This window comes from Nuphar pumila, chromosome 5, assembly GCF_984573655.1.
Source record: "Nuphar pumila chromosome 5, dmNupPumi1.hap1.1, whole genome shotgun sequence".
NCBI classification, from domain to species: domain Eukaryota; kingdom Viridiplantae; phylum Streptophyta; class Magnoliopsida; order Nymphaeales; family Nymphaeaceae; genus Nuphar; species Nuphar pumila.
This window is the reverse complement of record NC_143253.1, coordinates 6,514,882-6,571,115: the sequence shown is the minus strand read 5'-3', so window position 1 is coordinate 6,571,115 and position 56,234 is coordinate 6,514,882. Positions and strand designations below refer to the sequence as shown.

The 56,234-nt window shown below is 38.4% G+C and overlaps 1 protein-coding gene across 2 annotated transcripts; it reads right to left on the bottom strand.

Moving 5' to 3' along the window:
- Positions 1–447: 447 nt before the first annotated feature.
- On the bottom strand, positions 448–41,924 carry LOC149836607 (putative beta-1,3-galactosyltransferase 14). Of its 2 annotated transcripts, XM_090005481.1 has the most exons (8): positions 41,266–41,917; positions 40,515–40,667; positions 40,348–40,430; positions 40,056–40,155; positions 39,760–39,873; positions 7,801–7,943; positions 777–890; positions 502–702 (listed from the first exon to the last, which is right to left on the bottom strand). In XM_090005481.1, the coding sequence occupies exons 1-7, from the start codon at positions 41,628–41,630 to the stop codon at positions 814–816; spliced, it is 1,035 nt and encodes a 344-aa protein (XP_089861607.1). In that variant the 5' UTR covers positions 41,631–41,917; the 3' UTR covers positions 502–702; positions 777–813. The 2 variants fall into 2 exon arrangements, with proteins under 2 accessions (XP_089861606.1, XP_089861607.1); XM_090005480.1 differs by having other exon boundaries at positions 448–890; positions 41,266–41,924.
- Positions 41,925–56,234: the final 14,310 nt, after the last annotated feature.

Here is a 56,234-nt window from a genome sequence, read left to right as displayed (position 1 = left end):
GGGAGAGCGGTTCATTGGAGGGACCAGAGAGAGGAGCTTGTCATGTGTGTCGCCAGAGGTTTGGGGGTGAGAGGTGAGATAATGGGAGTTCAGGGTTGGGGGTAAGAATTTTTTTTCTTGTTTGTTTGTTCCCCCATCCATGTTCTTTTTGTAATGGGGGTGGAACTATGTTTACACTGACGTGGTGGATGGCGTTCCATGCCATCCATTTGTTACAAAATGTGTGAAAATCAGGATTTGCACGGCCATCAAACATACCCTTAAGCTAACAGTGTTCTTTGTTCAACTGCTCTTTTCTTGTAATCGTAGTACCGTCCTTGGCCCCATTAAATTTTAGTAACAAGGGGCCAGAAGAACTATTAATGTATGATGAACCTGTTAAATTTTAGACTTGTCTAGTCTTACTCTTATTAGCTGTACTCAGAGAACGTGGCTGTTGGTAAGATGTTACAGAAATCCTTATCTCAAAAAATCAATAAATATATGAAAGTAGACAATACAGAACAGAAAAGCAAGACTCCTTATCATCTCAAAAAAATAGCATCCTAGCATCGGTGCCCCAGAACGACTGCCCGACGGTCTGGTATAACAGTGCAAGAAATACAGAAGAAGGAAGCCGTGTAGACAAAACTGTGAATGTCATTTGCATCTTTTACCAGTTCTTGTTGCTGGACTCCATGTTGGTAAGATGTTACAGAAATCCTGTGCCATCTTCCTAATCAAGCAGGATTAATTGTACTACCATGAATTTGTGGTGAGAATCAACACGATCTTACAAATGGAATTCAAGGCTTCTTGTGACGATGCCATGCATCAGCGACTGGTTGGAGTTCCCGAACAAGCCTCCATCTGATGAAGGGTTAGTAGCTGCTCTTCTGGTTTGCAGAGCCCTGCATGGCATTAGGGCCACATGTTCTAAAAATTAAGTATCCAGACTCTTAGAGGTTTCCGGGAGCTATAAAACCTCTTAACAGACTAAGAGGCCTCACTAGTAGCACAAACTTAAAACCAGCAAAATCATTAAATTCAATAATTTATGAGATGCCCGACTCTAGAAATAAGCACAGGCACAATAGTCTCACATCTTTTACATGTTGCCAATTCCCACTCAAAATTCATAGAAGTTGTAAAACTATAATATAAAGGACGAGTAAAAACCCCAAGGGGTTTGGCATAGTGGCCAGTGGCCACTAGGCACGCGGTCTAGGTTCAAATTCCATGGGTGTCACCTCTTGCGCAAGCAGCGTAGTGACTCCCTGGGGGCAAGGGGTAAGCCCACAGAGTTTTATGTTGCCAGGACAGTGATCATAAGTATGGCAGTCAGAGCCAGTGTGGTTAGGTCTCTGATCCTGGGGGCGGTTTCTCTGTGTAAATATATAAAAAAAGGACGAATATACAACACCAAGATTGCAAGAACAAAGATAAAATCTCAGCAAATGCAAAGAACCAAGATAAGCCTCCCTAGACTCGGCTATAAGTGCCAATGGTGGCCATTATATGTAGCTCACTTCACACTCAAACAGATAATGGAGTACTGCAAATTTTAGCATCGACAGCAAAATTGTTCACAGCTTGATGGCTTTTTCAGATGATTTCAGTTAGCATTACACGAGTGATCATTGAGAGAAAAAGATTGATTTAAAAAGAAATATTGTGCATGTGTGTGTGTGTGTGTGTGACAGAGAGATGCTTGGACCTGTTAATAGAACCTTGCCAATGTAATGAAATAAGCGGAAGAAACCAAGAATGCTAAAGCATTCACTATGTCCCACACGGACAAATGCAACAAGCACAAGAGAGAAAATCCACTAAGGGATATACAAAGGGCCTTATAAAAAGGCTACACACATGAAAAATAATATCACTATTATTGAAGAGGAGCTCTCAAGAGCAATACAACATACATGGGGGGTTCCCCCTATTTATAAGAAGAGGAGACCAAAGGGGCTCCCAATAGAGTCGTTGGGAGCCCCCAACGGTCACATATGTGACCGTTGGGGGCCCCAACGACTCCATTGTGGGGCCCCTTTTCGGTATCCAAAAAATACAAAAATAAAAATAAAAGAAAAATAAAAAAATAGTGAAATACGAGAAACAAAATAAGTACCCCTATGGGGTACTTTGTGAAATGCCATAATACCCCTATCGGGTATTATGGTATTATTACATATGTTTTAACACCCCCCCTCAAACTTTACGGGGGAATGACCGAAAGTTTGCCAAGGAGGAACAAGAAGCGAGGAGCAGGTAGGGCTTTGGTGAAGAAATCAGCAAGTTGATATTCTGAAGTGACATATGGCAGTGTTACTGTCCCACGAAGATATTCATCACGTACATAATGACAATCCATTTCAATATGTTTCGTCCTCTCATGGAAAGTGTGGTTGCTGGCAATGTAGATAGCACTTTTGTTGTCGCAACAAAGCTTCGAAGCCCCGGTAATTTCGACTCCCATATCTTGAAGAAGACTTCGAAGCCACACCAGCTCCATTGTAGTGGTTGCCATAGCCCTGTATTCTGCTTCAGTAGAAGACAATGAGACTTTCTGCTGTTTCTTGCACCTCCAAGCAATTAGCGAATCTCCTAGGAATACACAAAAGCCAGTAGTTGAGATTCGATCATTTGGGTTTCCTCCCCAGTCAGCATCAGTATAAGCTAGTAAATCTAAGGAAGAGATTGAGGATAGGAATAGCCCTTTAGTCAAAGTATTTTTAATATATCGAATGATCCGGAGCACAGCACTCATATGCACAGATGTAGGAGCATGCTGAAATTGGCTTGCAGAGTGCACAGCATGAGCAATATCGGGCCTGGTGATAGTCAGATAGGTGAGGGAGCCTATGAGTTGCCTGTAGGGCGTAGGATCGTCCAGCAGAACTCCATCCTCCAGTCGTAGTTTAGCATTGATAACCTCGGGAGTCTCCACCTTTTTATCATCTGAAATCCCAGATTTGGAACATATGTCTGCAGCAAGCTTCATCTGTGACAGTATATACCCTCGAGGAGAGTATGCAACTTCTATGCCAAGAAAGTACCTGAGAAAACCCAGATCCGACATATCAAAATTATGTTTTAACATATTTTTAACTTTAAGAATACCGCTTTCATCATTGCCAGTGATGATCATATCATCAACATAAAGCAGAAGGATGATGATACTATTACCTGCATTTTTAACAAAAAGAGCAGTGTCAGTATAACATGAGCGAAATCCCAATTGTAACATGATAGCACTAAATCTATCATACCAAGCCTTAGGGGCTTGTTTAAGACCATATAAGGCTTTTAATAACCGAAGGGTTTGACCTTGGTTAACACTGATTCCCGGCGGAGGATCCATATATACTTCTTCATTCAACTGACCATTAAGAAAGGCATTTTTAACATCTAATTGGAATATAGGCCATTTCTTAGATGATGCTACCGCAATTAAAGTTCTAACGCTTGTCATGCGAGCCACGGGAGCAAAAGTCTCCTCATAATCGATGCCATATTCTTGTGAGTATCCCTTAGCAACTAATCTAGCTTTATAGCGCTCTAGGGAACCATCACTTTTTGTTTTGACTTTGTAGACCCATCGACATCCTATAGCTTTCTTATTTGGAGGAAGGTGAACTATTTCCCAAGTTTTAGCTTTATTTAAAGCATCTAGTTCAACTTTCATTGCTTCAACCCAATGAGGTATACTTTTTGCTTGATTATAATGGGAGGGTTCATAGTAAGAATGCAAGGCTATTAGACAAGCTCTATATTTAGGTGAAAGAGTTTCATATGAGACAAACCTATTAGGTGGAATTGATTCTCTAGAAGAACGCCTAAGGGAGGTTTCTTCTAGGGGTTCATTAAGCCGCAAGAATTTTTCTAAAGCACTAATAGGTTGGGCTTCCTCACGCCGGGTGTATACTTGGAGATTGTCACCATTAGTTGGTGATACATCATCATCATGAAAATCATGAGTATTTTCTAAAATTTCCGGATGACTCATAGAGTCATCATTTGAATCTTCTAAAAGATCATTGATAAACATATAATCAATTTTATTTGATTTTTCCAATATGTCAAATCCATTTTCATCTTCTAAAAAGGTTACATCTTTGGAGACAAATAACTTATTGTTTTTATGATCAAAGCATCTATAGCCTTTTTTATTTTCACCATATCCTAAAAATACACATTCTATTGCTTTAGGTGACAATTTATCTCTTTTATGTAAAAGAACAAAGCATTTACACCCAAAAATCCGAAGACGATTGTAGTCGGGTGTCATATTAAAAAGTTTTTCATAAGGAGAGATATTATTCAATTTTGAAGATGGCATCCTATTGATTAAATAGGTGGAAGTTAACACGGCTTCGGCCCAAAAATTTTTAGGAATATTTTTAGAAATGAGTAAGGATCTAGTGGTTTCCAAAATATGCCTATGTTTTCTTTCCGCTAGACCGTTTTGTTGAGGAGTTCTTGGGCAAGATTTTTTATGACAAATGCCATGTTGTTTTAGATATGCTTGAAAATCATTTGATAAGTATTCTCCACCCGAATCGGATCTAAGAATGGATATTTGACTTTGAAATTGATTTTGAATTTTTGCATGGAATTCTTTAAAGAAGTTAAAAACTTCCGATTTAAAGTTAAGAAAATAAATCCATACATATCTAGTATAATCATCAATAAAAGTAACATAATATGAATAACCACCTTTAGATAGAACCGGAGATGGCCCCCAAACATCGGAATGCACCAATTCAAAAGGTCTTGTTGTCACAAAGGATCTAATAGGAAAAGGAGTAGACTTCATTTTGCCAAAAATGCAATCTTTGCAATTGATATCTTTTTCTTTACAAAACTTGTGTCCAAAAGGAAAAAGATACATTTTAGAGTAACTTGGATGTCCAAGCCTTTTATGCCAAGTTTCAATATTTTTGTCTTGGACATAAGTACAAAATGAGGTATTTGGAAGCATTAAATTATCCATAAAATAAAGGTCTCCCTTCCTATGGCCTTGCCCAATCCGCTTCCCGGACCGGAGATCCTGCACAAAGCACCCTTGGGATGAGAAAGATATTTCACATCCATGGTCGGCTATTTGAGAAACGGAAAAGAGGTTAAGATTTAATTTTGGAACTATTCTAACTTTTGGAACAAGGAAATTTTGAACATTTTTAGAATCAAGAGTTCCAACACCATTTATTTTGAGAAAAGTTCCATCGGCCGTAGAGACACAAGACATTTTTGAATTGGTGTGCACATTGGTTAATGCATTTTCATGAGGGGTCATGTGAAAAGAAGCTCCGGAATCTAAAATCCAAGAGTACGTACCGGGAGGTGATGATGATGAGGCAATGGCGGCACCGGAGGTGGAAGAAGTGACCTTTAAGATTTGTTGAAGAGCCAAGGAGATTTGTCCAAGAGTGTCTTTGAGATCCCCGTTCTTGCCGTCATCTTCTTTGGTGGTGGATTCTTCAACGGAAGCCACCTTTGGCTTGAATGCCCCATTTAGCTTTGGGCAAACGGGTTTAATATGTCCCGGCTCATAACAATGGTGACATATAATCATTTTTCTTCCACCACTCCCTTGCTTACCAAAATGAGGTGGTTTGTATGTTTTAACATGATTGCCGGGTTTAGATACGGCAAGAACTTCCTCTATGCTTTTACCCATGCTATGCCTAGTCTCTTCTTGAGTAATCTCGGCAATAGCTTCTTCTAAGGGAGGAAACGTGGATCTATGGAGAAGTGAGGATCTCACTTGTTCAAATTCGGGACGAAGCCCAAATAAAAATTGAAACAATCTATCTTGTTCCATTTGTTTTTGTCTTAGAACCACATCCTCCATAGATACCCATTTAGGCTCTAAAAGAGCCAATTCATCCCACAAAGGATTTAGAGCACTATAGTAATCTTGTATGCTCATGTCGCCTTGTTTTGTGGTTCTTACTTTTTCTTGCAAGAAATAAGCTCTTGCAAGATCCTTTTGGGTAAACATACCCTTCATAAAAAACATAGCTTCATTTGCCCGGCGGAATTTTGCAATATTTGCACATACCTTAAGTTCGACATTATTCATAAACCATGCAAGGATTTTTGCATGGTTGCTCTCCCAATCTTCCATTTGATGATTATAATCTTCAATGGCCTTGAGACGAGCATCGCCTTCAAGTGCTTTCTCTTGATCTCCTTCCATCTTTGTGAGCTTAAGTTGGGGTTCCGGAACGGTTCCCATTACATAACCCCAAAGCTTCTTGCCTTTGAGATTATTCTCCATTGCGGATGCCCACATCATGTAATTTTTTCCATTGAGTTTGAATGATAGATCGATCTTGACTTCCATTGCTACACAAGGAAGATGTGAGAAAGAAAGGAAGTAGAGAGAGACAAGATTTTACCTTTAGAAGATCTTATGGCTCTGATACCATGTAATGAAATAAGCGGAAGAAACCAAGAATGCTAAAGCATTCACTATGTCCCACACGGACAAATGCAACAAGCACAAGAGAGAAAATCCACTAAGGGATATACAAAGGGCCTTATAAAAAGGCTACACACATGAAAAATAATATCACTATTATTGAAGAGGAGCTCTCAAGAGCAATACAACATACATGGGGGGTTCCCCCTATTTATAAGAAGAGGAGACCAAAGGGGCTCCCAATAGAGTCGTTGGGAGCCCCCAACGGTCACAGGGCCCCAACGACTCCATTGTGGGGCCCCTTTTCGGTATCCAAAAAATACAAAAATAAAAATAAAAGAAAAATAAAAAAATAGTGAAATACGAGAAACAAAATAAGTACCCCTATGGGGTACTTTGTGAAATGACCATAATACCCCTATCGGGTATTATGGTATTATTACATATGTTTTAACAGCCAATAGGTGTTGAAGGCTTGATAGGAAAGATGAGGATATGGATGATGACATGCACAGAGATAGATAAGATGCACTAGCTAGCATAATCATTCAGGAAAGTGGTTCTTGTACGCTTGCGATACATGCCAGACTTTAGAGGCATAAACAGAAGAAGGTTTGATACAAAAGAGCAAGATAATGGAAGACGACATGCACAGAGATGGATCAGATGCAATATCTTTATGCTTACAATCCATGCACACTTTAGAGGCATAAAACAAAAAACATGGAGCATGGATGAGTTTCTAGGAAAGGTTAAAATTGATAAAGAAAAATAAAGATAAGCAAAGGGGTTAAAAGGGTTATGTGGTTTCTGACTCAAGGTTTCCAATAAGGAAAGCATAATCCATAGTGATGAGAGAAGCAGAAGCATAATTAAAGACAGTTTGAAGACCACGTCATATGGGGAAGTGTGAAGGTTCCCAATAAGGAAAGCAGAATCCCAAAGTTATGGGAGAAGCAAAAGCAAAGGACAGTTTGAAGACCACGTCATATTGGGGAACTGTAAAGGGAACCAAGAAATGAATGGGCAAGAGTTTGGAAAGCATGTCTTATACAAACTAACATAACGGGGAATGGGAAGCGTGAGTTTGAAATGCTTCCTATGAAAAGGTACAACACATACCCATACCACTTGAGAAGCATTGCACTTTTGTTTTTGAAACAAGCTTCTCCAAAACCGTACTTCCCAAGTAAGGATACAACTTACTGTAAATCTTGTATTTCTCCACTTGTAGTAACATCATATCTTAGAACTAAAAAGGATCATGTGAAGCTTTAATGTTGTACAACTACTAAAACACGCTAATAATCTAATAGAAGCATTAAACATGAAAGAGATCAGACATGTCTGTACTTATTAAAGAAGGGCCCAGTAAATAGGCAAATAGCACTAACCTGAACACTTTGGAAGGTCCCAGACAGCAATTGAAGAAGGTGAACAACTTGTCTCACATAGTGCCATATTGTTCTCATGGTAGACATTCATTGCAAGCATCCATGCACCAATTGTAACATCCTCATTACTAAACATCCTAAAACTAAAAGTGCATTAAAAGAAAAAATCAGCTTCGTAACATATGTACCACATAATAAGTACAGAAGAGCCAATATTCAGTAGTCATACAAATGATGAAAGAATTGAAGGTTTGCTTTGGTTTCTTATTAGAACATGCATGGATGCAAAGTCTCTCTTTACAAGTACCACATAATAAGCAAAGTACGCATACACAGTTACAGGAGCCAATATTCAGTAGTCATACAAATGGCGAAAGAATTGAAAGGTTTGCTTTTGCTTATTAGAACATGCATGGACATAACGTCTCTCTTTACAAGAATACAAAATTATCCAGCAGCAGGGGTGCTCTTGGCCCAGTGACTATACTTATTCTGGTCTTTCTCAGTGGGTATACAATAGGCTAACCTGCTTTTCCATTACTCTAGTTTGCAGGTAAAGTATTTTGCTTTTATTTTGGCAAATATATGACAACTTGATGTTATTAAACTAGACATAAATTTTGTGATATATCTTTTATGTTTTTCTTTGAACCCAAATCATACGACCAATCTTCTGTCACAAGAATAAATCACTTACCTTTAGTTAGTTTTACTTGAAAGCATTCATACTCCAGCATGCATCATTATCTGAAGAGACGATTAATATGAAGTTCAAAGCACAAACCATCCATACAAACAAGTATCTTATACATTTTTTTTTCTCTGAGAAATGCTAGGGAAGAGGGCCCCCAAACCTTTATTGATGGAACTATGTACAAACCAGAATAATATGTACAAAAACACAAATAAATAATGAGTCATCCCAATAGAATCAGAGATCTCTCCAAACCCATCCCAATCTGGAGGCTCGTCTTTCCAGCTTAATTCAGATCTCCCTTTCATGGGAATAAGCAATAAGGAACCAATCTCAACAGAAATACCCATGTCGCAAAAACACAGAGCATCCAACAGACTTTTAATAGCCAGAAACTAAGCAACAAGAGTTCCCTGTCTCAGACCCCTCTGACTCATCCAATTCAACCATCCCTTATTGTTGGAAGAAACACAAATCAGAGAATTATCAAACCCTCCTTCCATTAGAATCTGATCTAAAGCCAGTGTTTCAATCATTAATCTATCACTCTTGTTGAGATTAAGAGGTTTTAAGTTTAAGGTTTCTTAAAAGTAGGTTATTTGATATTTCTTGTTTAATGAGGGACTTGTATGTAACTTTTTATATTGGCCTCTCTCTATTTAACATAGAGATTAGCCCTAATCAAAGTTAACGAGTTTCTCATCTCACTGCCATCTTCTCTCTCTCTCTCTCTCCCTCTCTCTCTCTCTGCTTCGGTTCCTGTGCATCTCATTGGAATTTCTACATGGTATCAGAGCGGTAGATCTCGGGAGCTTGATCTATCGTGATCAATCTACACCAACAAAAGGCTGAAAACAAAAAAAAAAGGTTGGAAACAGGTGTGCACATTTTTTTTTGCATAGATTTGATAACATCATATCTAAAGGACACAGTGACTGCGTGTCAACAGGATCGGGATATGGCAGAGTTGAATGGTGCGTAGAAGAAACAAAGGATTTTTTTTGTGTGGAAGTAAAGAAAACCTATATTGATAAGTAGCAGTTTTGGATCTGGATGTTGAAAGTTGGTGTCTTGCCGTAAATCCTGTGTTGTGGAGTTTTTTTTAAGCTGTCGTGATTTCTGTGCCTGGGAGCAGCTGTCGTCATTTCCTGTGTTGTTTTTTTGTACTCATATTATCTTTGGTCGTGAACCTGGATGCTGAGTTCGACGTGGTTCTGTTTTTCTCATATCTCATTTCCTGATCTGATCTATCATCGTCTCTGATTTCGGTTGAATAACCCTGTGTAGTCGTGAAAGAGGCTGTCGTATGAGGGTGAAATACATTGTTTTTTTTTTCTGACGTGATTTTATCCCTGATGTGGGTTGAAAAACTTTGGGTGGTCGTGGAAATTGACTGACGCAAGATCATGAAATATGTTGCTCCTGTGTTAGTTGGCGTGTGGTTGATGAACATTTCAAATTTTAATCCTAAGTGATTAAGAGAGTGAATCTGTTTTTTTTTTGCAGCAGTATTAGCATCAAATATCTCTCATACCCTGTTAGTATTATTCATTATGGGTGACGTTTCGAAATTTGATTCCAAAAATCAGAATATTGGGGACTATAAGGCATTTGCAAATCCCTTTGCGTATGGTTCCTCTATGAGATTGAATGAAACAAACTATGTCAGGTGGTCCAAAACTTTTATGATGTCGGTATCTGGACATCGTAGAAAACATATTTTGTTGGAAACTGAACCAAATGAAAAGGTGGGAAAATATATTACTTGGGACGAAGATAATGACATTGTTATGTCATGGATAATGAATAGTGTCAAACCTCATATTGCAGATGGTCTAATTTACTATAATACAGCCAAACAGATGTGGGACAATCTTCGAGATACATACTCACAAGAGACTAATGTGAGTCGTATCCTGCAAGTCGAACAGGAAATATATAATTTGCAGCAGGGAGATCAAACATTGGCCCAGTACTATGCCTCCGTCAAAACTGCGTTTGAAAGACTCAATGCTCACAAACCTCTTTGTTGTTTGAAACAAAAGGGATCATCAAGAACAGATTATGGTTGCTCGGTTTCTCACTGGTTTATCTTCAGAATTCTCTGTTGCAAAAGTCCAAATGCTGACTGGATCCGATGTACCTACTCTTGTTGATGCATACAATCGTCTGAGTAGACTTGCGATCTCTCTTCCACAATCTCATCATGTGTCCCAGTCATCTGCTATCGTTGTCTCATCTGGTTATGAGCGTGAAAATATTCAGAATATTAGAGGATGAGGTCGTAACAAAGGTATGAGAGGCAGAGGAAAACTTCAATATACATTCTGTGGAAAATCTGGACATTTAGAAGATCGTTGCTGGGATAAGCATGACCGACCAACTTCTTCTTCATCAAAGTCAAATGCTCCAAAAGCAAATGTTATTACACTAGAGGTAACAAATGCACATGATAATACCTCTGCAAGTGACAGTATCACCCTCAGTCGAGCAGAATATGATGAGCTGATAGTTTTTCGCCCTTCGAGCTCCTCCTCTCCTGTAGCTGATGTTGCCTACTCAACAGGAAATGATAGTAAGTGGATTATTGACTCTGATGCATTCAGACATTTGTGTGAAAATTTGCTTTTCTTTTCAGATATAAAGGATATTAATGTTCATTGAGGAGTCTCATTAGCCGATGGGAGTTCCTCACCAATTGTTGGTCAGGGAAATGTTTCTATATCCTCCTCCTTATAGTTGAAAAATGTTCTGCATGCTCCCAATTTTCCTCAAAGTTTACTCTCTGTTAGTTGTCTTACCAAAGAACTAAACTGTAGAGTGATATTTGATCCGCTGGGTTGTCATTTTTAGGATTTATTGACGGGGAAGAAGATTGGTGGAGGCTATGAAGAAAATGGAGTCTACTACCTACATCATCCAATGGGTAATGTTTATGCTGCAGTGGACTACTTCTCTAGTCTTGTTCAGTGGCATCGTCGTCTTGGTCATCCTTCATTGTCAAAGCTTCGTTATGTTTTTTCTCAAATTCCTTCTACTACATCATTTCAGTGTGAAGCATGTCAGTTGGGCAAGCATCATCGAAGTTCGTTTCCTTCAAGTCAGAGTCAGTCCAATCATTTTTTGAACTTCTTCATGCAGATGTATGGGGTCCTAGTAAGATTCCTACTAGGACTCAAAGTCGATATTATCTTGTTATTGTTTATGACTTTTCTAAGTTGTCATGGGTGTTCTTAATAAAAGAAAGATCTGAAGTTCCAAGTATTATCAAATCCTTAATTATTGAAATAAAAACTCAATTTGAATTTGTTGTCAAGATTGTTCGCACTGATAATGCTCTTGAGTTTAAATCAAAATCCCTGTTACAATTTTACCAAGATCATGGCATTCAACCCCAAACTACATGTGCCTATTCATCTCAGCAAAATGGTGTGGCTAAGCGAAAATACAGGCACCTGCTTGATGTTGCACGGACCCTTATGATACAATCCAATGTTTCTGCGTTATATTGGGGTGATGCGATTATCACTGCGTGTTATCTGATCAACCACATGCCTTCATCTTCTGTGGAAGATCAAATCCCATTACATATCCTAAAACCTAATGCCCCACTCTTCTCTTTCTCACCTAAAATTTTTGGATGTGTTTGTTTTGTACACAAACTTGGCCCTGACCGTGATAAACTAGCTGCTCAAGATACAAAATGCATATTTATCGGTTATCCAAAAAATCAAAAGGGATATCGATGTTATGATCCAATTTCTCGCCGAGAGTATGTCAGTGCAGATGTATCTTTCTTGGAGTCCATTCCATATTACTCTAATATTGGTTCCCAGATGCAAGTTGATCTAGCTGAGTCTTTTCCATTACCTATACCTCATTTTCCTTTGGAGTCTGTGCCTTCATTACCGAACCAAACTTCATCCTCTTCACGATTTCATAATCCTCCATTGGTATATGTACGTAGAGCTCCACCTCCTCCGGTGACTTCATCTTCTTCTTCTCCTGAGGTAAGTACTACTGACAACAGTGATCTTTATAATGATGATAACATGCCAATCGCTCTACGAAAGGGGACACAACAATGTACCTTATATCCCATATCTCATTTTGTATCTGATGTCAGAATTGGAAATCAGATGAAAACTTTTATTTCAGCCTTATCTGCTGAAACTATCCCTCTGAACTATCAACATGCAAAGCTAGATAACAGGTGGAAGTTGGCTATGCAAGAAGAAATGGTTGCTTTATTGTCTCAGCATACATGGGATCTAGTTGATTCCCTAGTGGATGCTGACATTGTTGAATGCAAATGGGTATATACAATAAAGTACAGGTCGGATGGTTCTATTGAAAGGTACAAGGCCAGATTAATTTATGGGCAAAAGGGTATACTCAAACTTATGGTATTGATTTCTTTGAAACTTTTTCTCCTATTGCACGGAAGGGCACCATTCGTCTTGTTCTCTCAGTAGTTGTTCATCATGGTTGGCGTTTGTGTCAATTAGATGTGAAAAATGCATTTCTATATGGGGATTTATCTTAGATAGTTTACATGCAACAACCTCTTGGATTCGAGGTTGAGGGGGAGTGTCAGAAGGTGTGTAGATTAAGAAAGGCGATATATGGCTTGAAACAAAGTCTGCGTGCATGGTTTCAAAAGTTGTTTGAAGTGATGTCGAGTTTGGGCTTTAATAGGTCAGCGGCAGACCATACATTATTTATCAAGAAAACCAACTCAGGCATAATTGTTATGGTGGTATATGTGGATGACATCATTCTTACAGGAGATGATGTGAAAGATATTGAAGCCACAAAGGCTCATCTTCAAAAACACTTTGTTACAAAAGACCTTGGCTCACTTAGATATTTTCTGGGTATAGAAGTTGCCAGGAGCCGTGAAGGGATGGTTTTGTCTCAACGGAAGTATGTTCTTGACTTATTAAAGGAAACTGGAATGCTGGGAGCTAAACCAGCTAATATCCCCATGAACCATAAAGTTCAGTTGTTTGAAGAAGGGTCGAAACCAGTTGACAACAAAAGCTATCGCTCATTAGTAGGGAAGCTACTATATGTAACTATGACCAGGCCTGATATTGCTTTAGCAGTAAGCAAAGTTAGCCAATTTATGGACAAACCAACTGAGGTACACTGGAATGCAGCTATAATGATTCTCAGGTATTTAAAATCTTCTCCTGGAAAAGGGTTATTATTCAAGAAAGGTGAAATTCTGGAGATAGTGACTTACTCTGATGCTGACTATGCAGGATCTGTAGTGGATAGAAAATCTACCACAAGATTCTGTGTGTTTTTGGGAGATAACCTAATTTCATGAAGAAGTAAGAAGCAAAATATGGTTGCTAGGTCGAGTACAGAATCAAAATATAGGGCTATGGCCCAAACAGCTGCTGAATTAATGTGGGTTCGTACTGTTCTAAATTATCTTCAGGTGAAGACTTCCTCTTCTATGACCATGATGTGTGATAACAAGGCTGCCACATATATAGCGAACAATCCTGTCTTTCACGAGAGGACAAAGCATATTGAGGTTGATTGCCACTATGTAAGAGATATGGTTCAAGCTGATCATATCACTACCAAATATCTAAAGTCTGAGGACCAAGTTGCAGATATGTTTAAAAAGCCTCTTGCTAGACCAAAATTTCTCAAAATGCTGTGACAAGCTGAGCATGATCGATATCTATGCTTCAGCTTGAGGGGGAGTGTTGAGATTAAGAGGTTTTAAGTTTAAGGTTTCTTAAAATTAGGTTATTTGATATTTCTTGTTTAATGAGGGACTTGCATGTAATTTTTTATATTGGCCTCTCTCTATTTAACATAGAGATTAGCCCTAATCAAAGTTAACGAGTTTCTTATCTCACTGTCGTCTTCTCTCTCTCTCTCCCTCTCTCTGCTTCGGTTCCTGTGCATCTCATTGGAATTTCTACAACTCTCAAGGCACTTAACCCCTGTCATTATATATGTCATCGCCTGCTTGGGCCCCAATGGCAATTTTCATTTTTACTCCTTGAGCCCAAGAAGCCATCTGAATCACACCACCACCATGAACTAGAGAAGAATCAGGGTGCGGGCATATTCCAGTTTGAGACCACAACTGAACTGATCGTCTCTTCACAGGAGACCATGCTAACTTAAAAAAAAAATCTGTACAAGCACTCCAGACCTCTTGTTTAAACTTCTTAATCAATAGAGTGCCAGAACCATGAGAAATGCGATTACACAAGCACCAAATTTTCCAAACAAGAATATGAAAGACCTGGCTCCAACAGATACTTAACCAATCAACCTTAAAGGATCTAGAGAACCACCATTTCAACTCTTGGATCACAGTGGAACAAGGGCTCCGACTGAGAAAATTTCCTAACAACAAAATTCCAAATATTTGCAGCCACAGAACATGATAAAAACAGATGCTGATTACTTTCTTCGGGACAAGCACAAATTGAAAATATTTAGCTATGAAAAACTAGCCAATTTTCAAGAAGCTTTTACAAGTGAATAATTGATATCTTCTGCCCAGTGTTATTGAAAATGCGCCTCAAGGCGAGGGGCCTTTTGCCTTGAAGCGCTAAGAAATAGTGGTCTTGCCCGAAGGCATGCGCCTCGTACGCTACGAGGCGTAAGCCTTGGGGCAAAGCACGCCTCAACATGAGGTGCGCACTTTTTAGCTTATCGGGTCAAATAGGGTCAAATACCCCATTTGACCCAAAAAGAGGGAAAAAAGAGGGGCCCGACCCTAATTAGGGTCAGGGCCTCTCTTTTCCCTCTCACTCTACCTCTCCCTCTTGTCTCTCGTTTCTCGCCCGACTGTAGCGAGAAGAAGCCCCTCTCCTTACTCCCTCTCGCTCTACCAGGTACTCCCTCTCTCTCTCTCTCATCTCTCTTTGTTCTCTCTCTTGGGTCTCGACTGCAGTGACGAGAAGAAGAACCCTCTCCCTGCTCCCTCTCGTCTCTCGCCCGGCTGCAGTGAGAAGAAGAAGTCCCTCTCCTTGCTCCCTCTCGCTCTACCAGGTACTCTCTCTCTCTCTCTCTCTCTCTCTCTCTCTCTCTATCTTTGTTCTTATTTTAAACTTCTCTCTTGAGGGCATGTAGGCATAGTTTTCAAATATATTCTTTCCTTCAGGGCATACTGTGTATCGTGTGTGTGTGTGTGTGTGTGTGTGTGTGTGTGTGTGTGGTAGAAGGAATGCCACTGGGTTATTGTGAGATGTGTTTATAAGCTCTTCAACAATTTATGTTCTACTAAGTAATAATTTCTTGACCCATAGTTTGTGGAAAAAATAAATCTATATATTGAAAATTTCTTCTTGATGTATCTTGACCTTTATTGTTATTATCTAAAGAAAGTTGAACCTAGTATGTGTATATTGTATGTCAATTCATCTTGAGATGAACGACTGTGATCATCGCAAAATTTTCCCTCTCTTGGTGGTTTCTCTCTCTTCCTTCTCTTTTCCTTTTCTAACCTCTATTTTCCTCCTTTTTGAAGAGAGAAAAATAAAAGACAGAAAAAGAAAAGAGAAGAGGAAAGAAGAGAAGAGAAGAGAGAGATGAACTCTTTTGCGGGGTCTCACTTGACCTTGATTTGAAAATATTTAGAAAATTAACTCGCCTCCGTTTTGAAATATTGCGGGAAAATGGAGAGACGGGATTCGCTCATCGGTACGAGGTTCGACCGTTCCTGGCGCCTTTACCAGGGGTAATCAAACCAAAGATCGAATTTATGCCTTTTTGTTTTGCCTAAATATTATCTAAGAATTTATCATAAGTCTAAATGCACAAAGAATCATGCTTGTGCAATGCAGGGATGTATGCGCTTTTTGAAAAAAATGATTTGAAAATCTCCAAGTGCTTGATAATGGAGTGAAGAAATGGTTTTTGAATGGTAGAATATAACTTAGAACTTGAGATAGATCAGAGAAGTTCTAAATCTTTGAAATAATCAGAGTTTGGGAAAATAAATCTTTGAAGTGAAAAAAATGATTTGAAGATGAGTGAAAAAGAAAATGAAGCTTCAAAGTCAGAAATGGATTTTGAATTTGAATTTAAAACATGGATTTTAAGAGGAGATGAAATTTGAAATGATATTTGAATTCTGGATTTGAAGTTTGAAATCAACATGGAATTTGGATTTTGAGAAATTCGAATGGTATTTAAAAATAGAAATGGATTTATGAGATCTGAAAATGGAATTGGATTTGAAATCTAGAATTGGGAATGGAATCATATTCTGAATCCTGAATAAAATTGGATCCAAGATTTGGAATCCAAGATGGGATTGGATTCTGAATCCTAAAAATGGATTTTGAATCTTAAAATGGGTTTAGGATCTGAAACCTGAGATCCAAGATAGAGTTGGACTCTGGATCCTGAGATGGATTTTGGATCTGAAGTCTGAGATCCAAAGTGGAGTTAGATTCTGGATCCTAAAATGGATTTGGATCTGAAGTATGAGATCCAAAGCGGAAGTTGAATTCTGGATCCTAAAATAGAATTGGATCTGAAGTTTGAGATCCAAAGTGGAATTGGGTTCTAACTTTGGATTTAGACTTTTGAAGGTCCAAAGAAGATGGATCTGGATTTTAAAAAGCCAGATTGAATTTAGAATTTAAGAAGGGTCAAGTTTTCAGTCTTAAACTTTGATTTTGAATTTTGAAGATGATAAAATTAAACTTGATTTTGAAACAGAAGATGACTTCAAGGTTAAATTGAACTTTGAAGTTTGATTTAGAATTTGATTTTTTTTGGGATATACAAATGAGTTTCAAAGTCAAATTGGACTTCGAATTTTAATTTTGAATCAGAAGATGGATCAAAAATCTCAAAGTTTAAATTGAACTTTGAAATTGGACTTGAATTTAGGAATGTAATAAAAATGAGTTTGAAATTCCAAAAGTCAAATTAGACTTTGAAATTGAATTTTTGAAGTAGAAGAATGAATTTGATTTTGATATTCAAGATTACTTGGATTTTTGAAAAGGAATTTTGAAAATATGATGTAATTCTATCTTAAATGATGAATGAATTTAAGTAATTTTGAAATTGAATTTTGAAAAGCATATCTCATTCTTCAAATGAATCAAAAATGAGATTGAAGATATAATACATCCCTGACTATGGTCATTGAATGTATTATATAATAACCACATTTAAATTCAAGTGAAGAATAAAATACATTTTTGGCGCTTTTATAGAATTTAAAATGAAATTAACTCTCAATATACCCTGACTATGGCCATTGATATATATATTGAATTAATTTTAAATAAAACTCTGATAAAAGAGGAAAATATTTAAAGAAAATATGATGAATTTTGGAAAGGGTCCAGTGTGGATCCAATGTTATTTTATAAAAGATAAAAATCCTAAGTTTTGTTTACATCCTGACTATGGCCATTGATGTAAATCATCAACTTAGGATTAATTACCTCTTACGAAATGGTGCATGTGCCATTCGTGTCTCCATTTGTGAGATTTTTGGAAAATAAAGGTAAAAAAAGCATAACTCCGCCTGTGTATAACTGTTTAGTTATACACTGTCGGTCCCAAGCCCGGATAAAGGAGGAGGGTTGTGGTAGGCCTGTGACAGCCAGCATAAAAACTTAGTCATACCCTATGAAAATGAACTAATATGAGAATTTCGTTGGGGCGTTCCCTACTGAGCGACGCACTGTACTCTCTAGGCCTGGAGGCAGTGATAAATGGGCAAGGGTTGCTAGGTCGTCGCCCAGAAGCGACGCGTCACACCGGCGCCCGGGTGTGGTGTCAAATAGGCAAGGGTTCCCTCACTTTGTTGGACGGGTGGGGGTAAAGAAGTTAGTCCAAGACCATAAAATTAGGTTAGCCACTTGGAACATAGGGTCTTTAACTGGTAAGTTGGTAGAGTTAGTAGATGTTATGTGTAGGAGAAAGATTGATATTTTATGTCTACAAGAGACCAAATGGGTAGTGAGAAAGCAAAAGTGATAGAACCTTGGGGATATAAGATTTGGTATACAGGAATAAATAGGAATAGGAATGGAGTAGGGATTGTTATGAGTCGTCAGTTTATAGATAATGTAGTTGAGGTCCGTAGGAAGGGTGATAGAATTTTACTTATTAAATTAGTATTAGGTACGGATATTATTAATATTATTAGTGTTTATGCACCTCAAGTAGGTTTAGAAGAGTCCATTAAGCATCAATTTTGGGAAGATTTAGATGGAGTAGTACAAGGGATATCTTATGGAGAAAAGCTTTTCATTGGCGGTGACCTTAATGGACATGTAGGCATTAGTAGGGATGGATTTGAGAGTATCCATGGAGGCTATGGTATAGGAGAAAGAAATGAAAGTGGAGAAAGGATTTTAGATTTTTGTTTGTCCTATGATATGATCTTAGCAAACACTTGGTTTAGGAAGAGGGAGTCTCACCTAGTAACATTTAAAAGTGGGGTTAATACGAGTCAGATAGATTTTTTCCTACTTAGAAAGAGAGATAGGGGTTGTTGCATCGATTGTAAGGTTATACCGGGAGAAAGTGTAGCTACACAACATAGAGTCTTAATTTTAGATCTTAGAATTAGACAATGCCGCAAAAGGGATAGACATAGGATAGATCCTAGAATTAAGTGGTGGGCACTGAAAGGAGCTAAACAAGGAATGTTTGTAGAGCAGGTAGTTAAGGAAGTTGATTGGTGTCTCGATGAGGATTCAGAATCAATGTGGAATAAGATAGTGGGTGGCATGAGAAAAGTGGCTTAAGGAGGTATTCGGTAAGTCTAAAGGCGGTGCACCACTAGGTAAGGATACATCATGGTGGAACGAGGATGTCAAATTAGCTATTAAGGTTAAAAGAGAGTGTTATAGAAATCTAAGTAAGAGTCGTGATAATGAGAATTTAAAGAAGTATATGATAGCAAAGAAGGAAGCTAAAAAAGTAGTTCGAAACGCGAGGGCTAAGGTATATAAGGAGGTTTATGACAAGCTGGATACCAAAGAAGGCGAGAAGGATATTTATAGGCTTGCAAAGATGAGAGATAGGAAATCGAGGGATTTGGGTATGGTTAGATGTATCAAAGATGAAACGCAAAGGGTTTTAGTCAAAGACGAGGCGATTAAGGAGAGATGGAAAGATTATTTTGATAAGCTATTTAATGATAGTCATGCTCAAGATCTTGGAGACTTGTCCATTCCTTTTCATGAGATAAATCGTGACTTTATGCGCAAGATTCAAAAGAAAGAAATTGCAGAGGCTTTGAAGAAAATGAAATCAAGAAGGGCAGTTGGCCCATATGGTATACCTATCGAGGCTTGGAAATGCTTGGGAGAGAATGGTTTAGAATGGTTGACAAATCTTTCTAACTTGATTTGGCGAACAAATAAGATGCCTAATGAGTGGAGGAAGAGTACTTTGGTGCCTTTATATAAGAATAAGGGTGATATACAAGATTGCACAAACTATCGTGGTATAAAACTCATGAGTCATACTATGAAACTTTGGGAGAGGGTGATTGAGTCTAGGTTGAGGAAGGTTGTCATGATATCGGAGAATCAATTTGGTTTTATGCCTGGAAGATCAACTATGGAAGCTATACATCTTCTTAGACAACTTATTGAAAGATATAGAGAGAGGAACAAAGATTTGCATATGGTTTTTAGAGAAGGCATACGATAGAGTACCTAGGGACGTTCTCTGGTGGACAATGATGAAGAAAGGTGTTTCTCTTAAGTACATTAGTATAATTAAAGATATGTATGAAGGAGTAGTAACCAATGTCCGCACTTGTGGAGGGGTGACAACCAATTTTCCTATAACGGTTGGGTTACATCAAGGATCTGCTTTAAGCCCTTTCCTATTTGCGATAGTGATGGATGAGCTTACGAGATCAATTCAAGAAAATGTACCGTGGTGTATGTTGTTTGCTGATGATATTGTTTTGATTGATGAGTCTAGAGCTTGGGTTAATGCTAAGTTAGAATTATGGAGACAGACATTGGAAGCTAGAGGTTTTAAGTTGAGTAAGAGTAAGACTGAATATATGGAATGTCGGTTTAGTAAGCAACGAAGTAGTGATGGGTGTTAAAATGTAAAACTGTACATATATGTATATATAATAATATTATATTATTATATATATATATATATACATTTTTCATTTCTTTCTTTTCTGTAATTTTTTTCCTTTATTTTTTATTTTTTGTCTTTATGTCATCTAGTTCAGTTTGAACTAGAATGACTGTTGCTAGTCAAGTCCTGTCCAGACATGACTAGCAATAGAGTTGTTGGACTGACACATTCCAACAGCTCTAAATAGAGCTGTTGGACTGTGCCCAACAGCTCTATTGAGTCCTCTTTCAGCTGTGTATATAAAGGGGTGCAGCCCCTCTTGTATTTTACTCCAATGCTTCTTAAGCAATTGGTTTTTCATATCAATAAAGAATACATTTTTATTTTTATTTTGTTTCCAGTTATACCCTTTTTAAGGGTTATGCTTTAGTGTCATTCTTGACACTTGCTCTTGTTAATCTAAGCTCGTGTTTCGAAGATCCCCATTTCATTTCATGGTATCAGAGCCGCGGAAGTACTAAATCTTGAGGAAAAGCTGCCTCGGTTTCCGTGCCCGTTTGCAAAAGTGTTCGCCACTTGAAGAGAAGTGTTTTATCACTTCATTGGAGAAGATTTCACATCTTGTTGTATTGTTTTTTTTTCTTTCTTTTTCATTTTCCTTCTTGTTTCTCTTCTATCCCTATTCTTTCTCTCCTTGTAATCGATGGATGACAATGATAAAGTCACCATCATGCCTATGAAACTAAGTGATACGAACTATGTAACATAGGCTTCAATCATGAAGCACCATATATGGGGAAAAGGCTTATGGGGGATTGTGGATGGTTCCGATTCGGAACCTAAGCTATCTCTTACTAAAAAGGAGGGAGATAAAGAGGTCCCTCTATCGGAAGAAGAGAAAATCAAGGTTATTGCCTCATACGAGAAGAAATGGAAAGAATGGAGAATATCTCATGCGAAGATAATGTCATGGCTTATCAATAGCGTTGACATTAAAAAATGCTCAAGTCTTGCCAAATTTGATCATGCCGATAAGGCATGGGAATACCTTAAGAATATGTATTCCCTTAAAGATATTGCACACGTGTGCAACCTCCAAGAAAAAGTTCGAATGATGACACAAGGAGACAAAACTATTCGTGAATATTACAATGGGTTGTCCGAACTTTGGGAAGAACTTTCCCTTTTAGAACCAAAGTGGCATTGTGCCGAAGACATCGAGCTTCGTCAGAAACAACTCGATGCCGAACATTTTTACCAGTTTATCACTGGATTAAGGCCGGAATTTGAAACCACTAAATCGGCCCTACTTCACCGGGGGAAAATTCCTTCTATTATTGAAACTATTGAAGAGTTAACAATGGAAGAAAATCGTCTCCGGAAAGGTTCTTTAAAAATTGAAGATGATTCCGTTTTAACCGTGTCTAGACCAGAGAATCATGTTCGATCATATAGGCCTCCTCACTTTAACCGACAAAATGGTGACTATGATAAGAAGAAAGTTATTTGTCATAACTGTCATGAACCGGGACACTACAGGCCACAATGTCCCAAACTTAAGGAGCTGAGAGAAAAAAGAGCTGCAATTGCTGGATCGGAGCCTAAAGATCAGGATGCACCAGTTTCCCTGGCCCAACTAATGGAGATTCTTCAGCCTCTCATCAAAGGTGCCTCTTCCTCATCTGAAGCTTCAACCGGCGCAGCAGCCTCATCTTTTTCTGATCTAGGTAAAATTTCTTGGCTTCTTGACTCTGGTGCATCTTTTCATATGACCCCAAATAATCAAAGTCTATCCAAATGTGTTAAAAATAAAACAAGTGTGTCAAAGGTCTTTACTGTTGATGGGACTTCTCTTGAAATAGAAGGAATAGGAAATTTTGAAAAAATTTATAAAACAAAAAAAAAATTATTCCAGAAATTAGACATGTTCCCAAATTAAATTTAAATCTTTTATCTGTATCTCAAATTTCTGATTATGGGTGTAATATTTCTTTTTCTTCTCATGGTTGTTGGGTACAGGATCGCCAGTCAGGCAAGCTGATTGGGGAAGGCCATAGAGAAGGAGGACTCTATTACATTGATTTTTTGGAAATGCCAAAGAAAGCTTTTTGTTATAATATTCAAAAAATAGAGTTGGAACTGTGGCATAAGAGACTTGGTCACCCACATATAGCCAAAATCCAACATTTTCCAAATCTAGGGAAATTTTGTAACTCTGAATCATTTGATTGTAAAGATTGTATTCTCGGCAAAATGAAAAGATTACCATTTCAGAACAGAACCTTTTTCTCTTCAAGACCACTTGAATTAATACACTCGGATGTTTGGGGTCCTGCACCAGTAATTTCTAAAGGAGGATTTGTTTACTATGTTATTTTTGTCGATGATTTCTCCCGACATACATGGATGTACTTTCTCAAACATAAGTCTGAAGTATTTTCATACTTTCAAACTTTTCATAATATGGTTAAAAACAAGTTTCAAAATGATATTACTATTTTTCGCACAGATTCAGGGGGAGAGTTCTTATCCACAGATTTTCAAAATTATCTTAAATTGCATGGCATCACACATCAAAGATCTTGTCCTTATACACCTCAACAAAATGGACTGGCAGAACGAAAACATCGCCATATTATAGAAACCACTAGGACTTTATTAATAGCAAATCAAGTCCCAAAAGACTTTTGGGCAGAAGCTGCCTTAACTGCCACATATCTCATTAATAGGATGCCATCTTCTTCGTTACAAAATATCACTCCCATTGAAAAACTTATGAACATTTCTCCAGACTACTCTAGACTAAGAATATTTGGGTGCAAATGTTTCATATTTACTGACAAAAATGATAAACTTTCCCCTCGTGCGATTCCCTGTGCCTTTTTAGGATATGCTGAAAACCAGAAAGGTTATAGATGTTTTGACTTCAAAAATAATAAATTATATGTGTCTAGAAATGTTTCCTTTCTTGAAAAGGAGAGCTTCTTTGATTTTAGAAAATTAAAAGACGTCACTGAGTACTCCTTTTTGCTAGATCTAACATCAACATCTAATGAATATGAACTTGACTGTAACTTTGATGATGATCAAAGAATTATTGATCTTAATGTTGAAAATGAAGAAGTTCATAGAGATACTAGTATTCAATATTCCAGGCGACAAGAGTCTAATCCTCCATGTGCACTTGAGAAATATTCTAACATTCCAACTAGACAATCAACCCGAATCTCGAGGCCTCCAGGAAAGTTTGTATCATACGAGTCTTTCTCACCCACATATAGGGCAGTTATTGCATTAATTCACTCATATGAAGAACCATCCACATATTTTCAAGCAAAAAATGATATCAAATGGATAGAAGCCATGAAAGCTGAATTAGATGCACTTGAAAAGGCTTCTACATGGAATATTCAAGATCTTCCTCAAGGGAAGAAAACTATAGGATGTCGATGGGTTTATAAAATTAAAACCAAGAGTGATGGTACTCTTGAAAGATATAAAGCCCGTTTAGTAGCCAAAGGTTATGCCCAAGAATATGGGATTGATTATGAAGAAACCTTTGCTCCGGTGGCTCGTATGACTACTGTCCGAACCTTAATTGCCTTAGCTTCTATCAAAAAATGGTCTATTTTTCAAATGGATGTCAAAAATGCTTTTTTAAATGGAAAGCTAGTTGAAGAAGTATATATGGAACCCCCTCCTGGTCTAAGTATTCCTAAGGGTAAAGTCCTTCGCTTAGAAAAAGCTCTTTATGGACTTAAACAAGCACCAAAAGCTTGGTATGATAGGTTTAGTCGTGTTATGATTGATATTGGTTTTCAATTCTGTTTAACTGACACTGCTTTGTTTATTAAGAATTCTGATGCAGGGATCATTGTGCTTCTTCTCTATGTGGATGATATGATCATCACCGGAAGCGATAAACAGGGAGTTGAAACAATCAAAACACTTCTTAAATCTCATTTTGAAATGACTGATTTGGACTTCTTGAGATATTTTTTAGGCATTGAAGTTGCTTATTCTCCTAGAGGATATTTATTATCTCAGACTAAATTTGCTTTTGATATTGTTTTCAGGTCTGGTATTACTGATGATAAGAAAGTCGACACTCCAGAAGTTGTTAATGTTAAAATGAAGATTGATGAGGGAGAACTTCTTGCAGACCCTACTCCTTACAGACAGCTTGTCGGGGCACTTTCCTATCTATCCATTATCAGACCAGATATAGCACATGCTGTTCATACAGCAAGTCAATTTCAACATGCTCCTACTTCTGTTCATATGGGAGCAGTCATGCGTATTATCAGATACATCAAGTCCTCTCTTTCACGAGGACTTTTCTTATCTTCCTCCTCTTCTCTTGATTTAATTGCATATACTGATGCTGATTGGGAAGGTGATCCCAATAACAGACACTCAACCACTGGCTTTTGTGTCTTTTTAGGGGAATCATTAATCTCGTGGAGGTGTAAAAAGCAGCAGAAGGTATCTCTCTCATCCACCGAAGCTGAATACAGAGCCATGGCAACCACGACCATGGAAGTAGTTTGGCTCCGACAACTGCTTGCTGACATGGGAGTTGAAGCAACAAAGGCTTCACAAATGTGTTGTGACAACAAAAGTGCGATCTACATTGCCAGTAACAGAACATTCCACGAACGCACCAAACACATCGAAATGGATTGTCACTACGTCAGAGAGGAATATCTACACGGGATAATTGATCTGCCATATGTCACTTCAGAATATCAGTTAGCAGACTTCTTTACAAAGCCTCTCGCTGCTCCCCGATTTCACTTTCTCTTAGACAAACTTTCGCTCATTGTACCGTAAGTTTGAGGGGGAGTGTTAAAATGTAAAATTGTACATATATGTATATATAATAATATTATATTATTATATATATATATACATTTTTCATTTCTTTCTTTTCTGTAATTTTTTTCCTTTATTTTTTATTTTTTGTCTTTATGTCATCTAGTTCAGTTTGAACTAGAATGAAATGACTGTTGCTAGTCAAGTCCTGTCCAGACTTGACTAGCAATAGAGCTGTTGGACTGACACATTCCAACAACTCTAAATAGAGCTGTTGGACTGTGCCCAACAGCTCTATTGAGTCCTCTTTCAGCTGTGTATATAAAGGGGTGCAGCCCCTCTTGTATTTTACTCCAATGCTTCTTAAGCAATTGGTTTTTCATATCAATAAAGAATACATTTTTATTTTTATTTTGTTTCCAGTTATACCCTTTTTAAGGGTTATGCTTTAGTGTCATTCTTGACACTTGCTCTTGTTAATCTAAGCTCGTGTTTCGAAGATCCCCATTTCATTTCAATGGGAGTGTAGTGAAGCTTGGTGAGCAAGAAATACTGGTGAATGATTATTTCAAATATTTGGGATCCATCATTCAAAAAAGTATGGAGAAATTGATGGAGATGTAAATCATAGGATAAAGGTTGGGTGGATGAAATGGAAAAGTGCAACTGGAGTGTTGTGCGATCGTAGAATGCCATTGCGGTTGAAGGGAAAGTTTTATAGGACGACTATTAGACCCGCTTTACTATATGGTATGGAATGTTGGGCTGCCAAGAGACATCATATTCAAAAAATGAGTGTAGCTGAGATGCGGATGCTTAGATGGATGTGTGGAAATACTATAAAAGATAAGATTCGGAACGAGGAGATACGTAAGAAGGTAGGTATTGCACCCATTGAAAATAAGATGCGAGAGAATCGTTTACGGTGGTTTGGACATATTCGGCGAAGGCCTAATGATGCTCCAGTTAGAAGGTTGGAGAAATGAGAAAATATATTAGTTAAAAGAGGTCGGGGTAGGCCTAGGAAGACTTGGATGGAGATGATAGGAAAGGATATGAATGCTTTGAACCTCACCGAGGACATGGCATTGGATAGAAATGATTGGAGGAAAAGGATTCATGTGGAAGACCCAAAATGAATTTCTTTTTTGGTTCATATCGCTGACCCCAATTGTTTTGGGATGAAGGCGTAGTTGTTGTTGTTTGTTGTAAAGGTAAAAAAAGCATGAAAATAAGCAATTTATGAATTTTACAATACTCATTTATTCTATCTAAAACAAGGAATGTAAATTCTCATTTAAGATCTAACTATTACAATACATGAAATTGAATTCACAACTCCAAATAATGATATTTTTTACATATTCCCTACAAAACATTGGTTAGTATGAAAGATAGAAAAGAATTTGCACATGTCACATGGATTTCAAAGATGCAAAAAAAAAAGTATTCATATGTCAAGGTATCTAAGATCTAAAGTGTGGAAAGATGAAAATGATATATGTCTATGTGCATATATACATGCATACATATATATAAATATATATATGTATATCTATATACATATAGGTATATATATATATATATGAATATGTATACATATATATATATATAGGTGGAATGGTGATATAAATGATATTTATGAAACTAACACCTAAAGGGTGGGTGTGATATTATGCAACAGTGAAAACATATACAGGAAATGCAAGAAGTGTGCACAGGTGGAGTGTGTGCATTGTGGTAAGTAAAGCAGTAGTGAGGGTGTTATACAGGGGCTTATGAAGGGTTGCTGGAGCTAACAGGAGACTTATGCAGCAGGAAATGGAAGATGGTAATGCACTTGTAGTGAGAAGGTGAAGGGAAAGGGCAAAGGGGCTGGAATATTCTGTGCACCAACCCTCACAACCATGCAATTCACAGAAAGGAGATAACTCATGCTTGATGAAGGGGAGACACCTCGCATCTAGAACTTACTGTGGATCCAGTAGGACAGGTACTAAATTGAGGATCTAAAATCTCTTTGAGAACATTACAGACCCATCTTGACAGATCAACACAGTCATTGTTTTGATCTTCAGGAAATTGGAGGAATTTGGACAACATTGAAGGTGCATTAAAACCTTTGACAGCCAATGTTCTCCTTTAGAGGAGAATTTCTACAAACTCTTACTGTTTTGTCCTAAGAACCTCTTTAGAATGTTTGTTCCCATGTTACAGGGTAAGCAGCCTTCTTCATGCATCGAGATCTGATTCTGATTCAGGGACTTTTCCTTTTTCTCTGCCAGGGGAGAGCAGATAACTAGATTCTGAAGGAGCAAGGCCTGATGGCCTTTATGATGTATTGGCACATCAACTATCAATCAAGAGATAAAACCTGAGAGCAATGGTTATGACACAAGGTCAGAAGCAGCAGCCTGTATAAATTGGGAAGACTGGGATCTTGGATCAGGCTTGTTAATAGCAGGAGCAGAAGTAACTTTGAGCAACAGGATTTCCATCCTTCAGTCTTCTCTCAATTTTGGCATCAGTCGAGCCCTGTCAGGGGTATTTGACCAATCTCCAGAATTGTTCTTATAGGATATACCAGGGAATTAATAAAAAAAGATTTTGTTAACATAATATAACCAGAAACATTATAAAATATATATGGGATAAAATAAGAGAAACATTGGAAAAGAGCAATCAGTTGATACTGGAAATGCAGATGATCAAAATACTCATTTAAGGGGTATCATATACTGCTAATAGTGATACAGGGAATTCATTATACCAGCAAAGCAGATTACCACGACAGTGCAATACATCAAATCTAACGGGTAGCCCCAAGATAAAAAAATGATGACTAAAACATAGTCCAATTGGCAAAGGAAATGCAGTATAAAACACAATGGAAGATAAGACTGAATGTAAACTGAAATCATGGAAGCACAGTGATCCAACTTATAATGGAGAAACATGATAAAAAAAAAAAACTTTAAGAAATTGAAATATATGAACTGGCAAACAGATAAGGAAAGGTAGCTAAGGGAGGGGCTAAAGTTTGTGGTGCCGTGTGTTGGATGAGATACCTACAGCAAGTGGTATTGAGGGGAAGGTGAAAGTGTAAGGAGGCAGCATAGGGCTATGTGGTGGAAGCTGCTATGTTTGCAGCAGCCAGAGGATGCTAGATGAGGGGAAAACAGAGACTATGATGGGATGTTGTAGCCATGTGGGATGGTGAATGAACAGACATGTAACTGATGCGTTATTGCAACAGATGTTTGGGGTGAGTGTAACGTGAACATGTAGCAATAAGATAGATGGAAAGATGAAAGAAATGTTGTGCAACGGGTGCAGTTCATAATAGTGGTTAAGGTGACATATGCTTAACGAGGGACCATTGCATACAGAAAATATTATGCAAAAACCAAACGCTGGGATGCTTAAACGCATAAAATTGAGGAAAGCAAAGAGGAACAAGCGTGGATCAAGAGAGAGAACATGATATCAAAACTCCACAGATAATTAGAGTTAGCAAACAAACAATAAGAAAACAGCAAAGGAAAAGAAAAAAAAACAAACGATGCATATGGAAATGTAAGGTTATGCAATACTCTTGTGCTACAGAGACAAAGGGGGATTGTAGAATCCTACGTAAACATGATGACCCAAAATGATTTAATAAAAAAAAATAATAAAAAATAAATAAAAAACAGGAAAAAGGAAGGGAATGAAATAAGTTGTAGAATCATAATAGTAGCTAAATACGCATAAATGAAAAGAAACATGGATAAAGTAGGAAATTAGTGCAGAACATGATGATGTTGATGTCCTAAATGAAACAGGGAATCCATTGTAAATTGGAGATTAGAATGTGTAGAAGCTGAACCGAACCTGAGAGAGAGAGAGAGGGAGAGAGAGAGAGAGAGAGAGACGGCTGTGCAAAGAAAACAGAAAAACTTAATCCTCATTAGGGCTTCTCTCTATATTAAATAGAGAGAGGCAAAACAAAGAAATTACAACTAAGACCTTATGAAAAAAGTATTTCAGAAAACCTCTAATAAGGAACAACTTAACCTAAAAACCACCTATTCTCAACACTCCCCCTCAAGCTGGAGCATAGATATCTATCATGCTCAGCTTGTCACAGCATCTGGAAAAATTAGGCCTAGCAAGAGGCTTTGTAAACATATCTGCAACTTGGTCTTCAGACTTTAGGTATTTTGTAGTGATATGACCAGCTTGAATCATATCTCTTACATAGTGACAATCAACCTCAATGTGCTTTATTCTCTCATGAAAGACAGGATTGTTTGCTATATATGTTGCCGCTTTGTTATCACACATCATGGTCATTGGAGAGAAAACCTTCACCTGGAGATCATTAAGAACAGTGCGAACCCATATCAATTCAGCAGTTGTTTGGGCCATAGCCCGATATTCTGATTCTGCACTCGACCTGGAAACCACATTTTGTTTCTTACTTCTCCATGAAATCAAGTTGTCTCCTAGAAACACACAGAATCCTGTGGTAGACTTTCTATCTACTACAGATCCAGCATAGTCAGCATCAGAATAAGCTACTATCTCCAGAGTTCCACCTTTCTTGAACAATAACCCCTTTCCAGGAGAGGATTTTAGATATCTGAGAATCATTATGGCTGCATTCCAGTGTACCTCAGTTGGTTTGTCCATGAACTGGCTAACTTTGCTTACTGCTAAAGCAATATCTGGTCTGGTCACAGTTACATATAGTAACTTCCCTACTAGGGAGCGATAGCGTTTGCTATCAACAGGTTTTGACCCTTCTTCAACCAACTGAACTTTATGGTCCATGGGAATATTTGTTGGTTTAGCTTCCAACATGCCTGTTTCCTTTAATAAGTCAAGAACATACTTCCGTTGAGACAGAACCATCCCTTCACGGCTTCTAGCAACTTCTATGCCTAGAAAATACCTGAGTGAACCAAGGTCTTTTGTAACAAAGTGTTTGTGAAGATGAGCTTTTGTGGCTTCAATAGCTTTCACATCATCTCCTGTAAGAATGATGTCATCCACATATACTACCATAACAACGATGTCAGAGCTAGTTTTCTTTATAAAAAGAGTATGATCTGCTGCTGATCTGTTAAAACCAAAGCTTGACATCACTTCAAACAACTTTTGAAACCATGCACGAGGACTTTGTTTCAAGCCATAAATCGCCTTTCTCAATTTGCACACCTTATGACACTCCCCCTCAACCTCAAAACCTGGAGGTTGTTGCATGTAAACGGTCTCGGAGAGATCCCCATAAAGAAATGCATTTTTCACATCTAATTGACACAAGCTCCAGCCATGCTGAACAGCTACTGAGAGAACAAGACGGATGGTACCCATCCGTGCAACAGGAGAAAACGTTTCAAAGAAGTCAATTCCATATGTCTGGGTATATCCTTTCGCGACTAATCTGGCCTTGTACCTTTCAATAGAACCATCAGATTTGTACTTTATTGTATATACCCATTTACAACCAACAATGTCAGCATCTGCTGGGGAATCAACTAGATCCCAGGTATGCTGAGATACCAAAGCCTTCATTTCTTCTTGCATAGCCATCTTCCAGCGATTATCAAGTGCTGCCTGCTGATAGTTCAGAAGAATGGTTTCAGCAGACAAGGCTGAAATAAAAGACTTCATCTTATGTCCAATTCTGGCATGGGAGACAAAATGAGCTATGGGATATAAGGTGCATTGTCTTGTCCCTTTTCGTAGAGCAATAGGCCTGTTATCATCATCCTGAAGAACACTATTGTCAGTAGAACTTACCTCAGGAGAAGAAGAAGATGAAGGCTCTTGCGGAAGTGGAGCTCTACGCACATATACCAATGGAGGATTATTAAATCTGGAAGAGGATGAAGTTTGGTTCGGTAAGGAGGGCACAGATTCCAAAGGAAAAGGAGGTATAGGTAATGGAAAAGACTCAGCTGGATCAACCTGCAGCGGAGAACCGGAACTAGAGTAATATGGAGAGGATTCCAGGAAAGATACGTTTGCACTGACATACTCTCGGCGAGAAATAGGATCATAACATCGATAGCCCTTCTGATTTTTCGGATAACCAATAAATATGCATTTTGTAGCTTGAGCTGCTAATTTATCACGGTCAGGGCCAAGTTTATGAACAAAACAGACACATCCAAATATTTTTGGTGAGAAAGAAAAAAGTGGGGCATTAGGTTTTAGGATATGTAATGGAATTTGATCACCCACAGAAGACGAAGGCATGCGGTTGATCAGATAGCAAGCAGTGGTAATCGCATCACCCCAGTATGACGCAGGAACATTGGATTGAATCATAATGGTCCTTGCAACATCAAGGAGGTGCCGATGTTTTCGCTCAGCCACCCCATTTTGTTGAGATGTATAGGCACAGGAAGTTTGGGGTTGGATGCCATGATCTTGGTAAAATTGTAACAGATCTTTTGATTTAAACTCAAGAGCATTATCAGTGCGAACAATCTTGACACTAGATTCAAACTGAGTTTTTATTTCAAGAATTAGGGATTTGATAAGACTTGGAACATCAGATCGTTCTTTTATTAAAAATACCCATGATAACTTAGAGAAATCATCAACAATAACAAGATAATACCGACACTGAGTCCTAGTAGAAATCTTACTAGGACCCCATACATCTGCATGAAGAAGTTTAAAAACTTTATTACTCGACTGACTCTGACTCAAAGGGAACGAACTTCGATGATGCTTGCCCAACTGACATGCTTCACACTGAAATGATGTGGTGGAAGGAATCTGAGGAAAGACCGACCGAAGCTTTGACAATGAAGGATGACCAAGACGACGATGCCACTGAACAGGGCTGAATGAATGGTCCAATGCAGCATGAACAGAACCCATTGGATGATGTAGGTAGTAAATTCCATTTTCTTCATAGCCTCCACCAATCTTCTTCCCCGTCAGCAAATCCTGAAAATGACAACCCATTGGATCAAATATTACTCTACAATTTTGTTCTTTTATAAGGCAACTAACAGAAAGTAAACTTTGAGGAAAGTTTGGAGCATGAAGTGCATTTTTCAACTGTAATGAGGAGGATATAGAAATATTTCCCTGACCAACAACCGGGGAGGAGCTCCCATCGGCTAATGAGACTCCAAGTTGAGCCTTAATGACCTTTAGATCTGAAAAAACACGAGAATTTCCACACAAATGTTTGGATGCACCAGAGTCAATAACCCACTTACTATCATTCGGATGGAGATGATTCCCGGTTGAATAGGCAATACCAGCTACAGGAGAACTGGAACTCAAAGGTCGGAGAGCAATCAACTCATCATATTCCGCACGACTAAGAGTGATATTATTTTCATTTGCAGTGATATTATCTTGTGCATTAGTTGCCTCAATAGTAGTAACATGAGCTTTAGGATTATATGACTTTGATGCAGAAGAGAGTGGCCGACCATGCATATCCCAACAACGATCTTCTAAATGACCAGATTTTCCACAGAATGTACATTGAAGCTTTCCTCTGCCTCCCATACCACGTCCACGTCCTCGTCCTCTGATATTCTGAATATTTCCACGGCCATAACTAGATGGGGCAACAAGAGCAGATGTCTGAGTCACAGGCTGAGATTGTGGCAGAGATATCGCAAGTCTACTCAGACGATTGTAAGCGTCAGCAAGAGTGGGAACATCTGAACCAGTCAACATTTGAACTTTTGCAACCGAAAAATCTGAAGAGAGACCTGTAAGAAAACGAGCAACCATGGTTTGTTCTTGATGATCCTTTTGCTTCGAGCAACACAAAGGCCGGTGAGCATTAAGTCTTTCAAACGCAGCTTTGACAGAGGCATAGTACTGGGCCAAGGTCTGATCTCCTTGTTGCAAGTTATATATTTCCTGTTCGACTTGTAGGACACGACTCACATTCGTTTCTTGTGAGTATGTATCACGAAGATTGTCCCACATTAGTTTGGCTGTATTATAGTAGATCAATCCATCTGCAATATGGGGTTTGACACTGTTCATGATCCATGACATAACTATGTCATTATCTTCATCCCAAGTAACATATTTTCCCAATTTCTCAATGGGTTCGCCTTCCAACAAAATATTTTTCGACGATGTCCAGATACCGACATCATAAAAGTTCCGGACCACCTGGCATAGTTGGTTTCATTCAACCTAACAGAAGAGCCATACGAGAAGGGGTTGGCAAACGCCTTATACTCCCCAATATGTTCCATTTTGGAATCACCTTTCGACGTTTCAGCCATACCAAAAAAAAACACACTTGAACAACAAGTGTTCAAAAAAAATTTCTTCAACTCAGCAGGAAACCACTCCTGCTGTTCCACAACATAAAGATCAATCCAGCATGAAATCACATTTGCTATTTTCCATGACAGAAGAGTAACTTCAACACTCGACACAACAGGGAGTTAAAAAAAATTCAGTTGCTGTAGTTACCACAGAAATTCCGATCCTTGCTGCACCCAAACACATCACCACACATGATAAAATGCAGTCGCAAGACACACTGTTAACCAAAACTTGCTGTTCTCCAACATATACGACATGACATCCAGTAAATATCACACAAAATCAGCTTCTGCAAGAACTCAACACTTACGGCCACAAAAAAAAATAAATTCTGTTGCTCCCAAACAGCAGGAACACACCTCGACGAGAATTCAGCAATCACGACAACAGAAAAAAAATTCTGTTATTTCCACCCATCAGGAATATCCTTCGACACCTTATGAACCAACACACAACTCGTCATAGCAGCAGGAAGACTCGGCACCACCAGGTCGCAGCAAACTCCCAACAGCGTAGGTATTCACGAGGAGAGAAAACAAAAGAAAACAAGGAGATACGACACCCACAGCAGGCATCCACGACGAGCACGAGGAGATACGACCCCCACAGCAGGCATCCACACCCAGCAGATGATACGACACCCACAGCAGATGATACGACACCCACAGCAGGCATCCACGACCAGCAGAATGCCAAAAAAAATATTTAAAGTGCTGACCTGATTAGATCATTACTCAGCGTGATCGAAGTTTGATTATGATCATGAAAGCCTCCATGAATCGACTGAGATCTGGTAGAGCACGATCACACCCACGTCACAGTCGATATCTCGATCACGCTCCCACTTCACAGTCGATCACGTTCCCACGATCGGCTGTGGCTCTGATACCATGTAGAAGATGAACCGAACCTGAGAGAGAGAGAGAGAGGGAGAGAGAGACGGTTGTGCAAAGAAAACAGAAAAACTTAATCCTCATTAGGGCTTCTCTCTATATTAAATAGAGAGAGGCAAAACAAAGAAATTACAACTAAGACCTTATGAAAAAAGTATTTCAGAAAACCTCTAATAAGGAACAACTTAACCTAAAAACCACCTATTCTCAACAGAATGAATGTGAGAAATCAAAGAAACGCAAATAAGAAGTCACATGTAAACAACTAATAAAAATAGAAACAGAAGAAAAAAAAAAAAAAAGAAGAAAACAATCGGGCATACACAGACATTCGACTGAAAACCAGAGAATTTCAATAAACCAAGAAAAAGGAATGTTGGAATGAATATTCCATTGATATCACAATGTGTAGACCAACACTGTTATATACAGACCGGTTCTACAACAATGCTTATCTTCGAACAATAAAGGACAAATAGCAGAGATTCGTGAAAGAGATTAAAAGGGAAGAAAAAAAAAGAGTATGAAGATGTATGAAGACGTTCATTGAGATGAAAATAAGAGGTATAAAACAATAGGATAGAAAGCCAAATATGGACAAGAGATCAAAATCAGAAGGGGAATTGGGCTATAGACGGGGAACTGCAAATCAAAACAAAAGGGAGAAAGTAAGATAAACTCAAAGACTCGAAGCCCAGGTGAGTCGATGATGCCATTACGAGGCATCATCGTCTACCAGCATTTTAATGAAAAATAAAACTGAGGGGTCCATGTAACTTCAGAGCTGAAATAAATATGAGAGCCTAGAATGCAAATAAGAGATGATGTGGAAAGGAACAAACAAGGAAAACAAAAGAAGAAGAAAAAATCGAATTATAATAGGTATTAGAAATCTGCGAAAATCAAGAAATTCATGGATAATTTGTAAAAGAAAGAGAAAAAAAAATGGGGGGAAAGAACGATTACTTACCTGTGGCTCTGTAGGAGAAAGGGGGGGTTCTCCTCTACTCTCTCTGGTCGAGCTCCCTATAGCTGTAGGGATTCTGAAGTAGGAAGGAGAAGAATGGCACTTTGTTGTGGGTTTTCCTTCAGGATATAAAATGCAGGGAAAGAGGGGAAACTTCGTGAAAGAGAAAGAAAGGGCGGTGGTGGGGAAGGAGAGGAAAAGGGTGTTGAATGCTGGATGATCGTGGATGAGAGGCGAATGATGGATGGGCTGAAGACCCCCTGCGCCTCCTGTTTTATAACAGGAGGCCGTTACACTTTTTACAAGGGAGGTCCAAAAAAATATTTAAAAACTTAAAAAAGTGGTTCTCTTTTAAGGATTTTCTGAAAAGATGGCTTTAAGAGAGAAAGCTTTCTAAACAATTTTCAAAAGAGTTTGACTGCATATTTTCTGAATTTTTGGATTTTTCTTTTTTCAATTTTCTTATTTTTTTTTCTTTTCTTGAAATTTTAATATTTTTTTTATTTTTTTGAAGACAAAATTCTAAAAACTAAGGAATTTGACTATTTTTTTACAAAATTTCAAAATTTTTACAAAAGAAGAGTTCTTCTGAAAAGTCAGGGTCATTTTGGGAAAAAATTTTCAGAAGAATGGGTTTGGATCCAGGTTTTGAGAAAATGTTCGAGTTTTGACACTCGAATCGAGAAACACAATACGATGGATCCAAACGGATGCCGGATGGACTGTCTGACCTATTTAAAAACTATTTTTGGTATTTTCTGTAATTTTAATTTAAAAGTTGGACAACGAGACTCAGATTTGGATCTAGATCCGAAATCAAGTCAGACATATAAAATGAATTTAATTTCAGTAAAACTTGAGAAATGAACTGGAATTTAGATTTAAAAAGTGACTCAATTGCTTATAAAATGATATCAGGGGCAAAAAGGGAATATTTAAAAGATTTTGAAAATTTTGGGGTGTTCACAATGACTTACTGCATTCACACCTCAGAACAATGCAACTACAAAAGCAAGTTATAGTTATTGTTTTATTTTCATTTTCTTTTCCACTTTCAAACTGTTGTGACCTTATTGTAATTGATTATTTGTTTCATTCTTTTCTTATATATAATTTTTGCAGTTGAATAATGGGAAACGAAAGATATATAAGATGAGATCATGAAACTAAAGTTTCAAATCCCAATAAATACCTGAAACTCGTTGGACATGTAATTTGCAAATATTGTCAAAAAGATACTTCAGGTGACACTTCAAGACTAAAATATCATTTAGGTGGCACAAAACATGGGGTAAGTGCATACCTTGATGCTCTACTTGATGTAGTAAGGTTTTTAAGAATCATCTAAGGGGTTAGCGGGTCAGTAGGAAAGAAAACAAGAGGAAGAACAAAGCAAGTTAGAGACCGGGAGAAGTGTTTATTTTGGTTCAGCATCATCAACAACCGAGAATGTGAATGTCGATAGATCAAATACTATGACAAGAACAAACAAAGTTGGTCCCATGGATCAATTTGTGAGCAAAGAATCACGACAAACTATAATTAATACAACATTCAAAATGGATGAGAGAAAAGACATATGTCATGCCATTGAAAGGTTTTTTTATGCGGATGCACTATCATTCAATCTTTGCAACAATCCATATTTTTGTCCAATGGTAAAAAGTATTAAAAATTATGGATGAGGGTTCAAACCACCTTGTTACTACAAAATCAAAACGTGGATTTTGAAGGATGGGGTAGACTCTATACATGAAATATTAAAAGAGTTCAAAAAAGAATAACTCAAAGTTGGTTGCAGTATTACGACAGATGGTTGGACAGACGAAAATGAAAGAAATTTGATAAATTTTCTTGTGAAAAGCTCATCAAGGACAATATTTTTGAAATTAGTTGGCATCAGTGACATGTCAAAAACAACCAAAAATTTGTGTAAGTTTTTTTAAGTTGTTAAATAAGTTCATGAAGAGAATGTGATGCAATTCATTACAGATAATGCAGCAAATTATGTGGCAGCTCGAAATATATTGACAACAGGTAAAACATATTTTTGGACACCATGGGAGACACATTGCCTAAATCTGATGTTAGAAGATATTAAAAAATATCAATTATAAAGATACAATAGAAAAGGCAAAAAAAATTACAAAATATATCTATATTCATGCATGTGTATTAAATTTGATAAGAAAGTTTACAAGGAGGAAACTTCTACATCCAGTCGTTACTCGTTTTGCCACATCATATCTCACGCTTCATAGTATTGGATGTTGTAAGAAAGTTGAAGTCGATGTTTTTGTCTCTAAATTTTAAATCATCTAATTACTATAAGAAGACAAATGCTAAGAATAATACTCAGATTATTCTTAATGATTATAAGTTTTTGGTTGTTATATCTTATACAATTAAAGTTACGCTACCTCTAGTAAAAGTGTTGAGATTAGTAGATGCAAATGAGTCTGTTATGGATTTTTTGTACGAGGCAATGGACAAAGCAAAGAAGAAAATTGCTTCAAATCTTGGTAATGTGAAAAACAAATATAAGCCTATTTGCGAGATCATTGATAGATAATGGGACTTGCAACTCCATAAGTCTTTGCATGCAACTGCCTATTATTTAAACCATCAATTTCATTATGCCGACAACTTCAATCCAGATAGAGAAAGTTATGAGCGGTTTTTATGATTGTGTTAAAAAATTGGTTTTTGATGCAAATGTTCGATTGAAAATTCTAACACAAATCGATGCATTTAAAAAGGCAAAGATGTTGTTTGGCAGAGAGACAGTAATTACAATAAGGAAACTAAAAGTCCTGATAAGTTTGCAATGTTTTTATTGTTTTTTATTAAAACCATGCATTTAAAAATGCAAAGAGGTTGTATCATTATTAATGTTTTTATCATTTTTTATTGTTTTATTTGAATACAACTTATTGATGTAGTTCATTTGGGCACGAAAAACCCTAAGTTGATGAATTTTGCAATTTGAATTCTAAGTTTGACGGGTAGTGCATCGGGCTCTGAGAGAAAGTGGAGTACCTTCTCATTGGTATGTGTCACTATGTGACTTTGTATTTTGTTTTTTAAATACATTTTTATAGGTTCAATTATTTTATAATTGATTATCAATAATTTGAAATTATAGGTGCATTCAAAATGGAAGAATAGACTTGAACAAGATAAGAGTGTGGTTTTTGTTATGTATAATATGAAGTTAAGAGAGAAATATGAAGAAGAAGGCTACCAAAGACCCTATATGTCTAGATCATATGGACTTAGATGATGAGTGGATTGTTGAGCAAGAAGATCTGATAGTCTAACGATCCAAATTGGTTGGAGAACTCATGGTTGGACCCAAACTTCAACATAAACGCCATTGAGCATGTGCCTATTGCAGAAATCACTTTACATCATGATTCACAAAGTGGTTCTAAGCAAGACAATTCATCAAGAGTTTTAGGTAAAACTATATTCCTTTTACTTGCTATGAGTGTAAGTATTTTTTAATTATATGCAATAAGTATTTAATATATGATTTTTTATTGAAGAAAAATAAAAAGCAGTGATTGCGGATGTGGAGGAAGAAAGTGCAGACGATAAAGAAACAGATAATGAGGATGAAAGAAAACTTGTTTATATGGATTCCTCAGATGATGATATTAAAGGCTTGGATATAGATGATGACGAGACATAAGAGCCTAGACCCTAATTTATATCATGGGATTATGTTTTTTGGGTCCTTCATTTGCACTTGTGAATGTTGTAAACTTGTTATATTCTTATTTTGGAGAGTTTTAAACAAATACACTAACATTTGGTTGTTAATGCTAACTTGCATTTTCTGATGATGACATGATGTTGAGAAATTTGATTGCTATTGATTTTGTTACTTAATTTTTTATTGAATGCTCATATTTTATTTTTTAGATACTTCCATAGATCAAGTTGCATTAATGTTACTTTTATATGTTAATCTCATATTTTCGGTATTTATTTGAGATTTTCTATTTTTTATTGGTTGTTGCTTTATTAATAAAGCATTTCTTTTATTTGTTTGTATTTGTAGATATTTTTAAATGTTTTATTAAGTTAATTTTTTTTTAGGCTTACGCTTTACGCCTCGCCTCGCTTTAGTTTTTGGAGTGCTACTCTGCCGGATTTACTTTTTATCATATGAAGTCATGCATATATGGAAAGCAAACTATACTTACCTATCATTTCTCAAAGCTACCAGGCTTGCAACAACCTCAGCAGAGAGAGCATATATAGGACCATAAGCATGAAGAAAGTACTCCGACCCGAGCAAATGTGATAAGGGCTCATACCTGCAAGAAACCATTTGGATGCTAACTTCGTTAGTCAAAAAGGTTAATAAAGAGGAAAATGTTACAGCTCTTAACACACAAAACAATGTCTTAAGCAGTAATCTTCTTGACAACCATGATCAAAAGAAACAACTGCAGTGTCACACAGTCCAACTAGCATGAAGAGCGAAGTGAAGACCTACCACTTAAGTTTTGGATCAGTGAAAACTTGACCTTTTTTCATGCATCCCAGGTAAGTTAAAGTGTGTGGCCGCTCCTTCGCCAAAAGAACTGAGAGGCGATCTGACAAGATAAAAATTTGAACCCCATGATGATAAGATGAAACCCCATTGACCTAAGACTTGTACTACTGCAACTTGGGAGTTTAAAACTGAATCCTATTTTGTGTTTGCTGAGTAATAAACACCTTATTGAGCTGAAAGTAAGCAACAGTTATAGAGCAAGGTGAAATTGAAGATTCAAAGACCAATTTACCTGGCCTCAAATAGATATCATCATCAGCCTTAACATAAAAGTCGGCGTCATAGAGTCCATAAGCAGATTTGAAGAAAGCTAACCTAGAACAACAAGATCATGTAAGAGTCGCATACGTTGAGAACATAATGCAAATAAAATTGTGGCAGAAAATCAAGAGATCTCACGTTTTGTGAGGAAGGTTGCTGTATTCTTCCTCAATGTCCAAAAGCATGAAGTCGTCATATTCCTCCACCTCCTTTCTGAGATCTGACATTTTCCTTGAATCACTCGTTTTCCCGATCACAAATCTGAAAACCAAACCCGTTGCTTCTTCCAAACTGCGGGGAAATTCACGAAATCCTAAAATGAGGAAACTGGAAAGAACAAAACTTTTCATATTCTAGTGACTGTATCTGAGCATTTCCAACACTTTTTTTGCAAATCCAACCATGTACATGTGTTCTGCATGGTGAATTTGCTAGGAATCAAGCGTTGGATCGTGTATTTTCTATAAAAACAAATACTATTTTTGGATGTTTGAATGTTTATGAAGATTATGAGCCATTGATTTTAAAGTCTTAAAAAATCTTGTTTTATGCATCATAATCATAATGGGATGATTCGAGAGCTGGTCCTTATAAAATCAAGCATGCAGATCACATCCGTACGGTTAGATTTAAGAGAAGAGTAAAAAATCCATGAAAATCGCGGTTCACACGGTAGTTCTCATATTCTAGTGACTCTAGTAAGATGTACAGCAGAATATCAAGAAGATGCAATTCCAGTGAATTCTCTTTCACCGAGTACCTCAAGTTCAAAACTTTCGTGATAAATCATCCAAAATCTGCACAAATTGCAGAAAGAGAGAAAGGAAGGAATAGAAGAGATAATGAGAGACTCGAAATCGGTCAATCAGCAACCAGGATTACGGATTACCGTTGAAGCCCCTCGTGATCGGACGGCATCCACGTCTTCCTCAACGACCTCCGCCTCCCGAACGACCCGAACCCCGTCTGGATGCCGACGAACCCCATCACCTTACGCCGCTTCGTCGTCCCGGTGACGCTTTGCTTGCCGGAACTCCGATATTCCACAACGCCGCCGATCCCGGAGGCGGCGAAGGAGACGGAGACCGTCCTGACCTCGAATTCCTTGCATCTGGGGCCCGAGATGGGCCTGGACATGGCGATCAGGCCGAAGAGGACGCCGGCGACGCCGAATGCGAGGCAGAGGAGAGAGACCGCCGGTCGCCGGAGGTGTGAGTGCCAGGATTGGCGGTGGTGGAAGACCCTCCGGTTCATGGCTGCGCTGCTGCGGAATGCAACAGAAGAATGCTAGAGAAGAAGGGTCTCTATGGGCATCTCCAGAGGGAGGGAAGGGAGGTTGGGAAATTTAAAAGGGTTTCTTCTGTGAAACCGTAGGAAGAGAAGGCTTCAATTCTGGAGTTTTCGGAGTGAGGGCTAATGAAGAGGAGAATTCATGGCTCCTTGGAACTGTGATGTGTGTGTGAGAGAGAGAGAGAGAGTTAATATTTGAGGAGCAATGAACAAAGGGATCCCGTCCTTTGACATATGATACAGAGTATCCTATCCCATCCTTGCCGTCTACCTTATTGATATGAACGGTTGGGGTAGCTTCAGGCGCGGTCGCAAAGACCCGGAGAAAGCGGGTCCCCGCCCCGCCTCGCCCGGTTTGGAGAGGAGATGGAAGACATGAAACGGGGATTGAGGTTAAAGTCAAAACTTGTGCAGGCATGAACTTACGCTTTTTACCGGCCTACCCCGTCCCTCTCTCCAATCCTTGCCTTGCCCCAATCCTGTAGACTAAAAGGAAACGGGGTCTCTCGCTCTATTTGGGCCGGGGATGGAGGACATAAAACGGGTAAGCAAGCAGGATGGAAGTTAAAATAAAGACCTGTGCAAGAATGGGGGGCAGGATTTTGAGACAGGTCCTGGTACACCGCCATTCCTAGTGGTTCAGCCAGCTGTCCATGTCGGCCTAAAACTCTGAGGGCTTACTCCTCGATCCCAATGAGTCACCAAGCTTTGGTAGCTTACACAGAAGGGTGAGATGTCCATGGTTTTAAACTTAAACTGCCCATCAAACAGTCCAGGCCCCATTCCGCTCGGACAAACGCCTCGGATCTGATGAAAAATTACTGTTAAAACCAATCGTAATTTGGAAGATGTGAAGTCGTTTTTTATGTCAAAAAGTTTTTCCCAAGATTGAAGCAAAATTATTAAAATATTTTTTGCTTTTTTTTTTTTTAAGAAAAATGTGCATGAACTCTCTCACATTAAGCAAGCTGCAGTGTTGCTAAAAGGAGTCTGAATCAGCCAATTCAGATCAAATCAGTCCTCATACTTAAATAAAAAATCTACTTTGAAATGGAAACAAATAAAAAAATGATCCAATTTAATTCGACTCAGACCTGTTTTATCGTTTCTTATAAAACCGATTCACTTAGAGAATTCAGACTCGTTTTTCTCTTCAAAATATACAAGCACATTTTAATTTAGGATCCAATCAAGATCCAAACCTTTACAGATGAAATACTGGAAAATTAAAGATTTTGCCGAGTCTGGTTCTTCCTATCCACCCAGTACCAGTGGCTCGAAGACTGATCTAGGTATAGATCCACATGTACGAATCTTGGCTGTGTATTTGTAAATTGTAAGGGTATAACGGGGTCAGGTACAACCGACTCGAGCTGATGTCCCGAACTGATTAGACTCGACTCGACCCAATATTTTTGGATTCATGGGTTCAGAACAGGTTCAAACCCGTAGAGAAAACGGGCCAGTTCTTGGGTATGGTGAAAGTAAACTTGAATACCTTTTGACCTGACCTGTTTTTCATACTCGATACGGTTTCATAAATTGTAAACCAAATCAACCTGAACCCGAACCTCTATCTGTGTGAAACCTTTTGCAATCAATGCCCTCTATCTGTGTGAAACCTTTTGCAATAAGCCTTGCCTTGTACCTCTCCACATGACCTTTAGAGTCTGTTTTGGTTTTGTAAACCCATTTACAACCAACATGTCTAACTCCTTCAGGTCTAGGTACAAGATCCCACACTTGGTTCTTTGCCATAGAGTCAAGCTCTTCTTTCAAGGCATTGATCCAATGTGTTGATCTTTCACTTTCAATGGCTTCTGCAAATGTGAAGGGATCTTCATCAATGTCTATGAAATCATTTGACTCTTGTAAATACACCACATAGTCCGGATGGATAGCAGATTTTCTAATTCTGGTGGACCTTCATACAGGTGCTACAGGTGGGTCAAAATGAGCCTCTGTATCCTGTTATTGTTGTATATCCTCATCAACAACTGAATCTAGTTGGGATTGATGTTCATTGACTGAACTTTCTCTTACATTATTCGAAGGAACAATGATAGAGAAAATCGGGTCAGTATCCTCAGCAGGTGTAGAACCTGAATCCTGCATTTCCTCAAAATCAATATTTTGAGATGCATCTATCCCAACAGAACCATTTTCAAGAAATCTTGCTTTATCTGTTTCCACTATCTGTGGTGTATGAGATGGACAATAAAACCTAAAGCCTTTCGATCTTTCTGGATAACCAATGAAGAAACCACTAGTTGTCCTAGGATCAAAAGCTTTTATATGTGGGTTATACAATTTAGCTTCTGCTGGACATCCCCATATGTGCATATATGACAAAGAAGGTTTTCTACCTGTCAATAACTCGTAAGGAGTCTTTTGAACAACCTTCGTAGGAACCTTATTCAAAATATGCACTGCAATCCTAAGAGCTTCACCCCACAAGGTTAAAGGAAGGTTTGAGTGATTCAACATCGCTCGAACCATTTCTTTAAGCGTACGGTTTCTCCTTTCAGCTACACCATTCTGGTAAGCACTACCAGGCATGGTATACTGAGGTACAATGCCTTCCTCTTTTAGAAACCGCGCTAATGGACCTTCCTTTTGTCCCATCTCAGTGAAACGACCATAATATTCACCACCTCTATCTGACCTGACAACCTTAATAACTTCACCGGTTTGTTTCTCTACTTCTTTCTTGAAGTCCTTAAAAACCTGAAAGACTTCTGATTTTTCAGATAATAAGTAGAGATACATATACCGTGAGTAATCGTCTATAAAGGTGACAAAATACTTTTCACCTGTATAACACGGTGAAAAAGGGCCACAGACATCCGTATGCACTATTTCTAACTTTCCATTGCTGTGTTTGACATCTTTCTTGTATGTGTTAGACTGCTTAGCCTTTATGCAGTCAACACATGGCTTTATATTCGTAAAATCAAGGGATCCAAGGATTCCCTCTTTCACGAGTCTTTGGACTCTCTCTTTCGAGATATGTCCTAACCTCCGATGCCAAAGCAAATAGGATTGATCATCCTTTAGACCACGTTTATTGCCAATCATTGTGTTCTCAATGGAGTGAGATTCCTGAATTTGGAGTTTGGTTCTTAATCGATACAAACCATCACACATATATACAGAACCTATATTCATTAAATTTTTCATAATAATAAGTTCAGATTTTTCAAATTTAAACACAAAATCAAACTTATCAAGTTTTGAAATTGAAATTAGGTTCCGACTATAAGATGGAACATAAAATGTATCGACCAAATCCAACATGAATCCCGACTCCAACACAATTCTGCAGGTCCCAACGCTTTTGACATGCGAACGCATCTTATTTCCTAAGAAGATGCTTCTTTCATGCTCCGTTAGTTCCCTTTTGTTCAGAAATGCCTGCAAAGAGTTGGCAATGTGCACCGTGGCACCAGAATCAATCCACCAACTATGCAATGGAACATGAATTAGATTGCACTCATGAGAAACGAATGACTTATTACCTTTATTTTCGAGTCACTTCTTGAACTTCAAACAATCCACCTTCTTATGCCCTTTCTTTTTGCAGAAGAAACACTTTATAGAAGGGCCACCAAACTGGGATTTGGATTTCGCCTGAGAGTTTGAACTCTCCCCAATGGCTCTCTTCTGATTCTTCTTTTTGAAGGAGTTTTTCTTTGGCCTCGACCTCTGTTTATCCTTATGAGAGGCCATATGTGCACTTGGCACCCTCTCACCCTTCAATCTCTCCTCTTCCTCAACACACTTACTCAAGAGGTCATTAAAAGACCACTCATCATTATGTGTATTGTAGGAGATTTTAAAGGGTCCATACTCAGTAGGTAACGAGGTTAAGATCAGATGGACTAAAAACGAGTCAGAGATGGCGAACTTCATGTCATTCAGTTGAGTCGCAATATTCCTCATTTCCAAAATGTGCTGTCGGATGTGACTATCACCATCATATTTCATAGACATTAATTTGGACATGAGGGTACTGGCCCATTGCCTTATTAGAAGTGACGAACTGAGCCTCAATGGCTCCCAGAAATTCCTTCACAGTCCCACAGTGAGGAATTGCGCCTCGAATGTTCTTAGCCACCCGAGATTGCAAAAGCAACAGGCTAAGTCTATTTGAGCGCTCCCACTTCTCAGAGGCAGCCTTCTGATCGGCTGTGCTTTGTTCATTAAGAGCGGGAGGTTCGTCAATTCTAAGAGTCAGATCTAAATCCATATAGCCCAAAGTGAATAACACAATTTCTTTCCAAACAGAAAAATTTGATCCGTCTAAGATAGGGATACTACTAGAACCGTCGATATGGAAGGAACCTGATACATCAAAGGAACGAAAAACAGAAAGATGTTACTATTTTTGCTCAAACGAGACTCGTGTTGAAAAGGTAAAAGTGAGACCCTTTTTTTTCACCTTTTCTGAGACAAGCATAGTTCAGCCATTATTGTTTCACTTTGGTGAAAACGATAATACTCATAATTGCTTCGTCTCTTCAATTCTCAAGGAATTGACTTCAGTTGGTGAAACTAGTAGATCATGAATCCAGAGGCAATTCAGCACTGTATCTTTGGGTACGAACGTGCTTCTTGGGCTGGAATGCATATCTACTATCACACCCTGTGTAAATTTGGAACACAACGACCTACCTTTGGGTAGAATCGATGTTTCATAAATTCACACACAATCATAATTACGAATCTTAATACGGTCCAAAGAATCTTTAATTAACACGACTCAGATCACTTTGGTGATTACATGAATCGGTTAATCAAAATCTTTTACCGAAAAACTTATTCGTATTATGGAGCACACCCATGCACACATTTTAATGCATGTATATTCATGACCAAATATCAGTTTATACTACAACAAAAATGCATAAACTAATTTTCATAAATTTAGTCATCATTCATGCTTAAAATCATCATGCATAACTTAACCAATGCTAAATACATGAATTAACATGCATAAGTCATGCATTATTCAAAATAAATACTTTATAAAGCATGAAAAATAACAAAAGCATGCTCATATGGGTAAAACCCAGAGTTCACATGTAGGAACCGGTCTAAAAACACTCTGAACCGGTCTGAAACCGCCCCGAACCGGTCATCTAAGGGTCCGAACCAGTTCTGAATCTTATAAACCGATACATAATATGAACAAAAGTTCATAAAACCCTATAACCGTATGCCAAAATCCCTTATTTATTTATATCTATGAAAACAGGGTCTCAGCATCCCAGAACCGGTGAAAAACTGGAAAGAACCGGTCAAAAACGGCTCCAAACCAGTTTCGGAAGGGGTCGGATCAGGTTCCTGATCCGATTCAGTTTCAATAGTGTTTGGATTCTGCATTGCATGGATCCGATCCGGTTTAAATGGGATCCGGGTCTGACCCGACCCATACTTAATACGGATCAGACCCGGCCCGAACAGAACCCGGGTTAGACCCGGTCTGAAACAGGCCCGGGTCGGACCCGGTCCAAAACAGATACCGGGTTCGACCCGGTCCTTCATGGACCCGGGTATGACCCGGTCCAACATCGACCCGGGTATGACCCGGTCCAGACAGGATACCGGGTTCGACCCGGTCCGAAAAGGACCCCGGGTACGACCCGGATAAAATCGGATACCGGGTTCGACCCGATCCAACATGGACACGGGTATTACCCGGTCCAACATACCCCGGGTACGACCCGGCTCAAACCGGATCCGGGTCCGACCCGGTCCTTAATGGTCCCGGATCGGACCCGATCCTTTCCGGATCAGACCCAGACACCTTTATGGGTTCGGGTCAGATCCAAAAACTAAAAATGCAGACCCGATCCATCCAAAAGGGTTTGGATCGGGTTTGTCCACGGGTTGGCTTGCCGGACCCGATCCGGTCCGATTTTTAAAACCTAAAACAGAAACCCGATGGTTTTTGTTTTGGTTTTAGGGAAAACCAAAAAAGGGTTTTCAGTTTCCCCCTTTTCCGGTTTCACGGCGACCCACGTCGTCGTCACGGCGACTGGCGCAGATGCCGGCGACCTGCGTCACCCCACGGTGACGCCGGTCCGGCGTCAACCTCCCCGACAGAAGACGTCGCCCCACGGCGACGATGGTGGCTGCCATCCGATGGCTGAAGTGCACGGCAGCGCCTGCCAGTCCGACGGCAGCTCCGGCGACATCAGCAAGGATGTCGTCGATCAATGGCTGCCCTTGCTGGCAAAAAGCCCCACGGCGTGACCCCGGCGAACCCACCTCCTCCCTGGCGACAGGTAAGGGTTAAAATAGATTTTTTTTTTTATTGTCGTCGGTTTCGAAGTTAACTCCGGCGATGAGGTGGGGTATCCAGGGCGCCGGCAAGACCGCCGATGACAGCTCTGCTGTTTTCCGGCAAAAGCCTCTCGCCCGATGACGAAAAAGGAAAAACAGAGAGAAAAGGGAATCAGGCGACGGCTCCGGCGTTGTTCCCGGCGACGGCAAAAACCTCCTTGCAGCCCTACGGCCACATGTTTAAAAACAATTATTATTTTTTTTTATGAGGTTTGCCAGACTGAGAAAAAAAATGTCGCCCCTTACGGTAACATTTGTCGGTGATGACTGTCGCCCCACAGCGACAGTTTGAGGCTAATCGGTGGTTGTCGCTCCACGGCGACTCCACCGACGCCAAAACGCCGTTACAGCCTACACGGCCACGTGCAGCGGAAGATGCGTGGCACAGTGGGCCCATAACCCAATGTTGGGCGATACCCTGTGAAAACAAGTAGACAGGGAGTGTACCTGGATTCGCCATTGATCGTGTAGGTGATTCAACATTCTCCTCAGTCGGTCGATGCCCACAATGAGCCCAGGCCTTATGTCGACGGTGAGCAGGACCCTATTTTGCTTAAGCTTGAATGCAGAAGTAAATTTGGGTAGGATATGGCTATGAACTCTCATCAACTTCGTAGCCTCTAACCCCATATATAATGAAGGAAATTGGGCAGTTACGTGAATGTGGTCTATCCACATTCACGTAACTCCCACCCACTATCTCCATTAACAAGCCACTTACGTCACCCACTAAAATGGTGTCAAACCGGGTCAGACTGCGGGTTGGACCCATAAAACCCAAAATGTCCAACATATCCTGCTAAGCGGTAACTATTGTATTAGTGAAGACTAACTTCCATATGACTAAGGTGTTCCAATTTTCATCCTTTTTTCTAGTGGATATATAATAGACCAATTTTCTAGTTTTATGCTTGTAAATAAACAAATTACCTTAGATTGAAGGCAGACGATTTAGTTAATCTTGGATGTTATAGTGTTATTGTATATTATGACAATTTGAATCATTTTGCTTGAGTTCCACAACATTATTCACATATAAATATTCTTACTTGATTCTACTTTTTGTTCTAAATGAACCTAGATAAACTTCCAGACTTTTTGCATCACTTTCAAATTCCCTTTCTTCTTTGGCAACTTCTATTCATATAAAATATAAGGCAAAACATATGCATACACTCAAATACGAGCATACAGTAGATGGATAGATGCATAGAATGTGAAATAACTGTTACAACTAAATCCACCTCTCCTAGAATTTTGCTGAGCCACTTAGCCTTCTCATCCTTTGAGTAATCTCTGGACGATAAGGCTTGCACCTGATAGGCACCTAGAGAGAAATAGTCCAGATCAAGGACATCTTTTTGTCCCAAATGCCGAACTAAGAGTCGCACAAGATCATTTGCAACATCTGGCACCACGTAACCCCTGTATGATAAAGCATGATAATAGCAGGAAGCATTACATTCCGAATGTTACAGGAGTGCGCAGGAAGCAATGAAAAAGACAGAAGGATAATCTCAAACCAGACTCACATCCCCTCTTCTTGATACATGTAATCCAGAACTTGAAAGATGTCTTTGGCACTGCACCTCTGGTAGTCCTCATCACACCAAGGGATCAAGTACCCCTGTGCAATCTTATAATATGCTTCGCAGACAGCAACCCTTAGTTCATTTTTGTACCTGACAGTTTCATCATCATCAAATGGAGAATGTAAGGATATTGTTGCTAGAAACTTCAGATGGGACATAAAGCATTGATGATACGCACTTAGAGAACTGCCTATGAAAAAGGCAACGTCTCCAACGCATGAGTATATCAAAGGGGTAAAAGATTTTGTCGCCTGCAGAGCTTTTTTTCATCAACCAGCGATCTGCAAAACTCACCAACTAAACGAACCGTTGAGTCATACACTTCATGCTGTTCAATTTCTGTAAGATACTGTTCCACATACTCTAAGATTTCCTCCAAATAAAAAGCTGAAATCAGATCCTAGTCCTTTGCTAAAGGAACCATTACAATCATTGCCTTCTTGCGAACTGCAACACTTCTTCGACAGGCAAAGGCCTCTTGGAAGAGTGACAATGCAGGCATAGCAATTAAAAGTAGCACATGAGGTGGATGGGATCCTGAGATCTTCTCAAACCAGGTCCCTACGCACCGTCCGCTGTCCACCCACTGTCTGGGGCTTCCCCGTCCTTCTCAAGGGGCCTCTTTCAGATCCACCAATAGATTGTTCTCAACCAACTTGACTACATCATCAGCATGAGGAAGCACAGGGGTAAATGCAAAAACAACATCCAGTGCGTCATAAGCAGCCACTCTTAAGCAGGACACGCCTGTGTGTCCTCCGCAACGAGCAGCACGAACAAGAGCAGAAACAATTTCCACAATGCACCTCCACTCCTCTGTTTTGATGGTTTGCTTGTTGATGCAGAGAACGTGACAAAGAGCATGCAGAGCAGCAAGTTGATCGTCCTCGTTATCGTCGCCACGCTACCCGATGAGTTCATTGTCTGAAGAGCTATCTTTATCAATGAATCCGCGATAGTTGCTGGCAAGGTCGATGGGGAAACCCCACAGAGACTCCCAAAAACGATTAGAGCATTCTGCTGCACGTGCTCAGGCGGTTTCAGTCAGAAGACATTGGAAGAATAGTCGATTGTGAGATTAGCTCAATCGTTGTTTGCCAACCGAACAACCAAACAGGTTTTGCAATTCTCCAATATCTATGTTGCTATCTACGAGCTATCCACTAGGAAGGAGGGTAGGGAATAAGGTTTAGAGGAAAGAAGAGAATGAAAAGAGAGAGGAGAAAGAGAAATCTAAGTTTTAGAATAATTAATAAATCAAACTAATTTATAACGTATTTATAATTGAAAAGAAAACTTAGTCATATGACGAAGCTGGGATAGATCCAAAAATCCGAACATAATTCAAAGTAAATAAATCTAAATTAGATCCAAACGAATCATAAAGCTATTAGTCCTTTAATTTTTTCTTACACTTTTTCTTTTTTTTTAATCGACTTGAATCTAGCGTTGCCTCGATATCATTCTTTTCATGTTTTGAAACTAAGACGCACGATCTGCAATGCGAAAATATTACTCAACTTGTCGAATATCAAAAAATGCATGGTCTGAAATACTGGGGGAAGCTCAAACTCCTGAGATTAGTTGAACGTCCAACCATAGAGGGTCTGGTACATTGGACGACTAGAGAAAAAGAGAGGTTAGAGAACTTCAATGCATTAAACTTCCCTACGACCTCTTTAAATAGAGAGCGTTAAGATTGAGTCCTAATTACATAAAACTTTATTTAATTAAAAATACTAAGAAACCAACTAAGCTAGAACTTTTACTTAACTAAGGATTTTACACTAATTAACCAAATCAATTAAAAACACTTAAAATTAATTAAATAATTAACTTCTAGAATGGAGGACATCCCCTAAGACTCTCTTGGATTCATACCCTCCTTGTGTAGGCCCCTACTGCTAATTGGCCTGCCTCTCGATGATGTCATGTACTCAACTCTTCATCTTTCTAACTGAGACTCTGAACAATTAATCTTTCTTCAATTAAGAAAGCCACATTATCAACCTAGACTCTGTGCTGACCGACTTTAATAAGGCTTTGGAGGTGGCGTTTGAATCTTGGGCACTAGATTTGGATCTAATGTTACATTCTGAACCGTAATATTAACAAACAAATACAAAAAAGTGAGTACATTATTGAATAATTAATGTTATCATACTAATTATATGACGTTCTTATATGCACAATACATAGACCTCATGAAATTATACAACTTAAACACCTTCTCCTTTATGTTCATTTTTCAGAGAACCTAGTCATAGTCATGTAAAGTTCATGAATTTTTTGGATTTTTCAAAAATAATAAGAGGTTACAAAGGTTCTTGAAACATGCAAACCTCCTTCTACTAAAATCGTATAAAGGACACATGCAAGGGGTCATTCACAAATGTGTGAGGACATTTGCATGCCAAGATTAGGACATTCACAAATGTGAGAGTGTTTAGTTGAAGGAAGTATATATGCACATTTTAAGGATCTTCGCAACTCATAGTTACTAAGACTCAAAATCTGTAAACCCCTTTTTACTAAAATCGCATAAGGAAAATAGGTTGTAGAGCATTCGCAAATGTGAAAGTATTTAGTTAAAGGAGGTTTACACATTTTGGAGACATTTGCAACAATGAGTTGTGAACATCATGTTATATTTGCTGAGGTCCTTCTACTTGTGCCCCTTATGCATTTATTGTTTCTTTTTCAGTAAAAAGAGGTTCACATATTTTTAAGACATTCTCAACCATGAGTTGTGAAAGTGAGGAGCAAAAATGTTCTACAAAAGTCATGAATAAAAATTTTGAACATACAAGAGATTTCGTCAAATTGGTAAGCATTTCGAGAAGCACACCATTTTGTAAGGTCAGTATGGTTATTTATATCCAACATAGGTTTAGTACTATTTAGCAAGCTTGTAAGATCTTAGTTGAGCCAAGTCTATTTTATGGGTTTGAACAGGCTCTTTACGAGCTGAGCATGCCAAACCATGAGTGGCTCGTCTTATTTCAGAGCCCTAACAAGAACAGATGCATGAAGCATGAAACAAGAAGCAAGTGTTTTAAAAATGCCTTCATGAATGAGTTTAGAATGTTTAAGAAACATAAGAGGAAAAAGTAAAGAAGCCACAATGGAATTCAGTATAAAGTGGCATAAAAAAAGTAGGTACATATATACTTTAAAAAAAATTGAAATTGCTAAATCATTGCCCAAAAAATAGCCATCAAATTATGTTGGTTTTATGATAACAACGTAACCTTTAAAATATATAAATTTCTTGTAACATAAAAGTACGTTTCCAACGTTAACAAAGTTTTTTTTTTGGTCTTTTTAGCACATTGGAGACAAGCAGACCCTTGCCAGTCACAATCAAGATTGACCATCACTTACAATTGGGAAATATGTTAATAGAATTTCTTATATCAGTGAGATATATATAGGAGAAACCGCCCCAGGTGCAGAGACCTAGCCACGCTGGCTCAGCCGGACGTACTTATGGTTGTTGTCAAGCAGTCGCTAAGCTTCAGCTTACGCAGAGGGGGTGACGCCAATGGGATTTGAAGCTAGACTGCCTATCAAATGGTCTAAGCCCCATCCCACTAAGCCAAACCCCTTGGGTCTATATCAGTGACATTTTGTAGTTGAGTGAACTATTATACCCACAACATGGAAACTGTGATGTGATGATATTTGAGTGACATCTATGGAGGCTCATATTTCTCCATATTTTTTTTTTATTGTAGGCCCTCAGGATGAGGCACATGCGTGTGCAATGTTTCATTGGAGGCAGTAGTGTCGGGTTGGCGGGTCGACCCGACGGTTTGCCGGGTCATCATACCTCAACCCGAACCCGACCCGTTTATTAAACGGGTCGGCTGTGGCAAACACGAACCCGACCCGTTTAATAAACAGGTAACTCGACACGACCCGCCAACCCATTTAATAAATGGGTTGGGTCGGGTAAACGGGTTCTCAGGTTCGCGGGTCGGGTTGGCGGGTCGTGTCAGGTTTTGCCACCCCTAGGAGGCAGCATGTGAAATATAAGTGTTATATATATATATATATATATATATATATATATATATATATATATATATATATATATATATATATATATATATATATATTATTTGAGCCCCTAGGCGGTTGCCTCAAATAAGTCTCTCTCTCTCTCTCTCTATATATATATATATATATATATATAATTTATTTATGAATATATAAGAACTGAAGCTTTTGGTCCATCACTTTCATGTCTAGAGAAAAAATGGGAATCACATGTGGTGGCAAGAAGAAAGGTGTTGGATATAATTTAAAGGTGATGAAGATCACGGACATCCCCCCAATCCTTGTTGTATTGTTAGATAGACAGTGGTAGATAGTTTTTCCTCATTTTTTTTATGCATGAAACCAAGTTACAAAAGACCCACAACTTTTCTCCATCCAAGGACAAAGGCATTCCTGATGAATTATACACTTTGCATAGGGCTGGTAATGAGCTCGGCGAGCTTCTCTTGTTCGAACTAGGCTTGTTTTGCTAAAAAATGCAAGCTCAATCCAGAGCCTGAACACACCTAAAGAATCTCATCTCCTAAACCGTCTCAAAGGGCAAGCTTTTGGGTGTTTGCCCAATCTGAACTTGCTGGCATTCTCTATGCTTAATCAACCGAAAACATGTATCAGGCATTTTTTATGCTTAGATGTGCTTTTAGAGTGAAAAAATCAATGGCTCTTATTGCATTAATAAATCTTTGATCAAATAAAAATTAAATTAATTTGACCCAAAGTATAGGTTTTAGTAAATAAGCAATGGTAAACACATATAGGTTTGGATTAAACAAAAAACGCCTGTAATTTTATGTTATGTTTAGGATATAAAATTGCTTATGATTATATATATATATATATATATATATATATATGGGATAAGTCTCTGGAGTGGATGTGTATGTAATATCAATGAGTTGAAACAAGTAATATCTTATTGCTTGCGTTTTTCTAAGTGAATTTAACCTTACGTATATATGGTCTATTTGGTGAGGATCAACTTTTGAAACACTGAAATCTGGTGTGTTGACAGGTTTTTTTGGTCATAAAAAAATCAACAGGTGTAAATGCACTAAATTTTCATGACTTAAAAAAAGTTTTTTTAAGTCATGAAAAAGCATGATCAATGGGTTGATCTCTAACAAGTTGACTATAATAAAAACATTTGCAAAGTCAGATTGAATCAAAACAACTTGCACCTATAATGTATGCACATCTACACAGACTCATCTTATTTATATATGTGTGTGAGAGAGAGAATAACTAGAAATATGGACATTTTCAACACTTATTTTTTTTTGCAAATCCAACCATGTGGATGTGCTTGGCATGGTGAATTTGCTAGGAATCAACTATTGAATAGTGTATTTTCAATTAAAAATGTGATTTTTTGAATGCTTGGATATTTATGAAGTTTATGAGCCATTGATTTTAAAGCCTTAAAAAAATATTGTTTATGCATAAAAATTAGATGATTCAAGAGCGGGTTCTTATATAACTGAGCATGTACATCACATCCATATAGTTATATTCAAGAGAAAAGAACAAAAAAAAAACCCATAAAAATTACGGTTGACTATATACATATATGTGTAGAGAAGTTGAGCAAGTACTAGAAAACAACAGTTGCACATAAGTTGGTTTAAAAGTGAAAGTTCAACAAAGAGAATGCATGGAGGACCACAAGGAGAAGGTGCATATACATAGCTACAAAATCATCTTTGTCTGCACTGGCATTAACCCATAGAGGTATGCATAGGTTACAAGCTACCATCATAACTAACTCATCCTCTCAGTCACCCTCAATCTAGAGAGCTCCTACAAAATACAACCTTGTCTCACTTTCATGCACTCTTTTAAGATATTCTCGAAATTGTGTTTTTTTTTTCTTCAAAGCTATCATATATGAACAAACCTATTTAACATGGGTACTTCAAATTGGTCAGCCTACTCTATTGAAATGGGTGCTAGGGCATTCTCGGTGTTAGCACATGTATACATATTATGTAATATTTATCACACGGCATATACTTTAACATTATTTTATACTCTACACATTTTTGTATGTGCAAGCACTAAGGATGTTACTGGATCGGATTCGGACTGGATGTGACCAATACCATATTCAACTAATTGGATGTTGGCTAAACAGATTCGAATTCTGATGGTGAAAGGCTTATTCCAGATCCACTTTTTTATATTTAAGATATCCATCAAATTCAGATATTCGTCGAATTCTGTAGCAAAAAATCAAAACCATACCCGTATCTGATTATAATCAGATATGGATTTAGCTTACTAAATGCAACTAAACATAGTAATTAAAATTCGGTTATATATTGGATAAAATCCATTCATTGACATCCCTAGCAAGCATGCACTCACACATATACACACCCAGTTTTTTTTAAATAGCTGAGTTAATTTTACTAGTGGTTTTCTGCATCATATTGCACGTATAGGGATGCCAGTGGAAGGGGGGGGGGGGGGGGGGGAATGCGGCCCCGCCTCGTCCCATTTGAATCGGGGATGGAGGACATGAAACGGGAATGGAGGTTAAAATCAAAACCTGTGCGGGGATGGGGAC

Coding starts and splice junctions, on each gene's coding strand:
- LOC149836607 (XM_090005480.1), bottom strand. CDS start 41,630: ATGAACCGGAGGGTCTTCCACCACCGCCAATCCTGGCACTCACACCTC. Junction 40,156..40,347: donor TGATATCTATTTGAGGCCAG/GTAAATTGGTCT, acceptor TTATCTTGTCAG/ATCGCCTCTCAGTTCTTTTG. Junction 39,874..40,055: donor ACTGATCCAAAACTTAAGTG/GTAGGTCTTCAC, acceptor GGTTTCTTGCAG/GTATGAGCCCTTATCACATT.